General features: G+C 37.1%; 1 protein-coding gene across 1 annotated transcript; it reads left to right on the top strand.

Moving 5' to 3' along the window:
- Positions 1 to 28,356: 28,356 nt before the first annotated feature.
- On the top strand, positions 28,357 to 32,788 carry LOC150082933 (uncharacterized). The gene is made up of 4 exons (XM_090376917.1): positions 28,357 to 28,411; positions 30,650 to 30,699; positions 31,716 to 31,756; positions 31,941 to 32,788. Exons 2-4 carry the CDS (start codon positions 30,678 to 30,680, stop codon positions 32,370 to 32,372), a joined length of 495 nt encoding a protein of 164 aa, XP_090233043.1. The 5' UTR covers positions 28,357 to 28,411; positions 30,650 to 30,677; the 3' UTR covers positions 32,373 to 32,788.
- The last annotated feature ends 39,301 nt before the right edge of the window (positions 32,789 to 72,089 follow it).

Genomic DNA, 72,089 nt, shown 5'->3' with positions numbered 1-72,089 from the left:
AATCTTCTTGAAAAGTGTGTCATGATTTTGTTTTGTTTTTAATAGGAAGAGGCAATCTAAGACAACCTATTACACCATGGATGGTGCTTTGGTTTATCGTAGCAATGTCCAGGAAGTAATGAAAGAGCTACACGTCCCCGAGCAGTGGAGGCTTTTCATTTTGATTCATCCAAGGTCAGTTTGAAAGCGGTTTTACTCCATAATGGAAATAAGTATCCATCTATATCATTGGCTCATGCAGTTCACATGAAGGAAATGTATGAGAACCTACACGTTCTTTTGCAAAAAATATGCTTTCAAGAATGCCGACCTAAAAGTGACAGCTTTGCTGACTGGATTGCCAGGTGGATACACTAAAAGCTGCTGCTTTTTTATGCGAGTAGGACAGCCGAGCGAAGGATTCTCACTACAGCGTAAAAATAGCCAGACCGGACAGAAACGCACCAGACCAGAAAAATGCAACACATCTCCTTTGATGGATAAGTCAAAAATATATTTATATCCATTGCACACCAAGCTAGGTTTGAAGAACCTAGCTTGATGTGAAATGGAGGCGTTGTGTTGCGTTAAGAATGGATGCATTATGAATAATGAAATATAAATTCGCTTTCGATCTAGGACCATGTCTGCAAATTTTATATACAAACCCCAAATTACATAACTTTTTAACTTTTCATATATTTATTCACATCTCTCAACAGCGTAATATGGTTTAATAAATAAGAATAAACGACCGTAATCATAAAAAAGTTAAAATATAATATATAATATAATATACAAAGGGTACTAGGAAAGTTTTGCAATACAGCTTTGTTTATTTAATTTTTTCAAAGTAATTTCCTCTACATTCAATACACCTCTCCATCCTCCGAAACCAATCTTTAAACCAGTTCTGCCAAGTTTCACAGGGAGTAAAGCACACTCGTTGTCCCAAGCCCGTAGAAGGTCCTCATCACTGGAAAACCGCCTCCCTTTTAGTTTCATTTTCACATGCGGGAACAGTGCAAAGTCGCAGGGAGCAAGGTCTGGCCTGTAGGGAGGGTGCTCCAGAAGTTTCAGTCCTGTCGTGGTCAAATATTCGGTGAAGGCTTTGGCGCGGTGAGCTGAAGCATTTTCGTGATGGAGGTACCAGGTGTCCATTCTTGACTTTGGCCGCAGGTTCTTCATAGATCCAATGACTTTAGGCAGGCATTGTTCAGTATACCACTTAGCTGTGACTGTCTTCTGCGTGTCCAAAACGACACGTTCCACAATTCCACTCGATTTGAAAAATACAGCTATCATTTTCTTCTTTACAGATCGGGATTTTCTGACAATTACGGGTGTGTCGTCATCATCAAAGACCCAAACTTTGTTTTGAGCCTTGGTCGGCAGATCGTAATAGTACAGACAAGTCTCGTCACCTGTCACGATGTTGTTCACATACCGAGATTGTCCCTTATCAAACTTTTTTAACATCTCCCGGCACCAAGTCACACGTCGTGTCATCTGCTCTTCAGTCAGTTGATGCGGCACCCAGAGAGAACAAAGTTTCTTCACGTGCAAATGATCTTGCAGAATCGAACGAATTGCTGGTGCATTTAGGCCCAAAGTATCCTCTATCTGTTGGTAGGTCACTCGCCTGTTTTCGTCAAGCATTTTCCTCACAGCAGTAACGTTTTCCTCCGTAACTGACGTTCGTGGCCTTCCCGGCCTCTCAGAATCCTCCAGAGTGAAATTTCCCCTTTGGAATTCTCTATACCACCTGAATATCGTTGTACGATGTGGACAATCATCATCTAGTGCAAGAGTCATTTCTTCTAAGCACTGGTCTATGGTTAAACCACGCACGAAATTATACCGCAAAACTGTCCTTATCTCATTTCGTGACCACGATGCCATCGCAAGCACTTTACACTCTCACTACTAATGAATAACTGAGCCCATCGACTTGGCGCGGCGGCTACTATGCACGTATGAACATGTCTCAACATGCAGCAACGAGCAGCTTCCTGTGATTCATTGTTGCATCATATTGCAAAACTTTCCTAGTACCCTTTGTAATATAATAGAAAAATTAAAATATAATAGATGTACATTTTCTTCGATCTTATGTAGTTCCATCTGGTTGGAATTAGCACCGAGGTAGTTAAAGCCCTGAGGTGTCAGTACATGAGGTTACACGGCGTGTAAATTGAGCGCATTTCCGTGACCGGTTTTCCAGTTTTGCAGGATTAAAAACTCAAAATTTCCCAGAAAAAAATACCATTCAGCACTAGCCCGACTAACTCCACCACAAAATACAAGCCTATAAAAAAATTCCTTTTCTCTCGACAAGGTTAGAACCAACCAGGCTTTTGCCACATGGTGTGGAAAGACAGCGATCATAACATTTCAGATCACAACTGCGAAATCTTAACAGGTTCTTTATCGATTTAGTAAATCTTAATATTTTTTGAACGTATGCACTCAACTGCATTACAGAGTGAATTATGAACAGAAATAATTAAATACAAAATATGTCCCACATACTGGGTCTCTTATACAAGTACATTATATAAATTCTGCGACGTGAACCATTAAAGACAATGATTTTGTTTCCAGAACGTCTGGATCACGGATAACTACCAACAAACTGTACAGTAGTTGACCCCGGAAAAAGGATCTACAGACAGTGGGTGCTTACGTTTAATGTCTGGCGAGACACATAATGTGAGCAGTCACAGACAGAAAGCAAATTACCCACCACTTAAAGTACCTTTCATTCTTGATTTCCAGGATGCCACGTATTGTAACTCCCACACTCCGACTCAACTGTCCATTCTTCAGCTTTCTTAGTTGAAGCATGATTTATTTATCTGTTTGGTAATGAAACAGCAACTTTATTATCCTTGAAAGGACGAGATAAAAATCTTCCAGGCAACATGAATAAAATACATACACTTGAATAGTACAGTACATTCAAGTTTATTAATATATACTTCATTTTTCACTCTTTAATTTGAAAGCCATTACTTGAAGATAAATTCTAGAACCAGATTAATTAAAGAGTAAGATAGCAGCCATTAAACATGCAAAACAAGACTTAATTTTATAGAAGAAAAATTTTAATCTGAAAATTAGGTATTCTTTGAAAACTTTACCATGAAGATCTTGACCCTGCTAATACATGAAATGGTCATTAAAATTTGGTCATCCCCCATAATAGTTAGGTAAATAGTGAATTCTTTATTATGCATCGACTATTTTGGTCAGTGCTCCAGTTCATAAAGTTCATGGTGTGTGTGTCACGGCTGATTTGCATGGTGGCTAGTCTCAAAACACACACACACACAAAACAAAAATACTTGTACATCATGCAAAGAATTAACCAGATAAGACACAAGTGAAACGGTAAAATCGTAGAAAATTAAATTCAGAAGATGTGGCTAGTGTAGTTCAGTAGACATTTTGTACCAATTTACACAGCAGAAAGTTCCTTTTGGGATAGAGAAAATTGAGTAAGTGAATAATCCAAAAAGTGTGGGGAGAAGGGATGCGGTGAGTAATACTTGAGTCAGAAAGTTTTTACTGGTGCACAAGATCAGTCTATGGTGAAGAATGCCTTACGGAATCATCTTGAGAAATACAATATCCTAAATTCAACAACGAATGAACTGGATAGGTTTCATGGATGGTCGTTTTAACTGTTGACAAATGTAAGGTTCTATATTTTGGGAATAATAACCCGAAAAATTTCCATATACACTAGGGTTCAGCTGAAGGACGTAAATTAGGAAAGCGACTTGAGTGTTACGACACAATCAGATATGAACGTTATTTAGCAGTGTAAGAAGGTGGCCAGGAAGGCGCACAGGGTCTTATTAATAATTTACTGTAATTTTACAAACAAGGAAATTATGTACTACCAGTTGTTGTATATACTTCCTAAAATGAACTTGTATCCAATAGCTTACAGTTGTATTTCAATGCACTACAGTATCCTGCCTTGAAATCGAAACGCTCTCCTTTCTCTTTTATCTTAGAAATCTCTTTTCACTCCCATCTTATGAAGTTGTGATCACTATATGCTTGGTTTCTATATTGTCAAATTTGGATGCAGTTTGGATCCCTAGTGAGAACCAAGTCGAGGATATCAAAGCCCCTTGTACACTTCCTCTGACACATAGGAATCAATAATTTTATATTACTTAAGAATTATTTACTTGAGACTCATTTAATACGTTTATTTTTACTTGAGATATTTAATTTTACTTAAGAATTTTTTCTTTAAGATATTTATTTTTAAACTTTTTTCATTCTTATATCAAAGTAAAAATCATGATTTAGATAAATTATATTCAAATTGTGTTCGTGCAAAAATTCAGTGAAGGCAATTCATCGAGAGATTTCACATTCCGTAAAAAATGCAACCTAACAGTGAAATTCCTCAAGTAATTTACAGGAAAAACAACCTGACAAATGTAGATAATAAGTAAAGACCGAATATAATACCTCCAGAATTTTTTGTTCTGATGATCTGCGCTTTTATTTGTATACATTACATTATAATGATGTAGAGTTTCCATGCTAAAATGCAACTTCGTTGATATCGTTATTGGAATATTTGGAAGATGTTTGCTGCCATGAACGTTTTGATCTGAGGGTGATCTAACTGCCAATACTTTTTGTATCAAAATAAAGTCTACATTGCAGTGGGTACCATTAAATAACGCATTACTGAAAGTGGAATTAAAATGTTGGACTATTAAATGCTCCTTTGTACGTAAAAGAAAGTCTTCATCTTAGCGAGAACTTTCCCAAGCCCCAACGGATTTCCTTGCCTTCTTTCTCATTACATACATAAGCATTTCTTGCAATAACAAGAAAACTGACCGTCAGAACTGGTTGAACGCGCAGTGACCTCGTTTCCATAATGTGAGAAAGAATAGCATCATTTTGGATGAAACACTGCGATAATAAACAGGGGGAATGACGGGGAATATTAATAAGGTGAGTAGGGTATGATTCTGAATTTCGTGAATGCAGGAAAGGTCGCGACTGGTTTAAGTGGATGGACCTTTACTAACAGAGTAGTGTGAAACATCCTCAAGGGTTACGCCATCTACGGAAACCTGATTCCATGTATGACACCGGTATGCCTAACAGCGATGGCCCATTGTCGTGACTTTTGATAATTGTCTTCATACTAAACTAATATGAGTGCATGATAAATGATCACGTGGTCCCGTGCACATTCTTTTTTTTTTTTTATTATTATTATTATAATTATTGTCTAATATCGTTTCATTGATGTGGTTGGAGAAAGTATTTAAGTGCAAAGTCGAAGGTAACTGCCGTAACTTCTGTATCATTCCATGAAAATACTTTGACCATTAAAATGCTCTTTTCTAGTTGTTTTTACGATCCCTGATAATGAACATCCAACCCAAACAATTATTCTAATTGGAGAAACGGTTAAAATATGCTCTAAAGCTCTTTCACTAGAGATATATCGATAAAAATATACAATTATGTACAATAATTTTGTTTATATCTGTCCTCTTTAAAGATGAAAAATCGAAAGAGGAGAGAGAGAGAGAGAGAGAGAGAGATGTACTCCAGTCGAATGGTAATTGGATGATCCACTTGCTTGGAGCTCTTAGGGCCAACATACGGTGAAAGATCAAGGTGTCGAGCAAGGGAACAATAGGAACAGAAAAACCAAGGCGTGCATATTAATAACCGGAAGTCTCTAGTAGGATGTGTTTTTGCATCATGTGTAAACATGTAGAAGTTTAGATCAGAGTGCTAATTAGCAGTCGTGATATTCCATGTTCTGCCTGTGAGGATTTGTTTATCTGTAATTATCACTTACAAGGAAAAATCTAATATATAACAAATATCACTATGATAAATATTTATAAGTTCGCAATTTAAAAGTAGCTATAACCACTCCTACAGACGCCAAAACACGTTATTTTTGTTTGAACATTATCAACGAATAATGCATACCGTTGGTCCCGTGTTCGAACTCCATCCTTCTTGAGTGGCGCTTGAGGTTGATATTATTTTGAATTAGTGCTAGAGCTACTCAGATTAAGGTGCATTAATATGTCCGATCTGTGCATTTGCAAAATGAAAAAACCAGGAGAAAATTCAGAGAAAAACGCGAATCTTCCAACTGTGATCGAAATAACTGATTTTCCCTTAAAAAATGCTGGATTGGAAGAGCACGCACGGTAGATGATTTTATGTGAAACATTCCAAACGTTCTAAATTTGTGTAAAACATCCTAAATGTTCCTAAAACGTTCTAAATTGTCCAAGGTAAATGCTGGGAAAGAACAGTTCCTTTGCGTGCTCGTCAAACAGAAGCTCTGCGGTATGTTAGTTTTTCCTGGAGAGATTCTAAAGTATTTATTGTAGCCCCACAACAACGTTTGCTGTTGGGCGATGAGACTTTCCTCGATCGTAACCTTTCGCTTACGTCGTCTTTAGCCAAATTAATTTCTCTGTGACTGTCATCAAAGAATGACTGATTTATCATGATTTGATACAATCCATAAAGAGGCGTGTCGACCAAATAAAGAAGCCACATTTTAACCACACGCTTTCTTACTAACCCGATCAAACAGCTGGACTTATGATGTATTTTTTGCGTTTTATATGCATGTTTATACAATGATCGTCGCCAATCTCCCTTAGCAAGCAATGGACCATCGTGTTGACTGAAACAGGCACATTGATCACTTGGCCCAGAATGCCGTATTGTCCGTATGCATGTCTCAGGCGCCTTATCTGCATGAACGGTAAGTGTGGAGGAATGATCCCCTCTGTCACTAAATTCAACTTCGGTAAATGCGATGGAATTTCTGTGTAGACAAAGCCGTTCGACTTAGATAGCGCTGGAATGGTGTTCTTAAGTGATCCTCTACAGCTATTACACTCAAGGATCCCATCAACGTCAACATCGGGAAATGCAGTGCGTATCAATGGTGCATCTTTAGCAGCTAGTTTCTTTGTGTCGTTTCCGAACCATGGACGATCGCAAATGTAGCATACAGAACAGAAATCATTTTTCATAAATCTCCTTCCAAACTTTCGATGCGCGTTCTTATGTAAATAGTAGTCGGCGTAAGGAAATGGAGCCTGATCATTTAAACTCATCTGCACCGTAATTAGAGAAATGTTCCGTTGTACATAATTAATAGTCACTTCGGGTACGATGGAGCGGTTGCTGGTTGAAGGCACTGTTATACTGAACGCTTGATTTTATGTCTTTTACGCAATCGCGATAGTCTTTTTCGCTCTAGCGCCCCATTGCTACTTTCGTCTTTATTTTTTTAGTCGCTTTCATTCTTGCTCGACACTGTCGAGAACGCTCTGCACTTGACTTCGGCATCGCTGAACACCCAACTTTTATTTTCGAAAATTTGTTTGTGGTTTTCTAATACAGTTTGACGAAATTCAAACGAATGACGTTTGAATTTTGTATATCGGTTCGCTTGAACTCTAGATATCGTACTGGTCACGAAAATATGCATCACGCGCGCTAATCACACTACCGCCGAGTCGAGAGCTTGGCACAGACTAGTGGTGGGAGCGTGGGAAGCGACTCTGGCGGAGGCCGCGGATGACATAATCACTTCCGTGACGCATGTTTTTTGTGACTAGTCAGATTTACCCGGTTGAAACTTTTGTAGGTTCCCGCAAGGATGTTTCACATCAAAAAGTCTTATCTCTCTCGCATTAACGATAAAATTTGAACCCAAACTAACACCAGTTCTTATTAAGGTACGAAAACACATTACGATACTGCACTGGTGCTACTAGACTACCACTTGATCAATAGGTGTGCGGCGAATGGAAAAGCCTTTCTTGCACATACACAGTCATGAGTTCAGACCGAGCCCTAGTTAAAAACTACTGAAGTAGTTTCGTACTTAAATAAATAATTAAAAAAGGTTCTGCACTATTTCATTACAACGCTGAAGAAACATATCACACATTTAGAATTTCACTTTCCACAACTAAATTGACTCAAAGAAAGAACTGTAGCAACAAGTCCAGGATGAAAAGTATGTGAATTTTCTCGTCTTCTCTTGCGTTTTTATGGTAGACAGAATTTAAACTGCGTAGTAAATACAACGGTTTTGATACTGCTAGCAGAACAAACTTCGTCGTTACCACAAGTTGCCTTGATATTGCGCGACTTTTAAACAAATAGCATTTTATCTTGTGATGATATCACATTTTAATAGTGCAATACCTACGAAATGCGTGGGAAATGTGAAGTTCCTTCTGTTATGAGCATTAATACCATTACATTTACCACACAGTTTGAATCCTATCGGCCACAAAATCACATGGGAGGGCAAGAAATTTCTTTTCATAATTTGGAAAAGTCAAATGCTATAAGCTGTTTTATAAGTTCGAACAGGAACACTAAGTTTTATTGTAAAAGTAATTCATTTTCGACTTCCGTGTTCTTCAATGCAGCGTGTGAGAAAGGCTCTGATACATTTAGTCTTCTGTGCGATTATGTAACTACTAATAAGTTCACATCCATCGATGGGGTCAAGAAGCGGTATTACAAAAGACGCGGTGAAAGAAGACAGTGGTGGGGGGAACAGAGACGATTAATCTTGAGACGGAAAGCAGCAAAGAAGTGAGTTATGACATGGACAGTTACTAACAGAGATGCAATTACTCAAAAGTCTCTGGCTGTATCTTCGATAAGGGCATCGCAAAATGACCTGAGAAACAGCGGGGGTCAAAAACGCACAAAGACCTCACACGTGAAATTAATTTAGGATGTGATAAGAAGATAAAGAGAACAAAATAATCCCTGCAAAAAATAAATAATTTTGCATTCAAATATGAACTGAAACTGCCACACATTTAAATAAAACTGACACATAAATATACTTCCAACTCAAAATATTGGAAATGTTCAGCAATATTCATTATATATTATCGAATCCTTAGGAAGCAACAATACATATTACAAGTCTCTGAAATGAAAATAAAATGCACGGGAACCTCTGGATCCAAGTGATGCAAAGGATTAAGATAGATTTCTTACAGTTAATTCGGTCGGTGACAGCATAATTAATGTCCAGTTATTTGAATAAGACAACAACAACAACTATCGGCATAGGTTGTAATCACCTTCAAGGATATCTTTACAAATACAAAGAATCCCGCATTCTGCATAATTACAAGATTCCCCTACGTGTTTTGAGTAATAATTACACATGCGAAGACTTAATCTTCAGGAAGAACACCTGGCTCGAGAATTTTGTCTGTCCCCCACTATTTTGTTTTGTTGTTTTAAGGTGAAAGAGAGAGCAGAGGACACCTCTTTTTTCTGTGATTGATTGGCAGGAAAGGCTGGGCATCTATGAACAGAAATTACGAATTTAAATGTCTTCCAAGAATGTTTTGATCAGCCGATTTCGTCAGAGAACCGGCTGGCAATAATTCTGGTTAATTAAGGGCTGGCCGCTGATGTCACATTGACGAAGCAGAGATCTCTACAATTTAAGTTGTGTTAGCTAATTTTGTAAATCATAAAATTTCAGACATTATTAGTTGAAAGACTGAACTTCCAGCACCAGACTGTTCGAGATTTATTCTTGAAAGATTGTTTGCTAGTGAACTATCGAACATTATGTAAATGAAACAATTAAGTCTTGTAAAACAGGGCTGTATTAATACGCTCGATACCCCATCCCGCTTGAAAAAAAAATTTTTTTTCAAGCGGGATGGGGTATCGAGGGAAAAAAAATGACTATACACTTGAGCAACGTACCCTTATATTTTCTAGATCCTTACGTATAACCCAATCTTTTAACCACTCCTCGACTACATTAATAACATCATTATTTGTCACAAAGTGTTGTATGTTTTTTCAGTGCAGAAAGTTTTTTTTTAATTTAAATTTTGCATATTTGAAGTAGAACACTTTTTGTACGAGTATAATTTAACATTATTTACGTTTATTGATAGATCACATACTAAATATGACATTCACTCAACACGTCTGTATGCATATAACAGGTTTTTTTTTTTTTTTTTTTCATGTAGAACATAATCGTTAATTTTGAATGGATTTTTATAATATAGTATTTTATGCGTGTTTTCCTGATAGAAATTGTGCGTTAACGATATTTTGTTTTTATTTTGATTTTGTTTTCAAATATAAACTATTTGAGCATTAATTATGTATTTTTTATTTCAAAACCCAAATAGCCACAAAAGAATATACAGGGCGTCTCAAAAATATTGGTACAAACGTTTAGGGGAGGTAGGTAACATCTAAAGGAATGTGAATCGCATAGGAACCCTTAACCGGAAACGTCACCGTAAGTCAGTAGACGGCGCGCGCTGTTCATCAGTTCGCGAGAGGGAAAATTTCTTGTTTACTCATTCAAGCAGTAGTCGCCGCACGAAGAGCATGCATCGATATATGAACTGTGAGCTGGCATACATGCACCTAGCGTATGGATTAGTAGAGGGCAATGGACGAGCCGCTCAACGAATTTATGGAGATCGCTTCCCAGACAGACATGTACCGGACCACCGTTTGTTTGCGGGTGTGCATCAAAATTTGTGCGATTATGGGTCATTTAGAGGTAACAGGAGTAGTGTGGGCAGACCACGTTCGATGCGAACTCCCGCCATGGAAGAAAGTGTGTTGAATGCCGTCCAGAATAATCCTACTACCATCACACGTGCCGTTGCCTCTGCCTTAGGAGTGTCTCGTTGCAGTGTACAGCGTGTCTGGCACGACGATTCCTTACACCCCTTTCATCTCCAAAGGGTTCAGTTACTGCTCCCCCAAGATCATCCTGCACGCGTGGCTTCTGCGCAGTGGTTTCTCCAAGAAAGTGTTCAAGACTTAAATTTTCCAGCCTATGTTTTGTTCACGGATGAGGCTTATTTCACTCGGGAAGGCTTATTCAATCAGCAAAACGCTGATGTGTGGGCTCACGACAACCCACACGGTGTGCGTTCCCATGCGACACAACATCGCTTCGCAATAAATGTGTGCGCAGGTATGGTCGGTGACTGCTTAGTCGGCCCATACCTGTTACCATCCCGCATGAACTCCGCTAAATATCGGATCTTTCTTGAACAAGTTCTACCAGGATTACTTGACGATGTTCCAGCAAATGTGAGACACAACATTTGGTTTCTACATGACGGGGCGCCTGCCCATTATGGAAGGTGTGTTCGTGACCATTTGAACAGGTGTTTTGGGCGTCGATGGATTGGCCGCGATGGACCCGTTGCCTGGCCTCCGCGCTCACCTGATTTATCGAGCCTTGATTTCTTTCTGTGGGGGGGGGGCCCTCAAATCTATCGTGTATGAATCACCTGTGGAGACGGAAATGGATCTCGTGGCGAGACTCGTCTGCGCTGCTGCTACTGTCAAAGAAATTCCAGGTGTGTTCAACCGTGTCCGCCAATCCATGCTGCCTCGGTGTCACGCATGCATCGCGTCTCATGGTGGAACCTTTGAGCATCTGTTGTAACATCATGAAATGCATCCATCTCCTACTCCATTGTTAATATTATGTCAAATGTTTGCCACTAATTACTGTCTTGTGTTATTTCTGCTTCTTGTGCCTCTGCTACTACTTTCCAGTGACGTTTCCGGTTATGGGTTCCTATGCGATTCACATTCCTTTAGATGTTACCTACCTCCCCTAAACGCTTGTATCAATATTTTTGAGACACCCTGTATATATGTATTACGTAAATATATTGTAAGATACAAAGTGTTCCGTGACTAAAAAAAAGTTTGCCAAACGCTGATCCAAACTGAACATTGTTTCCATGGGTACCCAAGACTTGTGAACGAGAACATTGTCATGCAGAAAGAGAATCCTTCAGGAGAGCTTCAAGGCATTTGTCTTTTTAATTGCTAATAAAATTTCAAAACCAAGGAAGAATAATATTCAATATGAATTTTCCTTCAAACGGATAAATCTATAATGCATTCCTCAATTCTCTATGTGGCCTTGAAAATTTTCATGATAAAATGATAAAATACCCATCTCTTGAAAACATCCTTCAGGATATTTTCAAGAGATGGATCATCTATAATCTTTGTAATCATCTGAGATGGTTCACTGATGTTCTAATAAGTGGTCCATTGTCGTGCAACAAAATGGATACAGTCGGTCAAATGAAAGGGTCTCTTGTTTATAATGGCACACCACAGATCAACTTTGAATATTCGTGCGTAATTTTTGAGCTAACTGTTTTAAAGGAAACATCTAGACATGAAATGGCAAAACTGCCCGTTTGAGCCAAGGAATATCATAGCCATAACCTTCCCCGTGCTTTCGAAAACCTTGACTTTCTTTCCTGGTCGAGGTGATGAGTGTTGCTTCGTTGTTATTCTAGTTCAAAGTGCCGGCACCATGCCTCATAAGCAGTCACTGTGCGATTCAATAAGTTGTTGTTGAGTTTTAGGAGCATCCGCCATGTTCCCCCGTGTATATTGTCTGTAAATTGCGTGTGTTCCGAGGTCGATTTTCTGTTCGCTGGAAAAACCCTACTACCCTCGCCTGAGACCGACTAACTCAGCCACGTTGTCAAAAATACCTATAAAAATTCCTCCCGTCATCGAAGGGGATTCGAACTCAGGTCTTTTCTACCCGGTGTGAGGAGGACGGCAATCCTACCAACTGTGCTACCCCACGAGAGCGATTCAAGAAGTGATTTTCTTCCTCTTTAAGTCACGTTAGGCGCTGGAGTGCTCAAGAAATTAATACGAAATGGAAGAGGAAACTAAAGGAAGAGCTTCGAAAGCAATATGGGCCGGCCTACGTCATCATCTATGACTGCTTAGCCACATCCTAACTGCCATATATTGATTCAACTCGGCGACATTGTCTACCAAGACACTTTCTTTTATGCTGTGTGAGGTTACCCTTGGCAACGGTTATACTCGAGAATTTTTTATTTTTTTCACTATAGCGATCTGCTCAATCATACACCCATGGGTGTAGCATACAGTTGTTACCGTACGCCTTTTCCATATGCCTGTGAATTTCTGAGATGCCTTCCACTGTAAAAAAAAAAATTAAATAACCCTGCGCTATCTTGTACGTACCCATCGCTCTTAACGCCATATTGTTTCTGCTGCCGCGCATATAGGGCGCCCAAGTACTCTATTGTTCAATAGAAATATTAGAACCAATCCTTGAATTTATACCATAGCTGCGTGTATTTAGACAATCGAAATCTCTTTTTCACTGACTTACTTGTTACTTTTATTTATTTTATTTTATTTATTTATTTATTATTCTTTTTTTTTTTTTTTTTTAAATTTGACAAAATTCATCATTAAAAGTGTTTGAATCACAAGCGAAATGGCAGTAATTTATTAAGTTTATTTTAATGCATCCACAGAATAAACGAAAAATAAATCAATAATAAAAAAATCATAGGAACCATTGCACTTTAATAAAAACACCAAAACTAATTATAATAAATTTAAAAATATATAGGAAGTTTTTGTTCCCTTTTGGTAACCGGCACAGGCGTTGAGAACGTTATAAGACACAAACACAGCTATCAGGGCTGGTTGCCAGTAACTGTCTGCTTTCTAAGTGTTTGTACCCTAACAAAATAAAATGTTTTACATGACGCGCAAGACGAAGAGGTCAGAATAAAAAAATATTTATTAATTTATTTAAATAATTTGTTTTCATGTCTGATATTAGGGCGTGCCCAAAGTTTCGCCTCCATACTCCAAGCGCCCTCCATAGTTTCGCCTATGGTTTAAATTGTAACAGCCGCTGAACATACACTCTGCATAGGGCTTAGATATTTTTCCTTATACGATTCTATATCTGTTCGCTGTGACTTTAAAGTACTCAATATAAATACCAGTTCGAGAGAGAGAGCTGTAAGTGGTGCAAGATGGCAACTATTTTCTTCTTTTTTTTTTTTTTTTTTTTTTTGTAAGGTCCGTATGTGCATATTATCGGAGACTGCTTAATTATGAAACTTTGAAGCGAAAATTATACTAAACCACGTTTCAGGAACATTCCAGTTTCAGAGCACAAAGAAAGAATTATCTCTAATATTACTTTGCTCTCCTCCACCCTCGGCCACTGTAGAAATATAGCAATAATTACAGTCTGGCTTACGTGCCAACATTGACAGACAGCTCGCAATTAGTCTGTTGCATGTCCAGAAACTCCAGCGTTTTGTGACCTTCGAAATTTTGAATGCACTTGAACATGAGGGTAGTTCACGATGTAAATGACGTAATATAATACTTCAGTCCTATGCGATCATTATTGTTCTACGTGACCAGGGAGTTCCTTTCGAACTTCACCCAACAGTCCATGACCAAAAACGCATGCTTAAAACAAACCGATCACTTATCCAATTATATGAACACCCAATGTTCACGGAAGGTCGTGTGTGCCGTTCAAATTTACATGTGTGCGTGATTAAATTGAACATTTGTAAATAACTACCATTTAGGTGTACAAGAAATGGGAAGGGTTGAATAGCGACACTCCTTTGTTTCACAATGTTTCGGAATTTTGAACTTGCTTGATGAGGAAAAGGTGATGACGTAATCGTTTCGACAGATAAGGTTTCTTTGGGCCTGATTACGTCACGTAAGGTGTTTTGGACAGGAAAAATATTCTGAGCGGATTCTGCCTGAGCAGAACACAGCCCCAAAAATCAGAAACAGAATATTTTCAGTTAGCAACGGTAACAGAGATTCTCTTAAACAATTTAAGATTCTCTTAAATCTTTAGTCTTAAAGCAAGATTGAACGTGATTTTATAACACTTTTATCTGATGTGCGTAATGATTCGAGTGTGGGCTTTAAGATTAGGTCTATACTGATTATTTAGGCACGATTTTATTATAAATGTCGGCCGTTCACAATAAAATTGTTCCCTAAGAAACAATTATATGTGTAGGCAGTGATGAACCTAATAAGGAAACTAATTATTGCAACACCTTCCAGGCAGGCCATCAAATAGTTTTTTGGATAACAATGACATATGACTAGATCGTGTCTACTGTTTTACCTGGAGGAAAGTGAAGTCTTTTGCTCTCACGAGCACACAATGGGTTCTGCTAATGGTGGGGGGAGAAGATGCTTCGCTGGCCAGCTAGTAAAACAAGTCCAAGAATGAGGTCAGCTGTCATGAAATTCAGCTGGGTGTGAGCACCACCAAAGGAGAAAGATATGTCCATATAGCTACTTACGGGACAGGATGAAGGGGAAAATGACAAGCGATGAGACATTTTTAAGTTATCAACTGCTGACCGCGAATTATTGAAGCGAGCCTTTAGTGGAATGTTAGACTTAATCTGCATTACTTCAGAAAGCTTCTGAATAAGTAGGCCAGCATTTCCTACCCGGTACCTTTCTTTCTGTGCCGACATTTCCACCTTTGACATGTCGGATCATCATATGTCTATCATATTGGGTTAATCTTGTATTGCACCTCAACCTATTACTTCACTAACGTGAGAGTACTCTGCACATGTAAGATGGGACGCTGCAGGAGAGTATCCTTGAATCCTATTTTTGCTTTTGTATTTATTTTTATATTCATTTCGTAAGTCGCAATCCTGCCATGCACCGGAACGCTTTCAAAGGACATTCTTTTCTTCATCAACTTTATGATTACGAATCCGGGTTTAGATAGGCCTTTTATGCGATTGTGAAAAAAGTACAGATCTTGCTTATGCTCCTTATACAATAAAACCGTCCTGTGTAAACGAAGAAAGGAAATAGAAAAAATAGAAAGTGATGTGTAAGCGATAGACTAAAGGAAACACGGGTACTTCACAAATAGTAAAATAATTGTTACAACATACAAAGTTTTCCAAAAAAGGTTTTCATGATATAGTAAAATTCCGTTACAACGAAAACCCTTTTAACGAAAATTTCACTATAACGAATATACTGTATATCCAGGTCCCAGTCGACTTCCTTTATTAACATCGCTTTGCAAATCTCCCTTAAGCGAAACAGTGAAATGAATTATTTTCAAAGTCCAACTATGTGCCTAAAATATACTGGCTTACTTATGTGAAAATTACGAATGATACCGTGAGTGGCACTCATTGTAAATACGGATGTGGAAAGATTTCCATTAAAGAAAAAAATAATAAAGTTTTAAAAGACGCAGCGAAAGAATTCAGTTTCACTCCCTCTAAGTTTCTCTCATGAAAGCTCTCCTCCAGCAGAGGTGAGCTTTCATGGAGGGTTTTTCGCCCTCTCTCTACAACGTGGCTGAGTTAGTCGGTCCCAGACGAGAGTTTCTTGAGTTTATTCCTTCTGGAAATTCCGGATATTTCATCCAGCAAACAGCAAACCGACCGAAGAATACACGTAATTAAAGACTTAATATAATTATTTAAGAACTTCGTTAAAGATAACACTTCTTTATTCTTCCCCTATTTAAATTTCCATGTGGTAGATTTTTAAATTAAAAGAAAGTCTACAAAGTTAAAAACCATTAACATTCAACCTCCCTGAAATGGTGTGTCAAACACTTAAAATTGCTGTTCCCCATAAAACACAAAAAATTAAGAACTTAACTCTTGAAACGTAATGGTAAAAAGAGTAATAATCTTTTCCATAAACCATATATATATATATATATATATATATGGTTTATGGAACCATACCAACATATTTTCTTCTACCAATATAAAATATGTTGGTAGAAGAAAAATGAATATCCAGCAAATTAAACATTGTTCGGTAATCAAATTTTTGAACAAAGAAAGAAGAAATGCTAAAGAAATTCATGAAAAAATGACTAAAGTGTTTGGGAAAGTATCACCCAGTTATGCTACTGTTGGTCGGCAGAATTCAAAAGGGGAAGGGAGTCAATCGAGTATAATCCAAGGTCTAGTCGGCCATCTAAACAATCAATTGCCATCGTTGAAGGGAAAAAAATTATAAAACAGAACTAAAGCATCTGAAATTAAAAAAGTACCTAACAAATCCCATCATGGAAGAATTTTAACAATTATACACGAGAATTTGGAAATATCCAAACTTTGTGCAAGATGGGTTCCCAGAAACCTTTCCATTCATGACAAACATCAGAGAATGGAGTCATCAAAAGAAAATTTAAAATAAATTCTTGCTAATCCAGATAGTTTTTTTTAATCCGTTTGGTGAATAGTGACGAAACTACGTTACATTTTTATGTTCCTGAATCTAAATTAGAAAGCATGCATTGGAAGCACAAGGGATCCGTAAACCCGAGATAGTTTCGAATTGAACCATCAGCTGGAAAAATAATGGCGTCAGTTTTCTAGGACACAAAATGATTGTTATTTATTACCTTGCACCTAAAACCACAATAATATGGGGAAATTATGCCAGCCTTACGACAAAGTTAATACAGTAGTTGCAATTCGGGGGATGGGGGAAGTTGCGTCATCGGGTTTTGCTTCTCCATGACAATGCATCCATGCACAAAGCCCGGGTTGCACAGACTAAAAGTCATGAAAGTGGATTTGAACAATTAAATCTACTTTCTCTCCTCCCCAGGAACAGTTCATATCTGGCACCAAATGTTAATTGTTCAGAAACCCCAAGTCTTATGGAATTAATTTTAAAGATGAAGAGCTAAAAGCAGCTGTGGAAGTCTAGTTCGATGCCCAATCTGAAGAATTTTTTAAAGGATTAAACTCTCTGCAAACCAAATAAGTGTAACGAGTCAAATGCAACAAATAACATCAGAATTCAACCGTGGTGAATACATTGAAAAAAAAAATTTTTAATTGAATTTAAATAGAATTTTGTATGTCTTTTATACTCCGTTCTCAGAACTTTCTGACCGCCCTTCGTAGATTCCGGAGCTCTGGTCCTTGGTGAGTTTGAGGGAAGTTTCCTTTTGTTTAGTTATATTTACAAATATTGGCCCAAAAACACGAACCTTCGTATTACGACAGTCACAGGCACAAGAAATGCGAATAAATGCAAATCGATGCAACTAAAACTGTGACGTGAGGGTGATGCCGTGTTGCCTCGTTGAGTATAAACATTGCACAGGCTATTCGACTGCAGTATTCTGAAGCCAGAATGTGCAAAATGCGTGATCTGTCAGACTTCGAAAAAGGTCTTATCTTAGATGCAAATTTAGCAGCAGCCAGGATTCAAGAAACGAAAGACACAACTGGTTTCTCAAAAGAATTCATCTCAAATATTTTTAATGACTGGAAAGCAAGTAGTTCTTCCATATCTCAAAGGCGTAAATGTGGCAGAAAAACAACACTTCAAGAGCGAAGTCATCATACTCAAAGGAGGCCTGTACGGAAAAATAAGACATCCAGTGTGCAGAAAATAACATATGAATTCAACCAAGCCTACAACTGCCCTATTTCAACCCATACCATGCGCAGGGAATTAAAGAAATTGGGTATTGGTAGTGGCCTGCCTATTCGGAAGCCCCCTTGTTTCTGAGAAAAAACAGAAAAATTCGCTCGCAGTGGTGCCGAGAATGTCGTGATTGGGCAGCGTAACAATGAAAGAAAGTAATGTGGTAAGACGAATCACGATACAGTTTTTTTTCGCACTGATGGTAGGCAAAAAGTGTGGCAAAAACCACACGAAGCTTTGTTAAGACAACCCAAGCATCTCGAGATGGTATCATGGTATGGGAAATGTTTTGTTGGTACAGACTGGATCTGTTGATACCGGTGGAAGGTTGAATATCATCTAGGGAGTACCTGAATTTTGTAACAGATCTACTACGCCCTGAAATTTTACACCTTTTCCCCGAAGGTGATAGCCATTTTATGGATGACAATTCAGCAGTGCGTCATGCCAGAATCATGCAAGAATGGTGCGAAGAACATAACACGGATTTCCGCCATTTTCCCTGGCTCCCACATTCACCTGATCTCAATTCTGTTGAGAAAGTGTTATATGCTGGAGAGAGAGAGCTATTCGGCAAGGAAGTCCTCTTTCTTTAACTTTGTCGCAGCTATGCGATATTTTGCTAGGAGTGTGGTTACAGTTAGACCAAAACGCACTAAAACACCTTATATAATCCATGCCGAGCAGCATACTTGCTGTTCTTCGAAACAAAGGCGGCCCAATTCGATAAAGAATAAAGGTTCGTGGTTTTTTTGGCCAATATGTGGATAACCATACAAGGAACGTTTTAGACCCCTTTTATACCGTGGACCGAGTGTTTCGCATCCAGGGCACCCCTCCATTTGCGTGGCATTGGTCAAATGTCAGCAAAATTAAGCGCTAACTTCAAGATGCGTTTGTCATGGATCTAAACTACTAACCGTCGTAAACTAAACTACTAACCGTTGTTAACTCTTCATTTCCAACCTGTTTTACACTTAGATTAATAAAAAAAAAACGTGTAAATAAATTTTAAGTTAGTAACCACTAAAACTGAGAAAGTTGTTTATAAATTTAAGACATTTAAATTATTTTATTATTCAAATATTTTTATAAAAATCATTGCACACTGAATGTCAACGTGATGTTTTCTTATTATTTTACAGATTTGGATAGGTAGGAGATAATGAATTAAATGATAAAAAAAAGCCAAACTATGAAAGAGTGAATAAATTCTGTTGTCTTAAAAAATCATTTTGATTCCATTGAATCAAAATGACTTTTTTGCGTGAATGCGAATAGTAAGTACACAGTATGTGTTTTGTCTTCTTTTCTGCGATATTAACTTTAGAAGCGAATTTATTCCTCATTCGTGTTTATCGCTCTTTACCAATTGGTCAAATTTAAATGTTAATTCTATATAACATGCACACGGAAAAACTGCGCTGAAGTCAGAATTATGTTGATGTTTTCTTCCTTAGAATATCCTTCAGAACGAAAGAAGCAACTTGTTCCAGTGAATAATACGCTGTTACTAAAAAGAAGTCCTATCGAAGACACATCAGAGAAAAGCACAAAGTTCCTGGTAACATTGCCACAGGAAGCAAAATGACTGTGTCATCAAACCAGTTGGTACATCAAACCATTGCGTGCTCTTGTGTCTTCAGTTATAGTCTTATTTAGGACAATACAAGAGGCGACGATGATCCTAGCCCTCGGAAATTTGATCGTGCGATAGCGAAGCTTGTTCCTCTTGGAGTCATCGGTAAAATCTAGTCCTTCCCATTGTGCAAAGACTATTAATATTCTTGCTACAAGCACCAAACATGGGATCTTTCCTGTCATCTTTCTTCGTGTTTCCTCCACCAGATTCTTAACTTCAGTCCTCGATTTGAAAGCAGGAATAATTTACAGAGAGAGAGAGAGAGAGAGAGAGAGAGAGAGAGAGAGAGAGAGATAACTGACTTAGAGAGCGCACCTAGTTCCTAAAATGCGAAGAAAATAAAGTTTTATGAGGTTACTGACCTAATCACTTTCATATTTTTTACGGAATAATTCTCTGACCATTGGGATTATCTCATGTAAAACAGGGAATAAGAATAAGAACACGAATAAGAAAAAGATAACTCCCTAACTAAGTGGTTTTCAACTGCGGTGCCGCAACAACATTCCAGGGGTGCCACCTAATTTTGGTTTAAGTTACTAAAATTTATTTATTTTTATTTATATATTTTTTATATAAATAATGAAATATAATGAAATATAATGGTACATCCCTAAAAAGGTACATCCTTATTATTCCATAAATCACAATGACAATATTTACATATGTCAACTGAACTATTTATAATTCCAAAAGTGAAAAAAAAAAAAAAAAAAACCTCACATTATAAAAAATAACAGTGTCATTGTATTACATTGTATTTCCATTGTATGTAAATACAATATTATGTTAAGGTTAACCTTTTGTGCTTCCTTGTCCAGTGGCACTCAACATGACACAAACATGTGCCCCAGGACTTATGTATCGAATTAAGCTCGAGGATAAGATGCTTACGTATATCAAAGATATATTTGGCTACTGGAAGAATTTTCTACATCGTACCTATGAGTTAGGATTTTCTGTGCTTACCATTATAAAAGCTAACAAGAGGGAAAGACTACAAACGATTGAGAAAGAAATGACAGTATGTCTCTCCAATATTCCATCTACAAAATCAAAAAGATCTGCGAATCACACCAGACACAAATATCTCATTGAAAAGTTACGTAAACCAAGTGTTTAAATACCTTCCATTGTACGGTATCTTTTTGATTTTGTGGTGATCAATAATTGATGTTTATTTAGTAGCTCTATATAAAAAATAAAATTATTATTAAGTATGTATAATTTGTATTATGAATTGTAATTTTGTTTATAATTATATTATTATAATAATATCATATAACATTATATATAATGTTATATGATAGTTATATAAAAAACGATCTGATTAATTATTTATTATTCGATGTAATGTGGTAGGGAACGATTTTGGTTACGAAGGAGACCTTATTTTCAAGGAATTTTAGTCCATATTCGGAAGTCAAGTAGTTCAATTTTTTCTGTTCCATAGAATTCATTCAAGGACGAATGAAGTAATTTATTTCTACATCTTTCTTTTGAAAACGTATAAAAAACTACTATCCATGTGTTACCGAGTCCATTTATCTAATTACATTTAATGTTTGGCTTCTAGCCACTGTGTGTTAATCTAACTGATCATTTGACATATTACTATACATGCACTCATAATTAATGACGTTTTCGTCTTCACACGTATTAATCATGGCTCACGAAATTCTCATTATTCGACTGCAGGTATGTATTTAAATTCTGAGGAATTTTTTTTCCCTTTTTAAAATTGAGATGTCAAACTGAACCATTCAGATAATGCTATTAGTGAGCTATTTCCTTTTCAGTACCATTAACGATGTCATTTGCATGAAGAATACACCTCATTTAGGTACGATACGTAAATAACGCCACCTGCTTCAACATTTATCTTAAAATCAACCCAAACCAGCATTAACGCTACTTGCTGGCATTTTGTCTCGTGTTAATTTAAAAGCTCTTTAAAATCCGCACCCTCGGGGGTTGAGAGGTGATTTTAAAATTTTACGGATTTTACCGAGGTACCAGCGGTGGATCGGTTTTAGTGGAGCATATTTCAATAAATGTTAAGCACTAGCGATTAAACTTATAGTACTAATAGCGAAAATGTAAACAGTTCAATTTGTAAATGTGAACAAATTGATAATAAACACACCCAATAAACATAGAACCAAAAGCAAAGTATGCTTTTGGTTCTATGTTTATTGGATGTGCTTCAAAAAATTAATTATTTTTCTTAAGAAATAATTATTATAACGAGGCAATCTTTATGTATGTATGTATGTATTTAACTGTCGAAGGGTGGCACCCGGACATACATCCATCTCCACCAATTTATCATATAATATCATGTTCTCATAATGGCCTGTTAGTGTAAGTGTGTGTACACGTGTGTGTAATGTGTTATAAGTGAAACAGGCTACTCTGCCACCAGGTGATAGTCCATTGGGCAATTGAGGCAATCTTTATCAGTTAACACGGCATTTTGGTTTGAATAATGTACTGTGGTGAAATTCAATCAAATCCTCGTAAGATGCTAAGTTTCGTTTTTGTCGCCATTAGAAGATAAAAAAAAAAAAAAAAAAAAAAAAGGCAGTCAAGATCACTCACTATACCTATTCTACAAAGTTATTACGGAATAAAGAGCCAAGTGAGTGACCTTGAACCGCCTGTGTTTTTGTCTCTTCTTTAGTCACGCAGCTGACGAGCCGTACGACCAGTTATAATGGCAGAAAAAAGCTTGGTTGTGTAGAATTAAATTTATTTTTTGAGCGAGTTAGAAGGTCACTGTTTATGGAAGAGATCAAGTATAGATTTAACTAGATTTAACCAAGCATACGTTTTTCGAACTTCCCATACTGGGCATTTTCTATCTCTCTTTGGGTCTCATCTGTTGTAAAGTGACGTCATATTGGTCACTGGCTCACATAAACGCTGTATGCTCAGCCACATGGGCGCCTCCGTAGCCAGGTGGGCAGGAGCAGCACACGCTTCTTGATTAGACCGGGATTCGAGCCCGTGGCCACCAAATACGGAGGATACGGAAAGGTCAGGGAATGACCACCGCATATCCCCGGAGCAATATGGCCTTAATTTCTAATGCTCCTAAAAACCAAATAACAACAACAACAACAACAATTCAGCCACATAGCTGTAACCTGCAAGAGCAGTCTGCACAAGTTACGAAGTTTACTGAATATGACACACTAAAAGAAAAATTTAAAGTTATAATATAGCTAAAGCTATATGGCCTCACAGAAATAAGGTGTTTGCAACATACACCTTTTCCTTTCATCTGTTTTTGCAGCCAGCAGTATTTGAATTGTATTAAGGATGAAATGTTCTAATTCTCACAGCATAATAAATTATCTTTGTAACAGTTTGTCCTGGTATTGCACTAATTTCAAAAAGTTGCTGTGGCCAAAATGTCCACTTGTTTAAAAGATACCTTGATGGTAGCCTGTTTCAGAACTAATCGGTCCCTCACTAGATAGCAGGTGATCTTTAATGACAACACTGAGACAAAACAGATAGTTATACATATATCACAACACTGAAAACTGATCTCCTATACCACATAAGTGCTCACATCGAACAACTTTACAACTGCTTTATCTGAGTGTTTCCATTAGAGACCAGCTGCTATTTGATGAGGGATCAGTTATCCGCGAAACACTGTTATAGCAGTCTCAGTTTTTAAACAAATGGTCTATTAACTAACCTTTTGGCGAGGTCATCTGTTTGAAACTAGTGCAATATCATGACAACTTGTTGCAAAGGTAAGTTCGTTATATTATGAGAATTAATACTATTGCATGCTCTATGCAGTTTAAATCCTACTGGCCGAAAACAGTTTAAAGGACAAACAGTCATGCAAGAATCTTATAAAGAGAGAAATGTTACCCTTGTTTTCGTGGATTTTTAAAGACAAATGTAATCATTCATACAAGTGCTGGACTGCTTTCTTAATATTTTCGAATTTTAAAATGTTGATTTTTTTTTTTTTTTTTGTAAAATATGCCAGATTTTATAGAGTTACTGTACTAAGAGTTGACAAATGTATGCTTTTTGCTATATTTTGAATATGGAGGAAGCCTAGAAATAATCATACCAACTGCTACTTTCGTATGACAGATTCTTTAAACTTTTAAAAAACTGACATGTTTTTTAAACTTTTCGTATCAAAGTTTAAAAAATATGAAGATCGAAAAACTCTAATGTATCCCAAAAAGCATCCCCCATTGCTTCGGTTCCACTCAATGAACACCTGTCAATTCCCGATCCACCTTACAGAGAAGAGTCTTCAGCTAGGATGATGAATCTGGCGAGCAGGATAATTTGGATTACCCTTAGAAGCCTGTTCGAGTAAAACGCTACATTTTCCTAAAGACAGAATACCTTAACGAATCAACTGAATAGCTTAGTGAGGTTCTTGGGTCCCTCACTAAGTCGCTAACCAAATCCAATGCAAGACTTCAACGTAGTTTTTAGACTGTTGCAGAATCCCCGTGCTTTTGTTTTGATTGCAAAACATTTTTGATTTTATTGTTCTTTATGAAGAAATTAGTAATAGTTAAAATCCAGAAGATCGAGAATCCAGAAGGAGAATTTCATAAACACTCAAGTAAAAATTTAAAAGCTGCGTTGCTTCACAATGAGAACATACACCCATCGATTCCTGTTGTGCACTCTGTTCATATTAAAGAAGACTACGGAACGTGTTAGAGAAGATCCAAAGATAAGCAGTATAAATGGGATGTCTGTGGAGACTTAAAGATGCCGGAACTCCTACTTGAAAGGTCGTTTCACTAAGTTCCCTTGCTTTTTAATTGCGGAGATGTCATTGTAAGAAAATGGAAAATTATTATTTCAAAATTTTGGAAAATTGTAATTTAAAATATATAGCCAAAAGACGGATAATTGCAGGTCTTCGATTAACTTACAAGATAATTAGTTTCAAGTATCTAGTAGGCACAATGGCCTTCGCGGTCTATTTGAAATAAATTTTAGAATGGATTATGGATAATTAAGTCCATTAAACAATATATTAATCACTTGAATACGCAGATTTAATATCATTAATAAGCTTGGTATGCAAATAGGTAAGGTTAAAGGCATGAAATAGTCAAAACCTTATAATAAAAAAACTTTTGAGAAATTTAATAAAGATACTTTTTTCACGTAAAGTATTTAAATAGTTTATTGGTATGGAAATGAAAATTAGCGCAACTAGGCTTCAAAACATCCCAATTATCTTGGAAAAGTATCTTTTCACGTTTATTGGGATGGATCGATTAAATTTCTCAATTTTTTTATGTTATAGTTTTTTTTTTAAATTCTAATATTTTGACCATTTCTTACCTTTACCCATTTATATACTAAGCTTATTAATGATATTAAATCTGTGAAGTCAAGATTAATATATTGGTTTCAGGCACTTATATCCATAATCCGTTTTAAAATTTATTTCAAATAAGCCGTGAAGGTCTTGAACTAATTACTATTTATTTATTTATTCAGCTGACCGCAAGTTTACAATCGCCCCTTGTACGGCATGCAGGCCAGAGGGGTTATTATCTTTGAAGTTAATTGAAGACCTGCAATTAAATAAAAGTGACTACGTTTCAGATTTCTATATCGAAATCCGTCTTCGAGCCAGGATTTTTGGGTTTGGGATGAGCTTTATAACTTGGCCATGGAAGAATAAACTGTACCACTGGAGAGACCAAATTGTGTTTTTATTAAATCTCTTACTTAGTAGTTCTTTTTTTTTTTCTTTTTTTTTTTCCCTGTTAGTTGTTGGCGCATTAGTTTCTGTGGCCATAATGCACCTTCCAAAGTTTTCGCATTTTACTCTGATCCAAGCCCGAGGCGGGATTCGAACCCGTCAGGCAGGCACTTTACCCACCTGGCTAGCCCGGTCGGATTACTTAGTAGTACTCCACGTAATGTCCTATTCGAGTTCAACAAAAAATATATATATATATATATATATACTTCGTTGAGAAAATATTAATAACTATGTAATTATAGAACTATATCAAATAGCAGTTACTCTTGCAGTAGCTTTGGAGACTTATATGATTTAGAGTGTCCACCATAAGGTGACTTTCAGAAATAACGATAGCCGTAATTTGGAACTCTCAACAAAAAAAAAAAAAAAAAAAAACCTTTGGTCAGAGAAATTAATTTGCAAAAAAAAAAGAGGAATAGATAAAGAAAAAGTCCAGTCATGGGACGGGTTATACACTAGGAAATAAATATTCGAGGATTGTTCATTCATGAAATCATTATACTGTTCATCTTAGGGAGTTTTCGTAATTAATTTCCCATTCAACACCGATACAGAAAACTTAATCCTTTTTTTTTTAATTGATCAGATAAAAGAATAAGTATTCGAAGAGTGTCATTTGTGAAAGAATTAACCTGTTTATCCTATGGAGCGATACTCGCATGCAAGGTGGTATTCTGGGAGTGATGATAGTCTTGTGCTTTTTCGATTTGTGTTATTAATTATCACGCTGGAATAGTAACATACACGTAAAGTAAGCTACTTAAAAATTGTGAACGCTTTTAATTTTCACAGGGTTTAATTTACCAGCAAACAGTCCGATGTCACACAGCAAGGTTGATTGATATCGGCTGCTTTGGTAAGTCGACATTACGTGAATTTAATGCTAACAGTGTAGCCACGAATATTATCACCTCATCACGTGACTCGAGTTTGTGAAATGGTTATTCTACGGGACTTTTCCCCCCATTCTACCCTCCGAGGATAGCAATTAACTTTCGGTAATGACGCCTAAATCTTGAATATATCTGTCAAGGTCTGAAAAAGAAAGAGCATTAATAAATACGTGCAATCGATTTAAAAGAGTACTTGAATACCGTACCCTTGTTCAGTTTTAATGAATTTTTAATTAAATAATTTCTCTAACATACAGTATCCACTCTTGAACACAAAAGAATCCTTTTAACAGAAACGGCGTTTACAACGTGACAAATTTAATTATTACATTAAAATATACACTCACGGCTGATTTTATAAATTTTCAGGCCATTGTATATGCGCCCCTATAGCGGAAACCCAGGGAAGAAATTTCAAACAATGAAAAAAAGATAAAAACACTAATTTGAACAATAATCAAAATTTTGTATCTGCTTGTAGCATGTATTATATCTGAAGCAACCACTTACACGCGTTTAATTGATTCCATAGAACCTGGGCTACACGTTTCTGCGCCCTCTGCAAAATTTCAACGTAGCGAGGGCCTAGGCATTAATTCGGCCCTTGCCACGTAAGATATTCTTCCGACGAAAAGATGAATAGGATGTTAATTCTTTGACAGCATCCCTGAACGCCACCGAATAGCGATTTCAAACCGGATCCTTAGCAAGCCTTTCAAAATTCAACTGAATACTTTCTAAGTACCCCTTACGCATCAGCGAGTCATCGTGTCTCACTACCTGCCAAAGACTTGTTTGAAGAGAATAATCTACTTTCATGGCCGTGACCCAAACCTTAATGAAGACAGAGTGAGAGGAATCAGAGTAATAAAGAGGGCGAAGAGAAGACCTAGAAAGCTGGGGAAACCCCCGGGAAGAGACCGCTGTGAATCTAATAGAAATAAACTCTCATTTCTATTAAATTCCATTATATAATGGAAATAATTTCCAAATATAATGGTCCTTTATTTGAAATAAGCCGTGAAGGTCTTGAACTAATTATTATTTATTCAGCTGACTGCAAGGCACCGGTATATCGCATGTTAGTGTGTGCGCTGAACTTTCACTGAAGAATAAAAACGACAACTGAAAGTGAAACATTTTGTATGTTATTGGAGAGGTGCAATATTTATTTAACCCCTGAGGTGCAGGCCCGTTTCATTGTAATATGGGATCTACAGTAAACACGCTCGACGTAATAATTACATTCACACACAAATCTTTCGGGCTCTAATTAGGCGCTATCACTTTCATTCAACGATCCCGATGGCCCTGATGGATGGACGTTTCCAGTTCCTACACCTGCATGCATTTCGGCGTTTATGTACGGGCGTTTCTTGACACATTCGTAAGAGCGAGCGGAACAAGTAAAAGTTAAGTGGCCTTGGAGTCCCCTGACTACCGACATTCCTGAGCTCAAGGAAGGATGGTCCGGATATCGGATCATCTAACTGCTTTTCTTTTTTTCCCTTCTACTGTTAGGCGGGACCAACCGGTATATCACAAACTCTTGTTCCTCGTGACACACTTTCACACGCCACCCCTTGTAAGGTGTCCCTTTCATTGGTCGCTAACCTGGTCACGCGCCAGTAACTGACGCGGATATGGCCGCTTACGTTGGTGTATATATAAGGCTAGGAGATTCTGAGAGGATCATAACCATCCGTAAAGTCTTGAGATAAAGTCTTCCAGGTAAGTTGTATTAGATATCTGTAGGCATTCGGCACAGACACTACTGTGAATAACGTAAGATTTTTCCTTTAAAAGCGTGACCTTTGTTATTAAGAATACTGCTTAATGAAACTGATATTTATGATTAAACTGATACTTGAGCAGTCAAAGTCTATCATCAAAAGTATAAAATAATTAAAATTTACACACTTCAAGTTTGATTAATTCGGGGAGCTAAATTTTATCCTTTTAAAGTAAATAAATTAAAAGCAAAAAAGAAATTAAATTTTACTTTAAAGTTTTAAATACCATTTCACTCGAATCACGGTAGAAAGGTTCAGAGCAAAATTATTATTTCATAGCAAAATACAATTGATATAATAATATCAATATTACTGATAACTTCAACTAATGTATTTATTAATAATAATTAAGTGACGGTATTTAATACAAATAATTTAACTACAAATAGTTTTTTTATTACGGGATGAAATTATAATCGTACTGTCAATTATTTCCACAATAAATCTAATAAAATATTTAAATATTTAAAACTTATAATTTAATATATATATTTTTAACTTCTTTATCTGTTTTATATTTAATTTTCAAAACTTTTCAAATTAATGGTTTGGGAGTTTTAATAGTTTGAGTTTATGCTTTCTCCTAATAAGTGCACATAATTAGTGATGAAATTTTTTTCAGTCGAGCTCCTTATTTCTGTATTTATTAATATAAAAAGCTTCGTTTGTGATTTTGTATTCAATACTTTAGTGCTATCTTTGCTAAATTATTCTGACATTTTGTGGATGACTGAGAATTGAAAGTTTTGTGCTAATATTAGCTAGTCTATATAATTCAGATGACTGCTTAATATCCTATCTGTCTAATCTTTTACGTTGTGTTTTCCAAGTACTGAGAGATGTATAACTGGCTATAGAAATGGATAAATAATATTCAGGTAATCTTCTATTGATAATCTAGTTTAAAGTCATCCATAGAGTCAGCCCGTAACCCACGACTTATTATGATTCCTTTCCAAAACTGTTATGCAAATTATCAAACGTAGATACTGTGTGTGTACTTCATTTCCTCTACTGGAATTTTCAGTACCCCACAGATGTGGACAAGGATATATTTTTTAACCCTAGATATAAAAAATTAGGAACATTCCGAGTTTTAAAAAATATCGGACTAATAACAGAGGAGAGTTATGTCATTATTTCTACTTTCTAATATTTTAACGGCCATGCGACAAGGTCAATTGTTTCATGGCTGTTAAGATATCTCAGAGTTTGGTAAATATTCCTTTTTTTGGATCAGTCTTTTTTCATATCTCTGAGATAGCAGGATTCCAGATTAGGGATGCTAATCGATGCCCGTACGAAGAACAGCTTAGAAAGTGCGGACATCAAAGCTCGGCAACTAGACATCTTAGGCGGGAGAGAGATCTGATGGAGGTGTACAAAGCCCTAAATAAAATTAATAAACTGAACTGGACAGGACGAAAGAAATATTTTTACTGGTAGAAGAGGGAGGAACCCAGGGGACACAAATACAAAATTTTGGGGAGTAACTGAAAACTGGATCTCATGAAGTTTAATTTCTGGAAGGGTGTTGTATATCGAAGCAATGGTTTGCCTCTCACAGTGGTCTAGGCGGATAGTTTGGCAAAGTTAAACCCCTGGCCTTAGGGTAGTGAAGCGTAACCTGACAAATTTTGCCATCTCTGCATCCTGAAATTAGATTAAAGACTCTCGGAAATGGACAGTCACGTTCTTGCGACTGGGAAAACAGTTTTTTTTCTCTCAGATGAAGAAAAAGCCAGCTTCCTTGCATCATTTAGCCATCATAATATTAATACTGTTTACGGAACAATATAGATCAAGAGACTTCTTGTTCAATACAATTATCTATATGATCCATGGGCATAATAACGTCAACTGTTTTGTTGTTCTTGAATCTGAGCTCTGTTTTATATCTTTGTTGTTAATTTGATTTTGTGACATCTAGAGATATATCCTTTATGCCTCATACAACTTCTGAAAGACATTATATCAAGTAGGCGTCCAAAGCTAGAAGCCGTTCTTTCAACTTCTTCGATGGTAAACTTAGTACTTTTGAACTAAAGTAAAAGCATACAGATAATTTTAATATTAGCGTCAATCTTTTACTTAAAAAATATAATAAAATATTTAAATTTCACTGAATGCATAAATATGGAAGTTGATTTTAACTGGTTTCGTTATTTTTTCATAGGTTGGCACTAATTCCAGCTATCTCTACCATGAAATCAGTAGTATTACTAGGTAAGTAATAATACGTACATCATATATAAATATTACATAGCATTTGATTACAATAAAAGTGCATGGCTTGCACCTGGACTAAGAGAAGTCAATGTGCCTGAGGTCGAGTAATGCAATATGAGATGATCACGATAACTGGTATTTGGATACAGTTTCTTAGATTTGTAGTTATTGCTGTTATTTATAAAAATAACAGCTGTTTTTGTAAAAGCCTCACGGCGTATGAGCTACTAAGACCATAATGAACTACTCTTATATGAAATAACATTCTGTAAAGTCAGGACTAAATATTGTTGTCATACTAATGGTGGAATAAAGTCGCTCACATGGGCGTGCAATGATCCATGGATTTTCAGTGTCCTCGCTTTCAATGGTGGGTTCGTTAAAAGAATGAACCTTCGGGATAGTCATCTGGTAGTAAAGGCCAGTGATTTTGGTGACCATCGCTGGAATGGCTTACCTTCCTTAACAGCTGAATTCGTAATTACAAAAAACTTCAAATGAGACCATGTTATGGCAAAATCATGTAGAGAATCTAAAGTAAGCCTATAAAGAAAGCCGTATCACTTTAATGAACAAAGCGTCTGAAGAACAAACTAGGCTTCGTTTACTGCTGAGATTTCTAAAGTATCATCCTTATTGGCATGAAGCTTCTTAACACTGAAAACGGAGAGAAAAAGGAGTTAACCAATTAGACATAAAAACAAACATCACATGTACAACGGATGTTTTAAAACCAACAAAGACACTTAGAAATAGATGATTACCGGTTCACGATACCTTTCAGGTTACACATGATGGGTATTACGTTTCGAGGAATATTCATCATGTATTCCCAGAGAAAAATTATACTTTTAGGGTAATACAGGTAGATTTTATACCAGATCAGATTCAGATGCTTTTTTCATTTTACAATTTTAATTTCTTCCGAAATTATGATCCTTTAGAAAGACTTAAAACCGATTTCTTACGTCCATCAGTACTGATTTTTAAATCCAAATTTTTTTTATTTACAGTTTGCTTCGGTTTTGCTGTCGCCAGTGGAGCTGCAACGAGAGTAAGTATTTTATTCACAATCCTATATACAAAAATATTCGCACTATTCTATATATAAAATAGAGAAAAAGTTAATAATAATATGTTCTGCCTTCAGTCAATCTTTATCCATTATGTTCTTTAACTAACGTATAGCAAAAAAGGTTAACTCGTGGTCATCTAAAATTATTTTACTCTTTGTACAGACAAAACGAGCAGCATATGAGCTCCCAGATGGCGCTGAGCTATTGATAGGATCAGTCCGCACTACTTTCGTTTGTTCCAATGATGGTTACTATGCCGACGTTGACAACAATTGTCAGATCTTCCACGTCTGCAGCACAGTTGTGAATCCTGATGGTCGCATAGAAACTCAACAGTGGAGCTTCCTTTGCGGAAACCTGACAGTCTTCAATCAACTATCCTTCACGTGTGCCTACCCAGAGGAAGCCGTGCCCTGCCACAACAGCCCAGATTTCTTCTATCTGAACAGTAACATAGGTGCCGGCCCCAATGTTCCTTTCCTCACAGATCAGGACATCCAGCGTGCTGCACCACTCATACCTGGGTTAGCTGCTCGTCCTGCTGTTCCCGTATCACGTCCCATAGGTGGTGGTGGAGGAAGACGATTCGGCTAACATAATTGTGGAAAGGAACTGAATCAGAATGGTCATAAAGAAGCGTCATTTGGAATAATATCATTGAGTTTTTCATGTTGTAAAGCCGCCGATAAGTACACAGCCAATAGGGTGAGATTATTTGGAGCACTGGGTATAATTTGTCATCAAAATACCTCGCAAATACAGTAGCGTCCTCTGGTGGCGGTATGTTATTCTTGGAAAAGAGACGAACTATTGTTTGTGAGTGGTCATATCAAACCGCGGTGAGCTTAACTATAGTAATACATATATGCATATAAATATATCAGCATAGTCAAAGGTTATTCTGTAATATGAATGTGCTTTCTTCTGCTGCTATTCCTTAATGTAAAGAGATAAAATGTCCGTCCATGTTTCGATTATTATTGCTGTATATAGATTTTGTACATGTACTAATAAACAGTAGTGCAGTTTCAAAGGATTATGTTTTTGCTATCATTTGAATACGAACAAAACGTAATGAAGTAATAAAAATATTTTGTACAAGCCAAAATATTCGCCTTGTACATCCCAAATTTTTTTAAAACTTATTAACTACAGACTTATGTGAAAAATAACTGTTAAAGACCTCGTTTAAGACAAAGTATCTTATAATAGACAAAATGCAACTTTCAAAATGAAACATCTCTGCAACTCACGCATTAAAAACTTATTCTCCACATTTTTAATGTGGAATAGCTTTTTCTCCTAATGTATTACAATTTCAGTATAAAATAGGTATATGTTCTGCGGGTTCATGTGTGCAGAAAATAAACTCATCAAGAGGTACAAGTATTCGAAAAATTTAAACATATTAACTAGAAACTATTATGAGACAACTAATACTATTCTAGATCTTTCAGAAGATATTTTGTAGCTTTTGGAAACAGATGTGGAAAATTTATTCTGCAATTTAAATGCAATATCATCTGAATAATATTCATGAAGCGTATAGGGACGCAATATCAGTAAAATATTTATACAGTTAAAACTTTATTGACAGCTGCAAGTATCGTATCATAAATATTCTATACAATATCACGCAAATATTTAGTCCAGAAGACATCTTTCAGCCATGAGCCGAGAATTAGTAAAAAAGGAAAAGACTTATTTTGATTATAAAAATAAAAAATAAACAAAAGATATAAACAGAATTTTTGAAGTTTATTTGTATAATATTCTTACTTAAATTCGTATCCTTCTTAATCATATTTCTTTGTAATATGTTTCAGTATTTTTAAATGATTTAAGGAAAAACCATTTCTTATTTGACAATGCCCCATACTTAAAAGGAGATTAGACTGAGGAAAACTGACAACATAAATCAAAGAATTCTATTTTTACTGTAATTCAATATATCTCTTGCTTCACTAACTGTCTTTCAACATATTTTGTCGCTTTCTGCAAATTGAATAAATTTAGCTGCTATGCCCTTACAATATTGATCGTGACTTCACTGCATTACTAGAGTGCGTGCAGTGAAGTGCTTTCTCACTTGCAGTTTAAACATAATGAAATACCTCAGTGCACAAAAAAGTAGCAATAAAGTTACAGGATTTAGTCAATTTAAAGAAAATCGGCCGTTAGAATGAAAAAAGCTGTTAATATTTTTCAAACGTAAACGCTCTGAGTATATCTACATTTCTTATAAACGCATTTGAACTGACCGCAACTTTTTTTACATTGTTACATTTCTTTTAACACCAATTCATCCTTCTTACAGCATGTATTTGATTTTGGGGAACAAGAAATAGTCCAGGGAAAATAAATCAAAGAACTAATTGGTTGATTTAACTCCACAATCACATTCTTTGCAAATCTACCTGAACCTGTTACAATCGAATCGAGCAAGCAGGGTTCATCAGCATTAGCACGAATAACCTATTCGCATGCTTCGGATCTGAGCAGCACTTATTCATCAGTCAAACACCGCGGAAAGAATCTAGAGCAATTCTTCCGTTTCCTCAAATCTTTTGTCGATATTGTAGATTTTCTCTCTGTTACTGTGAAGTTGTTCTTCCATAACTCGAATAGTCATTCTGCGATCAGTAGCGATTCGGTCACAATGCTCGTCATCTTCCAGATCTTCACAACCATCCGAAATCTTGCAAAACAGTAGCGCGCGCACACTCAAGCCAGGTCGAATATCCTTAACATCTCTGACCTTTTCACCTTCCAAGTGTGCTGTAACATGGTCCTGTGATCTTCAACATGCGTGCAATGGATTCAGTCCTAGAACTCAATTGTCAGACCTTGTATATAACACGAGGGCTCTATAGAATAGCCCTCCGAACCGCACGTTTTACTAGAATGAAATGTGCATACACGAGTTTCCTACTTACAATATTTATAACCAGTAATCCTTCTCTCTCTCATAATTTGTTTTATCAAAGCAAAATTTAAATCTAATTTATCTTTATTTGTTGTTCGTTTATACAAAATTCCATTTCAGTAAGTAGTTTTAGTTTTTATTGTTTTCTTTAGAAATAATGAAATTGCAAATAGTGCACACAGCACGCAATTTCCTCAGAATTATTTAGACCAAATAAAATAAATTTTGGTACAAGAAATCTCATAATAATAAATAACCGATTAAAACTTTGTTTTTATGAAACTAACGTCCAAATAAATATCACTCTTTTTATTCAGTGTTTACAACCAGAAACTCTCCTGATACTCATTTATTATTCTGGAGCACTAATCTTATTTCGACTGCATTTTAAATCTATTGTAAACTAACTAAAAACTCAGAGATATATTTTTCGTTATGAATTTATAAAAGCGATAGCACGGCATGGATAGCAATAATAAAATACAACGCATCTCCGAGCTGATATCCAAAGAAATTAAATTCATAAACAGTTCTTAACCAAGTTCAGTAATTTTTACGTTTCTGATGGAAAAATCTCTCCTTTAATGAGTTTAAACAAAAACATTATTTCTTACGCTTTCCTCTCTTCACCATTCCAGCACAATGCTGGAATTTTTTCCTGTTAGCAACCTTATCGATCGTCAGGTTCTGCACAGCTGAATGTGACAAACGTCTTGATTAAGTAAGAAAGTAAGATATTAAACTAAAGAAATTAAAATTGTTAATTGTTTTATTTTTGTTATGAAATATCTTGTTGGAGAGGAAAAAATGAAGCAATTTACAAATGTTTTAATGAATCGAAGGTGGACAAGTTCCTCCGGAAATTTAAATACATATTAATTTTTTAAGGATGTCTACAATTTATCATTACAGAACGCAATACGCAGTTTTTTTCAGCCTTGTAAAAACACCGTTTTCAATTTTAATCTTTTTATTAGGCGTCCGATGAGAAATTTCTTGACACAAAGCTAACTCGTTCAGAAAAAATAATATTTCATTAGCTTTGTCTCCCAAACAAGTTGAGAAGTTGATTTTTATTTTTTAAACAAAATACTTATTTTCCACATGTAACTAGTAATTCAATCTCATTAAGCCCAAATTTGAATAATTATATTATAGTTTTCCTCGAAGAATTAAGTCTGATAATTTGATATTTAATCATCAATCTTCTCCAAATAATTAAGAGAATAAGAGGGAAAAAAACATACTTTAAGATAACATATAAACCTGTTTTGTTTTGTTTTTTTTACGGAACCGTAAATTCCACTCACATATAATCTCAAGTATAGAACAAAAGGACGACCCCATAGTACGCCGTGTCTTGGGAGTTTTATATGATTATGGCTCCCAGAGGATCTTTTTCAAACTGAATAAGTTTGCAGAGTGGTTATTTCGCCATAATGCGGATCATAATCGAATTGTGTATTGTCTTCAAGGACAAAAGCACTGTGCTGCCTAAAATAGAAGATCAGAGCAAGGTGAAATCATTTGGACTTATGCGAGGAAAACAATAGGCAACTTATGATTTAGACTTTCCTGGTTTAAAGGAGAGAAGCCTTTGCGTTCACTGAACGACTGAAGATGCTTCCTGCTCATTAAAAATACACGTAATTAGCAGCGTTTAAGTTGTCCCTTTACCATATGAGACGTATTCCCACTAATTAGGCTATGTTAAATCCTTCGGGGTATTACACCATTTATCACTGTTTTGATCGATTCACCTAACTCGTTCACTCTTTTACTCCAATGTACATCCTGCTGAATGGGTCCAAATTTCTAGGTCATTAACGATAGATGAATAAAAGTCCATCTTCAAGTAGATAATTTTTTTAATTCTTTAATTAATCCATACCACTGGTATGGATTAGCCAAACAATTAAAAATTGGAAAATTTAGGGCGTTAAGCTTTACCACAACAATGCGTTTATCAAAATTATGGAAAAACTATTAAGAACAGTAAGAACAAAATCAAACCATTCACTGGTTCAACAATACCACTAAAAATTTCCATTTTTTACCATTAGGTAATTGCGAATCTAACGTAGCAAATATCTGTCTCTCCCCCTGTTTTCCCGTGTTTTATTTTTACTTTCTTTGTACTTCTCCTTACTTCTATATCCATGAAATGGTGAGGCATGTTTGGAATACATTTTTTTCTGCTGCTTTCAGATAGCATTTTGCTTCATTTTCCCGAACCTCTCACCCTCCATCTCATATGGTAGAAATTTGGGGTGTATTTATGGCTTTTCTGGATATCACTTCACATTTATGGACCCTATTTCATTCAGGACATACCTATCTTATTTCTCATTTCTATTACAAATTCCAAATCTACCATCATTTTTCTCTTCAAAAATTCATGTTTTGTAGTTTCTTCACGCTCAAAGAAGAAATTTCCGATATCAATCCTGTCATTTACGCATTTATTTTGTCAACTGTTCCATATCTTACAAAAAAATCTCCCTTTTTATGCCATCAAAAGAGCTTCAGATGCACAGCCGAATTTGATATTTATCAGTTCTTCATTTCCACTATTCTTCATTAACTTATTTTCAGATAATACTCAATTGAGTATTGTTTTCAAATAATACTCAATAAGATTTTCACTCTGATCCTTATCCTCAAAGTTCAACAATCCTTATCCAACCTCCTTTACCCTTGCGAGCAGAACAGCCCTTGGTGGAGATCGCTAACGTAGAAAGCAGTGCCCAAAGAAAAGGTCTGGGTTAGAATTCTCTTAACAGAGGAGAATTTTCAACAGCGTGACCTAATTATTTAGTCTCGGGAGGAAGCGGCACGGTTTCTACATAACTACATAACTACAAAATACAAGCAATTTATAGACACAGAAAACTAACGCCTAGTAGCTGTTACCACTTGGGCGCAAAACAAGAAGACAAGTGTCCTTTAATTTACCCGACCTATGAGAGGTCGGGTAAATTGAACAGGTCGATGACCCTCATCATCGTCATAAGTTCTCCGCCACACGACAGGTTCATGATAGCCAGAACTCAATCGCACCTAATTTCTCCCTGTCTTTAGCGCTCTCTTTAAGCCCACGATAGATATCCATCAGCTTCTATTAAATCATCCAACATTCCACTTCTCCTTCTTCCTCTCGCCCATAACTTTCCATTCAGTTACATCTCTTAAACTCTTCCACCTAAATCCATGTCCAATTCCATTTCTTTCTTTTCCTTTTAGCCTCTAGCATACTTCAACTTTCTCCTGCCCTGTTTAGAAATACTTAATTTCTAATCCTAACTGGGCCATTTGTCCCTTTTGACCTATATGTTCACATTTCAAATGTTTCAATCCTTCAAATATCTTCATTCTTTAGCATCCATTTCTCAGTCTCATCAAGCGCCATATTCTCTCTCTCTCTCTCTCTCTCTCTCTCTCTCTCTCTCTCTCTCTCTCTCTCTCTCTCTCTCTCTCTCTCTCTCTCTCTCTCTCTCCTCCAATACAAACAGCCTGTTAAACTATAATCTGATTCGGCAATGCTGTATAAGCACAGAGATTTATTGCACATATTTTGGTTTCTGTTTTACCGACTTCTCTAGTGCATACAATCATGAGCCAAAACATTATGACCATTCCTATCTCCAAGAGCGGACGCATCCCACAGCACCTAGGAGTGACGGCACAGTAGTGCTTGTAAGTTCGTCAGTACGAAGCCTATGCAATGACGGAGTAAGTAAGTGTAAGTGTGTGTTGTTGTCTTACGGCACCAGGGGTTTCCCCCATCTCCGCGTTGCTTTCATTGTGGTGAACCAGTTCACTGGGAAATGCCAGAGATTTAAAAGTGTGTGGGAATTGTTCATGTGTTGTGTTCTGTACCGTTGTTCATCTGGTCATTTAGCCGTTGGACCCCTATTGAGGCCCAACGTTGTCCCACTTACGCCCCGTGGAGGCAGACCAGGAACCCAGTAGCTGTAGATTCACTCTGGCAGGTCCTGCCGCTTAATTTCCTGGGATTTCGGCGGCTAGGACCTTAAAAAATAAAATAAAAATTAAAAAAAATAATAAAAAATAATAATAATAATAATAAATAAAATAAAAGAAAATAAAAATAAAAAAAAATAAAAATAAAAAAATAAAATAAAATAAAAATAAAATAAATAAAAAAAAATAAATAAAATATAATAAAAATAAAAATAATAATAAAAAATAAAAATAGATACAATGACGGAGTTTGAACGGGGAATGATTTGCAGCGCTAAGTAGGCATGGAGCCAGCATCACAGCAACAGCCGGCATTGTCAGCTGTTTGAGGGTCGCCGTAGTGAAGCTAACGGGAATGGTTCGAAGAAGGTTACACACCTGACATGCCAGAACGGGGAGACCACTACTGATTGATAGTTGAGGTGAACAGCGGTTGACATCGGATGTCTGAGACAACAGACCGACTCACATAATAGAAAAGACAACAGACGACTCACGATCCCTCAATTAACGGCAGACTACAGCTAACGCGCACAGAGAAACGTTTCTTAGCACAACATCCGTTGGGTGGTGTGCTTAGAAACGTTTTTCTGCTCTTGCGGGTAGGCCTACGGAGTAGGCAACCTATTCTTGTGTCCATATTGATCGACCGTCATCGACACCTCCTGCAGCGGACATTGGAGCACCGTTCCTTGACATTGACGACTCGAAAAGAATCGCCTGGTCTGATGAATCAAGGTTCCAGCTCCATTATGCCGATGGATGGGTGCGTATTCGACAGCAAACAGGTGAACAGTTACAACTAGACGTACGGTTGGACTAAAACAGACCGGTGGTGGTATCATGGTTAGGGGGCTGTTTTGAATTGTTTCGGACTAAGTTTTGCCCTACATGGTGGCCGAGTATTCAGATGGCACTGGACTCTTTCAACAAGAAAACGACCCGTGTCACAAGGCTCACATTGTGCAGGAATGGTTTTCGAGGATTGAGTCCAAGTATTTCATGTGCTCTTCTAGCCGCGAAATTCTCCGCCATCAATCTCATCGAACATTTGTGGGATGCGGTGACACGCAGCATTCGCTAATCCAAGCCAGTGCCTCGCTCCACTGCTGCCGAACTCCAGGACGACCAGAGTTCGGCAGAAAGATACGCAGGTGTCTCGTGGCATCGACTCCACGAGACAACTCCGCGGTCTCGTAGACTCAATGCCACCTTATTGTGAATAAGGTGGCATTGAGTCTACGATCAAATAACATCTTATTGTGACTACTAGTGCAATCTTGTATAGGCTCTCAATGGAATCTGACTGCGTTTCTGGAAAAGGATGATGTTAATAAGGCTGCCGTAGCCGAGTGGTCAGGCGTGCGAGTGCATAAGTACACGTGCCTTGAGTGATCCGAGTTCAAGCCCGTGACTGCTGAATACGGTGCTGTTTCTTGTATTTTATCTATACTCTGTGAACTACTCTGACCGTGTGGTCGTCCCAGAGTATAAACAGAGAATTTATTTATTTTATTTTAATGTTTTCATAGGTAAAACTGAGTAATATGGGTTTATGCATCAGGAGTATTATCCAGCCTGCGATGGTACAGTGTATCTCAAAAGGTAGAACAAACCATCGTGATTCCCAAAATGGGAAGTAGAGAAACTAAGGAACTATCAGCAAATCAAATTTTATCGTGACGAATTTAAAAGATTAAAATCATGTTTCATACACAACGTGACTATGAAAGATGTGAATAATTTAAATTAAACTACACCTTTAATATTTATTGCAGAATAGAAAAACAATGCTAAGTACACAATCGTGTAATAATGACATACAATGGGCATCTTGTGTTAATTATTCAAAATGTTTAGCATTTACAAACATACGAGCTCCCCAAATTTCGAGAAAGATAGGCAAAATGGTGCCAACATCAAAGGTAGCCAAGGCTTCCTGAACAATCTTTTTCTTGTAAGCTTAAGCTTCCCGGTGTTTGAGTTTCAGCACTGTGCACTTTCGTCTTCCAAGATCCTTCCGGACAAGCAGACGTTCAGAGGTGTAAGGCGACCTTGGAAGGTCATACATGGTTCCACAGCTACTTACTCACATCCTAGGAAACTATGCATCAATAAGGCAATGCGTGGTTTGTGTCATCTCGATGAAAACAAATGTCGCAGGCATGCAGACGTCTTATAGCGGAGATGGTTAATGCGCAGCATTTTCAGATTGTTTTCGCTCTATCACAGTGTGCCACTAAAAAGAACATTCAAATATGACAAGATAATAAAATATACGTCCTGAGAGATTATCAACTTTCTACATACAATGCTCATCGTCGTTGATCGCTAGTTGTCACATAATTGCGACAGATAGAGGGCTCAATCAGTTTGCCTCATCAAACCAAGTTGTCCTACCTCAATAATCATTCCATTGATTCCTCACATCAATGGAAATTTCCGAGCGGTCTTTGTTCAGAGCTTCAAAAACGATTCTTTCAGCTGAAGAGAATCAAAAACGATTCTCTTCAGATGAAGAGAACATTTCCGGTCTGCCGTATTTCAAAGAATTTTGAATCGATTTCTCCTACTCTGGGTTTCGTTCACATTTTACACAGTTCTGTTTTCAAATTTATCACGTACGACTAAGTTATATGTATAACATTCCATACGCTAGTATACAGACTCGATGACCTTCCTTTACATTTTCATATTTGCAATATCCCTTTAAAATGCTATTTAGTTCAAACTTAAATCACCGCTTATCCGCCATGTGTTATTAATTAGCCTGCGATAGTAAAAATTTTAATTTAAATCGAAATTTCAGTTGAAAACAAAACTGTAAGTAGTCTGTACAGCAAAGTTTAAAGTTAAGTGCCATAATTAACGATGCACAATTTCAAACTACTGTATGTAGTTGGAAATTCCTTAACAAGATTTCGTGCTGCCTGTAGTATCTGGATAGGAAGAAAAATATCTGAACTGTGAAGTCGCATCTTTATGAAGGCGAAGTTCAAGGAGAAGACAGTTACAAGAGTCGTTTTCACCCTTTTGACCAATAAAGTTCTCAGACGACATGGATTTACTTTGACAAATAAACGGTGTCGCCACGGCATCATACTAAATAAATGAATAATAAATAAATAATAAATGTAATAACAAATAAATGTGACCTCTATAGAGAAGTTTTATTTGTAGCGAGATGTGGAAACTTCAAAGTTTCTTCAGAGTCTGGACTTATTTATTTATTTTCTATTTTGCTAGTCATGCTGACATTCCTGATTAATAAACTAATGATTTATTTGCATAGATTTGTGTAAGCTGTGTTTGCTCCACATCAATTTTCCTCTGTCAATCGTTATACCAATAACTTCATAACAACTTGTACAATGCACACTTTATAAAAGAAAGAGGCTACAGAAAAATACAACTATTTGGAATTCAAGCACATCCCAAACCTAAACACTTTATAAGGCGATGATGATATCTTCATAAAACATGTCTCATACTGAAGATCAATTATAAAATAGCTCTGCAGTAAGCATTGTCGTCAATACAGATGACGGCATAAAAACTGGTTTGGAAGAAAGCTGCGGCATTATCAGCAGCACTTTCAAAATTTCTGGTTCTTTATCTGAAATGTTTTTGACAGAGAGAACTTGGGCGGCACCCAAGTTTTCCCCATTCACTTCATAGCATATCGTAATCGTGCAACTTCAGTCTTTATTCAAGAGCGATAATCTTGCCTCGTAGTTCGCACACCTGCGGAACGCAATTACACTTCTCCGTCCAGCGAAAATCCTTTGCCCACGTACACTTACGAAAAACTGCTGTGCTGCTGTACAACCACTCTGTCTCCTTTTGTGCGTAGCCTAGCTATGTGATTTCTGCTCATGAGTCGGTAAACAAGGCAGTCTAGGAAATAACGTTTGAACATCCCTCGTAAAAAAAGCGGCCGATTTTGAGAAGCGCGTAAACCCTAGTCAAAACATTTTATAGAAATATTGTAATAAGCAAGCAAGTTTCCCTTCAGTTTGGAGCACAAAGATTAGATTGTCATAATAAATTAAAGCACTCTTGCAAACAGGCCTCTGCAAATAACAAAAAAAAAAAAAAAAACTATCCCTGAGTCCAATAGGATAGAGGTCTATTATAAACTCGTAATAAATACGGACTGATTATTCTATCATAACGTACTGGCTATTTCCTCTTAATTCATCTTTTTTTTTTTAAATTATTTTTATTTTTTATTACTTATAGGAGAGCCCACCTCAATTCTCCCACTGTTAAACTCAACTAAAGTGAATCAAACTTCATGAACGTATCTGGCCATCTTTTGGACAAAATGTAATAAATCACGAACAACTAACCCAAGAGGCCTTTAACTCAAAAAATGACTCCTACACCCCAATAATGAGATTTAATTTTGTGAATTAATTTATGACATCACATTCAAACAATTATGGTTTAAAAAATGTGATTAAACTACACCAGCATTTAAAAAACATTGAGGCTGTCTAACTGCAAATTAGTGATGAATCGTCCGTTTACTCGAGAGATTCTACCAAGGATTTTTACATAATCTTCATGTACAGTGATTTAATGCAATAAAGAAGTCGCTTCTTTCGGTGTTGTGTAACATTAGAATGGGCTAATTTCTTTTGAGAGTTACGAACAAAATTTTCCCAGCAACTGTAAAATAGGCTAAGGAGTACATCGTCATCCCGAGTCGCTATACTCGAGATGGCAAAGTATTCAGGTCACGTGCAAACTGGAAGTGAGCTGCGCTACTACCTCACAGCCAGAAGCTACTCATCGGTCCTCGGATGTCACTTTCTCTGTCACCGTACATACTTGTCGAACTAGATGATATCTATGAGTGCATGCGTGGATGTGTTTGTGTGTGTGTGGTCCCAGGTTTATTTCCAAGACATGTCTGCGTCTAATCTCTTGTGAATTTATCAAAGCTTCGCTTCGTGATAATCTATAAGTCGTAGCCGAATGGTCAGGAGCGAGAGTACAGTAGCACACGCTCTTTGAATGGACCATGCTTCAAGCCCGTGTAACTGCTAAATACGATTAACGATTGTATTCATGATTTATTGTAAACTCCGCTGACCTGGTGGTCGTGCCGGAGAATAAACAAGAACATAAATGAATTTCAAGAAACAAAGAGAGAATGAAAGCAAATTCACTCATTCCTTTCACTGCATTTTCAGTAGCGCCATCTCGTGCTCATCGGCGGCATTATCTATATAACTTAGTCGAAAATTCGGACCACGTATTTCATTAACAAAACCACATTCAAAATTCCAAGCAGTACTATCAGTAAGACAGAGAGGCACAATTCGTTAAAAGAGGATATATTTGTAAGAAGTTATAATCCACCACTAAAATGATGCACAAATTGTTTCGAATAAATTTACGAGTATGGTATAATTCGAGGGCTTAGGGCCAGACAACGAAAGGCTTAGTATCAGAATCTGCGAAACTGCATTTTTGTTTTGAGACAACTTTAGTTTAACTGTATATAAATAACAATGCATATGATGTCACAGAAATATATTTCTCTAGTAGTTTACAAGTTAGCTTGGGCTATAAGCACATTTCGGGTAAACCAAGAAAATGTCAAATGACTTTTTCTTGGTTAATTACAAAAACGTTTGCTACAAAATGATTTTGTAATTAACGTTGTCTGAAACCAAACCCTCGAATTTTATGCCCTAAACTATCGATATCAATGAGGGAATCGAAACTGTTGTGGACAAAGCTGGAAGTAACAGAGCTCTAAGGAAAAACACATCCCTCAATCAATTGCAGTATCGAATTCGATTCACATCTTGGAAACCTACTGAACTGGCTACAATACGTACTAACTCAAAAATTAAATTATGAGTCCTCTCTCATACACATAAAAATAATTTACTGATAGCAAGGTAGTTCTGGGCAACCTTATAAATATTAACGGTTTTTTTTTTCTTTTGACAACACTAACAATCGATCTGACATAATTCGAAGTCGCAAGTGCCTTGTCTCATTTCAGAAGAGCTAATGATGGTTGCAAGATTTTGTGTGAGTCCTTGACATCCACAGTTGGACGATGCATCGCCGCTTGCCACCCGCCTGGAGAGATGTGGGTTTGATTGCCATCGACGATTGAAGGAATTTTTGAATCCTTCATTAGAGGATGTAATTAGCCCATTTCAGGCGGCGGACAGCGTAGGATTCCCTCCAGTGAGTTATTCAGGGTTTCTCAGCCAACACAACATGCAAATCGGCCAGTGAACACACGTTTCTACAAGACATAATACACTTACTGTTATGAGCGCACGCTCGGGGACCATTTAATACTCATATTTATTTTGTTTATTTATTTTTTCCATAGGCATTGATATTCTCTCTTCAAAGTGGACTATTGCTGTTCCAGCAGTCCTCTCTAAAGCAAGCGCCATTTGCAGTGTACTCTGACTACATTCAAAGAGGCTATATAGAGAACCACGAGTAAAGGGAGAGATAGCGGTGCGAAGAGTTCGCGGCGTGTTTCGAATTGCAATATAGGAGCTTAAACCCTCATAATAATACGTATCAAGTCAGACCGTGCACTGAGATTTGGCAGTATAACACCCGAGTATTGAAGTTTGACCAACGTTTAAGTATGATTTCATTAAACTTACATTTCTCTAGCAACAGTTTTCATATTGATATTTCACGTATACTCTGTCGCAAACGGAATGAATTTTCTGAAAAGCATTTTTGCACAAAAAATAGCAGTGCAAAACTATGGAATTACAATAAGCAATTATCTGGTGATTATGTAGGAATTTTCTCCATAAATTCCGATTTTTTTCAGCTCTTATACAAACTGGCCAGACAATGCGCACTTTAAAGAATATATGTATATACTTATGTCTCATATTTTTCTCAGAATTTACCTTAAAACAACATAACCCTTAAATCGGCCACATGAATGTCCTCTGTTCATTCCCGACCGTTGTGCTAAAACAATATCGAAACAGTTCTACGGAGTGGTTACTCTTTCTTAAAATTTTAGTTTATTTACTGCCTGACAGAAAGTCAGGGTATGCGTTCGCAGCGGTTCGTCCACCACTACCAGACTTCTGGCGATGACAGACCTACAACAAATATCATCATATGAGAGATGTGTGTCATAGAAGAATTACGACTTGCTTTCAGGGAACCCCCCGAGATGTTCTTTGAATATTAAAATCTCGCTTATTCTCTTTCAGGTCAAATCCTGCTGTTTGCGTAAATCATTCGGGCATCATCACAGAAATTTGGTTTGGATTTTATATTTTTATTTTACTTATTTATTTTTGCTGATTATTTAGAAACATTATGCAAAATTTGTGGGGACTTTCAGTAGTATCCCTATTAGGTTAAAAGGGATCCCCCCAAAGAACATTGCTATCAATTTTTTCGCGTCCACAACGACAGACGATCACCACCTATTTTTTTTTTTTTTTTTCTTATTTTAGATTATTCCGCCGCCCCCCTCTTGGTGACATACTTTTTATACAGCCGGGCCACTGTTATTGGCAGTTTACGCACGCGGAGAAAGTGAATATAAAAAGCCCCGTGCACTTCATGTATTTATATATAAGTGGCGGTGGGAGGACCACGAATTTCAGATTATCTCTTCGAGCAGGTAAGATTTCCCGCTTTTTAAGCATGTATTGGGATGGTTTCGCTTTTAAAAAAAATTCAACTGAAAATGTTCGGTGGAAGCATGCTCCTTTAGTCAACGATCATATAATATACATCATTTTAAGCGGTTTTAGTTAACTATATTACAGATTTAAAGAACTGACATCAAAGATTTAACCTCGTCATCCAAGTTCACTACAAGATCAATTCATTGCGCTTATCTGGATGATAACTTATAAAAAAAAAAGCATGAGAGGATAAGCTTCAAATAGAATTTAAAAGACAAACGCTTTTTTGGCTAATATTCTTCACGTTAAAGTCATTCTAAGTAAGATACATAAAGAAGAAAATTATACTTAAAGGATTTGTTTTCAAATATCATTAAATATCATACTATTTTAATTGCACAGCTTCTACAACTGTAAATATTCTGAACTAAAGGCTGGATTACTACAGCGGCTTAAATTAATTAACTGAGTAATTAATTAGTCAATTGAGTCTGCACGTACTGTTAAAAACGCAGCATGTTAAAGTTATAACAGGTAGACCAGCAATTCTCAACCGACACGTAGCCTACAGCTTGGGAAAGTTGGGGCGTCCATATTTGCAGTAAACCCAAAAGTAATGCTGTAAATACGCTTCTTTCTTTTAAATTCAGAGGATTATAGTAAGAGTCAGTATGTACAACGATGGAAATAAAAATAGTTGAAAACAGCGGTGACAGACAACAGAAAGCAAAAACGCTAAATACCCAATCTGCATCAGTTTTACAAACACACACACACACGTTCCTTAGTTCCAGGCAATAAAACGAATTTGAAGATCATTAATTTCACAAGGTAACGCTCTGAAGGTATTCCACAATGAACGAACAGGCAGTAGCAGGATAAATCCCTAGCTCGGATCAATTGCATCCTGTTCATTTTTTGCACCCAAATTGGTGTGTGCCATCTATGTTAATAAAATGGAAAGATATGTCTGTCCGTCTGGCTCAAAGTTCTTTCATTTGCCCTAGAAGGTTGAATTAGTGATCTAAGTAGCTTTCAGATATTTATTAGAGGGGAATATTCCGAAATAACCCCCCGCAACTTAATTTTACGATTACATCGGATTTAAGCAATTAATTTTCATAGGATATGCTAAAAATATTTTTATATTTATTTATTCAATTTAGAACAAGAAATGAAAAACCAGTGAAAGGAACGCAAGCCAAAAATATGTTTTTTTTAAGCACGCATTTTATATAAGCTATTTACTTAATCCACATGTTTATTTTGACAATTTATTTCAGGCTTTATCATTTTATTTTATTTATTTAGTTTTGTTTCTAAATGTAATCCTTCACTGATATACAGTGTATTAGCATATCATCTTATATCAGGCCTTGTGAATGGAGATGTAGCTTCCACGTTTGTTTCTTTAGGCGACTGCTACCTTCCTATGCTTTTTTTTTGCTTTATTATTGAGATTCATTTTTGTGGATGGACTATTGACATCCCGCTATTTTATTTTTTAAAAAAATTGTATCCTTTCTTTTTTGTGCTGCTTATTACCCGAATATTCCTCCGCATCTATTTTTAAGATGTTGAATACGCGTATTTACTGGAAACAGCGCTTGTGTATTCCAGGTTTTGTGCTGTGTTTCTCTGGAAATTTATTGTTCTGCTAAAATTTTTGTTTTCTTTTTCTTTGGCGATCTGATTAGCTAAATTTATATCGGGTGTGACAATTATTCAGGCTATTAGCTTCATCAAGGTAAACTCTTCAAAGTACTTTTTGGGAAATGGCTCCATCCTGAGCTTGATGTATAACACTAATCTCAAGATAATGGGTTACTTGTCTTGATCAACCATTTCAAAATCCTGTATTCCGTGCTGCAGACCATTCGTTTATAGCAAGCCGGCACAGATGGGAATTTTGAATTCTATGAATCCTTATAGGATTCATTCTAATGAATTTGAAGAAGTCCAACGTAACTTTGTAAGTTACTTCTTCTTCGGCAGTTCCCTATTCTGCTACTCCTATTGCTATGAATCATTCTGGATATCTCACAAATACTTTTCTAGAATCCCCATCTTCTCTCGGAATTATGATTCTCCAGAACTCTTGAAACTCATCAACTTCTATATTCCTTTTTGGCCAACCGGACATTAACAGACTTTCCATATCCATTCATCCAACAGCGATATTATGAAATATAGCCCTCCAATCAGACTCCTCTTAACTGCAAGCCTTTTTCGTCCTGGATAACTTGTAACTCCACTTTCCCAAAATTTGTAAATAACTTCTGAATATCTGTTCCCTGGACAAAATATTACACTTAGAAGTCATTTTTCAGACCAACTGTGCAACCGATCAGTTATTTCGAAACAAAATGCCCTAGTTCTGTTCTGGTTGTTAACTGTTCTTACTACTTTTATATCATCAGCATGCTTTCACAACATCTCCTGAATTCCATCATCAATATCATTATGAAAGATAGGAAACAGAAGTGGTCCAAAGACCGATCCCTGAGGAACTCCACTTCTCTCGTAGTCATGTCCATTTATGACTACACACTATATCTTGTCTTTCAGCCAACCCTTGATCCAATGAAGGATCTTGCCATTAATCACAGTTTGCTCCGTTTATTTAGCAGCTTTCCATGGGGAATCGTTTCAAAAGCTTGTCAACGTTTTCTCTTATCGAACTATTTAATGACTTCGTAATAATAATTAATTAGAATGGTGAGACAAAACATTCACGAACCTAAATTGTGATCCAATAAGGATCCCATTTTCATTTTTGGATCCCATATAATTCTTGCTTATCTGACCATAGAGCCATAGATATGTTTTCTTTTTTATGCTGATAATATGGTCCTTGAAGGGTAAGTCTTTGTCCCATGCAAATCTTAAATCCACATGTGAGCCACTGCCTGTATTGGATTTCCACTGATCTTAATAGTGATTATCCCTTTCTTTTCTTTTAAGTAAAATTAATTATTAGTATTAGTATTAGTAATGGCCGCACGGTGCAAGAAAGCCTATGGCTTATGATGCACCAGCCAAAAAAAACCCAACTAATTATTAATAAAAGAAAAGGAAATTAAACCTATCATTCTATGCGTTTCCCTCACCCTAAGGTACTATCCAGATGACCTTTGAATTTCCCCAAACTGTCAGCCTCTACCACCCATGTAGGCAACTTATTCCAGTAATTTATAACTCGCTGGCTAAAATAAAACTTCCTGCAGTCCAAACTAAACATCTCCCCCCCGTAACTTGAATTTATGTCCCCTAGTTCTAGCATCATTTATAATCTTGAAAATTTCGTCCTCATTCATTTTACTGATGCCTCTCAGAGCCTTAAACACCTCAATCAAATCTCCTCTAAGGTGTCTAGTTTCCAAACTCTGCAACCCACATATTCGAAGTCTTTCTTCATAAGGACGCCCTTTTGCCGATCTCACCAGGCGAGTTACCCGTCTTTGCACCCTTTCAAGAAGCTCGGTGTCTTTCTTTAGGTGTGGTCTCCATACTTGAACACAGTATTCCAAGTGTGGCCTAACCAAAGCCTTATATAATGGGATTATCACGTCCCTATCTCTACTTGCAAAAGTTCGATAGATTATCTATAGGAAACCATGGACCTTCCTTGCAATTTACAAGGAAGGTCCATGCTCAGAGAATTTCATGTCTGACCGTATCGTAACACCCAAGTCCCTTTCCTCCAGTACTGGGTTTAGTTGAACTCTACGAAGTGAATAAGTTATGTTGGGATTACTGTTTCCCAGGCGTAATACCTTACACTTTGTTGGATTAAAGCATGGCTGCCATTTTTCTGACCATTCCTGAAGTCTATCTAGGTCTCTCTGAAGCTCAGCTTGACAGTGATCATTAACTACTCTACCAATTTTAACATCATCTGCAAATTTAGACATCACGCCCTCTATCCCTTCATCAATGTCGTTTATGAAAATTAAAAACAACAATGAAATTTTGAAACAGTGGTCCTAATACTGATCCTTGGGGAACCCCACTTCTTACATCAACCCAATCTGAGGAATAGCTATTTATCACAACCCTCTGCCTCCTGCCCTGAAGCCATCCTGATACCCATCTAAGGATTTTCCCAGTGATTCCAACCTGTTCCAGCTTATAAAGCAACCGCTCATGTGTGGGACTGAGTCAAAAACTTTGCTGAAATCTAAATAAACAATGTCGAAATTAAATTATTCCCTAAATCCCTAAATCATGAGTGACCCTTTCAAAAAAGCGAACCAGTTTGTTAAACATGATTTTCCCTTTACAAAAACCATGCTGAGTATCCTTGAGAATTTCAATTCTATCCAAATGATCCTGAATTCCACCCTTGATCATTGCCTCCATGATTTTCCCTACCACTGAAGTCAGACTGACAGGTCGATAATTTCCCACTTCACTCTTAGAACCACCCTTATGTATGAGAGATACATTGGCACTTTTCCAATCCAACGGAATCTCCCTAGAGTCTAGTGATGCTCGCGTAATTAGCCTCAATGGTTCAATGCACTCACTTGCCGCCTCCCTTAAGATTATAGGGTATATCCCATCAACTCCAGGAGCCTTACTGGCCTGTAGGCTCGAAAGTTTTTTCATTAAATAATCTGGCGAAATTTCAATATCATTAATTACATATTTTTCAACTTCGCTCCCACAATTTCCCATTGGCTGACTCCTCGTAGTTAATTTTTAATCCTATCAGATTCAGATATTCTGACAACTTGTTGGTTTGATTTTGAACCTTCTGAGAAATCTCCTCTTCTTGCTGCGTGTCTTCTATTTTAACAAAATATTTTAGGTCGTCTGAGTTATATAGTTAGGATTATTGACAAGGAATATCTTGTCTATATCTTGTTTTTCAGCCAACCCTTGATCCAATGAAGGATGTTGCCATTAATCGCAGTTTGCTACGTTTATTTAACAGCTTTCCATGGGGAATCGTTTCAAAAGCTTGTCAACGTTTTCTCTTATCGAACTATTTAATGACTTCGTCATAATAATTAATTATGAACGGTGAGACAAAACATTCACGAACCCAAACTGTGATCCAATAAGGATACCATCATTCCTATCAAGATGTTAGTAGTAGAGGCACGTGATGCTAGAAAGTAAGCTTATCTGCAAAAAAAAAAAAAAAAAAAAAAAAAAATTCACACATCCATTCCCTCTAAACGTTTCTCCAGTTCCTCCTTGAATTTATTTAACCTATCAACTTTCATAACGACAGAAGCTTTTTCCAGTAATAAACAATCCGCTAGCTAAAGGAAAATTTCTGCACATCTATTCTACAACTGTCTTTCCTCAATTTTAATTTATGCCCCCTCAGGTTCGTAATCTGCGCAAGAAGAAGAATTCCATCAGAACTGACCTGCTCAAACCATTCAAGGCTTTATATACCTCAACCAGATCACCTCGCAGTGCCTAGTCTCCAGACGCTGAAATTTGCAGAACTTAAGCCTTTCTTGATAGGAGGACCCCTTCGTCCTCCTCACCAATCTTTTTGCCCTTCTCTGTACTCACTCAAGCAACTCTACACCCTTCCTAAAATGAGTCCTCCAGACCTGTACGCAGTACTCAAGGCGTGGCCTGACCATTGCCTTATACAAAGGGATAATTACCTCATTTTCCCTACTAGCAAAATTCCTGTATATCATTGACAATACCCCATGACCTGCTCCGGCAGCCTGTCTGCACTGCTCAGAAAACTCATATCTGACTGCAAAATTACTCCCAGGTCTTTTTCATTTTCACTACCCTAAGTGTAGTACTACACAGTTGGTACGGTCCTCTGAGGTTACTTCTACTCATATGCAGTACTTTGCATTTGTCAATGTTAACTTCAGTTGCCACTTCTCAGCCCATCTGCCCAACTTTTCTAGATCTTGTTGCAGTAGCACACTGCCATTAACAACCCTGCCAACCTTTGTATCATCTGCATACTTGGATGTTAAGCGTGATATACTTTCATCAATATCCTTGATAAATATACAAAACAACAGTGGGCCCAACACCGAAACCTGGAGAACTCCACTAATAACATCAGTCTACGAAGAGCAGCGTCTATTGATAATTACCACTCTCTGTCTCTCCCACTAAACCATCCTTTTATCCACCGTAGCAACTTGCCCTTAATACCATACTGCTCCAATTTGTACAGTAGTCTTCCATGCACAACAGTATCAAAATATTTCCTGAAATCCAAGTCCGATATCCACGCTGTCCGATATCCTCGTATGATATCAAAATTATTTTTTGAGTCTAGTACGTTTGTAACCACATCATAGTCTCCAATCAAATTGGTCAGACAAGACTTTCCCTTAACAAACTCATGCTCTGTCTGAATTATTACTGCAGTCTTGTCTAAATGACCATGAATGCTTCTTTAACCAGTGGCTCCATTATTTTCTGGGAAACAGAAATTTCGGGGAAAATAATGGTACTGTACTGTATCCTTAATCAGAGACACCCACCTCTGAAGTCAAAGTTCATTGGTCTACAGTTCCTTACCACGTCTTTTGTACCTCCCTTGTGGAATTAGATCGAAGTCGGCTCTTCTGCAGTCCAGGAAGATCGTCTCAGAATGTAATAATGATCTCAGTTACATCCCCCGAGATGATGAACTCGTGTGGAGCCTTTTTTAGTATAATAGGATGCAAGGTTACATTCACTACATTACTTTCACTCAGTTTCAGCAGCTTTTCCCATATACTCTTCATTCTTTCTGAAAAACCACTAATTTATCCCACGTACATACAAACCAGTCAAGATTACCTACAATTCATAAGCACAATATTCTGACGCCCGGTGGCCATAGTTGCTTTTGCATTAACCTTAAACAATTCTAATCACTCAATACTGTTTTTTGTATTATTCCGTAAAGCAGGACTATCATGCATATATTTGTACATACATGTAGGTACTGCTTTAGATTACAAAAGGGTTTATAGTTACGAAAATATAACATTGTTTTCCGGCAGTAGAGATTATCTAAACAAATCCATTAGAATTAAAACAATATGCAGAGCAAATTTCATCCTTGATTTGAAGCATTTGGAACTTGATCATTTGAAATCAGCGATATCGGTTTTATTCTGGATATTTTACTTCCAAATCATCCTTGGGCTACTAGAACTTCAAATAAACAGACATTACAACAGTTTTTGAAGAGTATCTCGAAATACTCTTTTACAATTGTGGATATGGAACTCATTTGCAGATCTCTCTCGCTCTCTCCATATTCTTGCCGAAATAATGGGATGGAAGGGGGTAAAAAAAGGATTTATTTAAAGATTCCACAAAGACCACAACGCGGGAGACTAATATCCAAAGTAGGCCAAATAGTCTGTTATATTCGTAGCAGATGAATAGTTCCCAAGTAGGGCAGAGTTCATAGTAAATATTTACAACTGGGTCAGGTAAAATAAATTCTGAAGAACATTTTCCGACTGCGCCTCTCTCTCTCTCTCTCCTAGTATTCAATAAATATGGCGGTCTTATTGACCGAAAAGATTTGAAAAGTACGAGACTTCGAAGAACACACCTTTATTGATCAACTTTTATCCACGGATTTGTGATGGCGCAAAAGACAAGAAGAAACAAAAATAAACTTTGTTTTCCCGAGAACGACAAACAGTCTAATTTAATATTTTCTTAGGAATAGCGCTCAAGGTAAAAAATAAAATAAAATAACGGTTACTAAACACAGATTTTAAATAACTTTTCGCCATGGGAGGTAGTTTAATTTACTGTCCTGATTTCAATTGCTTTAAAGAGTTGTGTAAATTTTCATTGTTAGTCGTCGGTATTTTATGTCTTTCAGATCCTGCCAGAATCCAGATGAAGACGATTGCTGTTGTAGGTAAGAATCTTTCCTCGTTCTTAAAGCTACAAACGCTGAAATCGCTTTAATGTAACTGTGGTTTCATAATGATACGCTATTCCAAGAGTTTGCTACCTGCAGTTTATGCACAATTTAATGAAAAAATGTCTAGTCAGAAATCTTCATAAGAAATATATTAGTAAAGAATTATAAAACGATTCCGAAATTGGTTGAAGTTAGTGTTTAGACAAACCATTTTTTTTTAAAAATATATTTGTTTTTCTTGTTCTCTTACTAAACAGAATGATATTTTCAACATGGCAGAACGGACCGCCCATTACAGGCGTTAGCTGTTCACAAAATTTCAAACTTTTGAATTACATACACTATGAGGCCCTATTAGCCTAACCCCCACTCTAATTAAAATTCTAACTTCAGAAAATTTAGAAGCACTATCTATATACGTCAGTATGGGAGTTTAATTAATCCTTATTAGTTTATTAAGATTATCAATCGGCTGTTGACAGTTTTTTGACAAAGTAATTTGACACAACATTACTAACAACTCGTAGAAAGTTCGGTGTTAATTTGTAAGGGGATATTACAGGTAAGATTACATGTTCTTAAAGCTACAATCGCTTTAATGTAACTGTGGTTTCATAATGATACGCTATTCCAAGAGTTTGCTAACTGCAGTTTTGTAGCCTTGTAAGCACGTCTACTTTGAGGGAACTCCGTACCAAATTAGTGTAGGCGTTCGTATCGTAATTATAAACACTATACAACATACAGGATCGAAAAAATTAGTAGACTACGCTATTGCATTGATAAATGATTTTTATAGTGAATTTAATCGTATAGTGATCACATAACAAATAAATAAAGAAGACTGAAAGTATATATATTTGTTTGCTTTTCTTTGTTTCAGTGTGTTTCTGCCTCTTCTTGGCTGCAGCTGCTTCGAGGGTAAGTGCAGTTGCATTTAAGAAAATTCAGCTTACAGTTTAGAGTAATAACCGATTTATTTTGTTTACTTTGCTCATTGCTCAACTTGGCCCGGGTCTACAAAAATCTATCAGTTGATACATTATTTTTATTTATCTACTTATTTCAGTTATTTCGTGCAAAATATGAGGGGATTCGATTCGCAGGCTATTAAATATGTCTAAGGTATTAAGTAGAAGCATTGTGTTAATGTGTATTTGAAATTTGCCACTGATATTTGATCCTTTTTGAAGTAAGTTTTCTATTTGGATTGAAGGAGCATCGATTCTATATGAAAGAAGTTGGCCGAAGATTTTTATATTTGTTGATACAATAGTGAGGTTCCAGGTTTTATTTGTAAAGTATTATAAAGAACAGATCTGAATACTGTAAATGGATTGTTAGTTTTCTGATTATCTACCTTATGAGCTAGTATTCACATCTGAGGACACGTTGCCAAGGAGAGGAAGACCAGATGACCGATACATTAAAAAAAAAAAAAAAAAAACTGGGTAATGCATCTAGCAGCGTAATTCACAAAGATGTTCTAAACTAAAATTCCAACGAGTTCCTGCTGCATGTTCAATAGCAAAGAGAGGTATTTAGCCCTAAGATGATTGGCATGATGCATAAAGGTTAATTTTGTGTCACAAATGAGACCAAAATCTTTATATCCCCCAATTATCAAAGTTTGTCAACTTTTATAATTGGGGGATCCAAGAAGAACATGAATATCCATCTAACAGCTTTTTGGCGCAAGTCATCTGAGCATATTTGCCCTTAGTGATGGAAATACCTATAGTATCAAGGTAATTCTGGAAATACATCAACATCAGTGTTTTGATGCTCCGATTTAAGTTCGCATCAGTTATTGTGTTATCAGAGCGGATGAGTAACTTAATGTAATAAACCAAGAAACCTTAATGTGTTGCCATTAAAGGTTGAAACGTTTGATGTACAATAAGGATGGCACAACGGTCCATATACCGCTTGTGTTATATGAAGTCCAGGAGAGTAGTTGCTGGGCTTAGCCCATCCCAAAGAGACTCCTTCAAAACACAGTAATTTTCTCCAAGCCAAAGCATTGGCCCTGATTCTCAGTCTCTCCCAAAGAAATATTCTGACTACATTGCTTATGGGGCAATCTGTTTTTGAAATATTTATGGTAAAATGTCAGGTATATTGCTGGAACCGACTATCTAACTCTTTCCAATCTGCGGTACGTGCACTGTTGCAAAGTAATACGAGGGAACAATAAACGCTGTTTACCCTATTACAAAAATATTTGGTGGTCCAAATAAACTATATTTTTTCAGTAGCTTATATTATTATAACAGAGGTTAAAAAGGTTGAGAATCACTGCCTTAAATATATTTCCCCTCTAAGAAATTTGAAGGGATACATTCTTCTAAGGACTACTTCAATTTATCATTAATAAACAGTGATTCTCTGAAATTTATTTTCTGTCATGTTTTGTTCATTAAAACTAATCACAGAAAATAAAATACGTAAAACCAAATTGTTGCCTCCACATTGCATCACGGTCCCTATACAAACCTACTGAGAAAAAGTGTAAAACTAATATAATACAATTTCTGTATGAATTCAGAGTATTTTCGAGAAAAATCAGAATGATTCTGAACACGAACTTTTTAATAGCTGTTCCATGCAAATTCAGATTTCTGTTCAAGTTCACAGTTATTTCTTTTTGCCTTTATAAGTAAAGTTGAGGTTAACTAATTCAATATAACAAACAACTATGACTTCCTTTTTTTTTTCTTTTTCTTTTTTTTAAATCAACATATTTTTGTTTTTAATGTTCAGTTAAATCAAATGTGAGGGCTACTCAAATCAGTAGTAGACTGCCTAAGTATTTCTTATCGGATTCAAGTTGTGTTCCGAAACCAACTAAATACACTCCCATTCATTCATTCATAGGTAGAAAAAACTCTTTTACAGTCACCCATTATGGTATTTCATTAAAAGCACCATTATAAAAAAAAAGTTGAAATCTCAAAGTATCTGGTTGTACTGTTTCAAGCCAAGGCCATATTCATAATATTATGTGCTATGTTCTATAAAAATAGGCAAAATGTCTTTCATAAAGTAACTGTGATTAAGCACAGAGGAAGAAAAGAAAAAAGATCGGGAAGTTTCTTACCACCCACCTCCCCATCATGGTTCTCTTCTCTGTTCTCTCATTAACCATTTCAAGCTGTAAACTACGGATCTACAAAAATATTTTCTTGGTTTAAGTTTATATCTCTTAATGGTTTCTAAGATTATATAATTATATTTTATTATATAATTGTGATTATATAATCACAATTTATTATAATTATTATTACAATTTGTAACAATTTTTCAAAAATGTTCTGTTATATCCGCATTTCTTGGTGTTTCTTATTATTAATTTGGATATACTGAATCCGAATATGACTTTACTTTTTTGCATAGAATCACAGATTTTCCGAGAAATGAAAGAAAATTAAAACGCAGTAGTACTATACTAGACTTATTAACAAAGTTTAATTTCTGTACAGAATAGAGTATTCATTTTTTGTACAAGTAAATGACAAGCTAAACAAGATGACAAATGAAAAGCAGGAAAACCTTCCTCTGGTTAATCAAAGAAAATTCCATAAAAATGTCATTTTGAATGTCTTTGTGTTTTGTGGTCAGTGTGATCCAAGAACCACACAGAGTTGGCGATCATAGCCTCGTCCCACCTCCGTTGGTACCGCTTCTCCCTTGATCTATATCTCTTCCCATGCTCTTCACTAACATTGCCCAGAGTTGGTCTGAAAAACTGCAGGTAAAGTGAAAATAACGGAACGCGATTGACATTCTGCATACAATTTTCAGTAATTTTCATTCTTAATGTTACCAAGAAAGGCATTTACTAAGGCGAAATGTCTAATTATTATGCCACCTTTCAGTTTAGATTAATAGATTGGAAACATGTTTAATGTTTTAACAAATTGTTTGAATTCTCTATCTTGATATCTAGTGATGGAAACAGGACTATTTTTTGGAAACAACGCGACTGTTTGCTACACTGTGTGTGTATGACCGTCTGCAACCCAGTTCTGGCAGACTATTTTCTTCTCTTGTAGGTTCCATTGCTTTATCTACAAAGGGAACTTAGAGATTTTACCTCGCAAACCCAAAAAGAACACCAACATCTCGAAGTTTTCCACAAACAACCCAATTATATTGGTCATATTTGATGTTCTCTAACGTACACTTCACGTTTCCATAGTTTTATTTATGTTGAACAGAGCAAGCGACCAGGAATCGATGGATGTAAATTCCCATTGTGAAGCAATGGAAACAGTTCTCAAACATTTACTTGGTCTATGGAATGAAGCAGCTCCTCTGTATTGTGACCAATACCAATTTCTTCATAAAGACCAATCAAATTTAAAAAATAAAAAAGGGATTCTGCAAAAGGGAAAACATGGATTAGTGACATGTCTTCTCTTCTTTTTTCCCCCCTTTTTCTTTTTTTGGAAGTTTTACACAGCTGTCATCCAGTACATTCCACTCTTTTAAAGATGTCAGGAGTTCCCTCACTAAGTCATCCAAATTCTTTCTATTAAATTAATTTAGAAATATTGCGTTTTAGTTGGACTAGCTTCTGAAGTGTGATCTCAGTTATCCTGTTCACCACATTCATCATCCCGTACTGAAGAATCTTCTCTGGAACCTACTAATTCCAATCCAGAGAAGATTCTTCTCTGGATTGGAATTAGTAGGTATTTACTGAGTACTACTGAAGCAACAAAGGATGATATGTTGGGATACACAACAGCTTTTCGAGTTGCAGACTTTTTAACTTTTGATATATCTGCTATACAAAAGTATTATTATTTTTTTATTATTATCATCAGTTTATTTCTCTTAGGAGAACACCCGGTTACAGCCACAGGCTAGAGGGTGAACATACATATACATGTTACAAAACATACAAATATGTTACAGTTATAAAATACATGAAATACATAATATCTGATTTATAATTATCTGGAATATAGAATAATTGAGTTATTGATTACTCGCAAAGGCTTTTACTACCGTAAACTGGTAAGAACATAATATCATGAAAATTGAAGCATACCTCCTGCTTAAACACACACACAAATGGGAGTTTCACCATATTTACATAAACACAAATATTTACAGCCAGACAACGTACAGCATTCGAAACAACAGGAATGACAGCGATACAGCAAAATAAAAAATTTGAAAGTTCAATTTTCCCGCAGTCGTCTTCTTCTGTGGGGATTAGAGTTGTGTAGGTAGGGCAATCCTGACATCTATTTCCTGATGAGGTCGGGTTTCCTAAAGCCCAGTGGCTTGTGTCTGGCCGAACAAGGTGCTGAAACTGTATCCTTACATCTGTATTTGCGAGTAAGAGTTTCTGAGAACTTCCTTTCTGTAGGATTTGCAAGTGCAGAGCTTTTCAGGATTGATATTTAGGTTGTTGAATAGCTGGATGGTGTTTGCTGGAAAGAATCCTCCGAGGCTATCCAACTGCGTAAATGCCGCTTTGAGTTGCGGTTCCTTATCTGCAACTCGTCTTGATTTTTCGCCGGGTATTTTTATCCACTCTCGGGCTTTCGGTGCGTCCAGTCGTCCCGTTAAAAGCTGAGCAAGGGTCATTATGTTCCTTGACGTGATTATTTGTCTCCAGGGTGTGACCTCTAAATTGGAGTATAGTATAGCTCTTGAGATGGTAAATGGCTTAGCTGAAATTCTGTTCAGCCATCTCAAGAGCCAGTATTCGAGTCCTAGAAAGGCTTTGATACTGCATTCGGGAGCTGAAGACCAGATTTGTGCCGCATATAGGGGAATAGGAGTAACACATCTGTTGATGTATTGCTTCATCAGACCGGGGTCTCTAATACCGGTGAGTTCCTGCCTGGTTGCCCAAAGCGCCGCGTATGTTTTGTTACGGATGTATGCGAAGTGCGGGCGGAAGGTCAGGCCTTCGTCCCACTTGAGACCAAGATCAATGTGTGACTGTGCCTTTTGGACGAGGATGCCGTTCACAAATATTGCCATTTTGTTTGGCTTTATTTTATTTGTGAAAGTCATTTGTGCCGTCTTTTTTTCGTTCAACTGCAGTCCGATACAATCAAGATACTCTTGAAGTTCTTTTATTTTAGTATTAGCCATTTGGTTGTGGTAGTCAGCTGATTTCTGATCTCCTGAGGTAATAAAAAATTTTATATCATCGGCGTATGTGATGAAGTGCTTCTTATTCTGGGCTAAGAAGGGTTCGAGGGCTATGGCAAAAAGTGCGGCAGACAATACTCCTCCTTGCGGGACACCTTTATCAACCTCATACGTTGCGCACATGTTTTCATTTGTCACCGCAATTTGTCTGCGCCAAAGAGTGCTCTTAAATAAATGGAGGGCATTTCCTGTAATGTGAAAGTAGTCCCGCAGAATGACTATGAGAGCTGGGATGGATATGTTATCATACGCGGATGCCACATCTAAATAGACTACGTCCACCTGCTGCTTGCTGTTTAGTGCTTGCTGGATCCTTAGCAGTGTCCCCATGAGGTTGGTGATGGTCGATCTCTGCGGAAGTACTGAGTGCAGGTATTCTGGCCTGTGCTTAAAGCAATGTTCGATGATGGGGTGCAGGAGTAGCAGTCGTCATGATGGTTTGTAGGCTCTCTCCACGTCCGAGAGACAACAAAAGGAATATACTTAAGGCTACCACGACACTAACCCTCTACGTTGATTTGCAGCTATCACAGCAGAAATTAGGTGTTCACAACTTGCCTTGATCATCCATGGGCATTCAAATGTACTTCATAGCGGCTTCAAAACTTGCAGTGCATATGAAGCCTATTCTTGAGTGCCCATGGGTGCTACCAACGATGTTTTGCTTCAATACTACAGGCTCTTGTATACTTACACTATAGGTACGCACTTATGTAATACATATATATGACGCAAAAACATAAAACCTTCAATTTCCTACGAAATATTGACATCAGATTTAAACCAATGGCACGGTTGGATTCAGCGCACAAAATACAAATAAGAAACAGTTATATATAAATAAACATTATTAGTACATAACGTTATTAATAATTCTTTTCTTCTTCTTATTATTATTATTTCTGTACTGCTCTTATTTTTGCCATTATTCTGCCCAAAGCATAGGGTGTTCTATGCATGGGCAAAAGTAACCGGAACACTAATATTTATATTTATTTTTTTTAGGAAAAGCGTGAGGCATATGTTCTTCCTGATGGGGCAGAGCTGATAGTAGGTCCAATTCGTACTACTTTTACTTGTCCGAGTGACGGCTATTACGCTGACATCGAAAACAACTGCCAGATATTCCACGTGTGCAGCACCCATACCTTTGAAGATGGCGCAGTGCAATCACAGCAGTGGAGTTTTTACTGCGGTAATCAAACGGTTTTTAACCAGCTGACCTTCACATGCGCATTCCCAGAGGAGTCCATTCCTTGTGGGAGTTCCCGTGATTTCTTCTATTTGAACACCAACCTAGGAACGGGTCCAGATATCCCATTCCTCACAGAGCAGGACATTCAACGTACCGAAGCTCTTCGCGGGACGAATATTCGACCTCCGGTAGTCCTTCCACGACCTAGTCCGGGTAGACCGTTTGCTGGTTAGCACTCGTCAGGTGAATGAATGCACGATACGTGATCGTTTGAAAATGCGTACCTCGGAATACAATGATGTACAACCAGACTATTATTGTGGCGCCATCTATGTGCGCATATTGTAAATTTAATACTGAACATGGTTCTGTTTTTGACTTATACAAAAAAGAAACCAGTTCAAGCTTCATTATACTATTTTGCTGCTGTTTTGTACTTGTTTAAGTTTCATGACAGATGCTCAAGCACTAATCAACAATCGATGTTAGCACTTCGCTTCTGCTGTCGGAGTTTGAATTTTTAGGGCTGTATATAATTATTAATTTAATAAAGTATAGCTTGAATGTCTTGATCCTGATTTCACTTTACACTTTTCTACATATGAACTCGCTGTTATTAGTTCATACTCCTGCTGTTTATTAATTTCCTGATAAAATTTCAGAAGCAATTCATTGCTTCCACATTGTTCTGTTGCAACGAGAAGCTTAGCTGCAGCTTTCATCTTTTCATATCTTAATGAAAAACCTTTGTTTAGCACACTAAATTTGCCAAGAGATGTCACCACTTACGTATAGAACAGTAGTTCACAAACTATTGAGATACACGGACCCTTTCAAAAATCAAAAAAAAAAAAAGTTTACGGACCCGTATACACTGTGCTGCCACTTTATTAGGTACACCTACCTAGTAGCGTTTTGAGCCTCTTTTAGCCTTAAAAACATCCTGAATTCATCTAGGCATGGATTGAACAAGATGCTGAAAACGTTGTGCAGGAATGGAGTACCATACAGACATGAGTATGTCACGCAGTTCCTTGAGATTCGACAGAGGTGTAGGCCTGCAGCGAACAGCCCTTTCCAGCTCATCCCAAAGATGCTCAATAGGATTGAGATCCGTGGACTGAGCGGGCCACTGCAGCAAAGAAAAGTCATTGTCATGTTCCTGGAACCATTCCATAATGGGCGCCTCCGTAGCCAGGTGGGAAGGAGCAGCAGAGCGTAGCACACGCTTCTTGATTAGACCGGGGTTCAAGCCCGTCACCACCAAATACGGAGGATGCGGAAAGGTCAGGGAATGACCACCGCATATCCCGGAGCAATATGGCCTTAGTTGCTAATGCTCCTAAAAACTAAATAACAAACAAACAACATTCCATAATGATTCGGGCTGTGTGCACCGGCGCATTATAATGCTGGAAGTAACCATCTGACTGAGGATAAACTGTCAACATGAACGGATGCACTTGGTCAGCAACGATGTTTAGGTACAATGTGGCATTCAGACGTGAATCTATGGGTATCAATGGACCCAACGTGTGCCAAGAAAACATTCCCCGAACCCATAACATTGTCCCCACCATCTTGCACAGTAGTCGTCAGAGATGACGGGTCCATGGATTCATGTTGTTTTCGCCAAATTCTGGGCCTTCCATCAACATGATGCACGGGGAACTTCGACTCGTCAGACCAAGCAACTGTTTTCCAATCTTCGATAGTCCAGTGTTGGTGTTGCTGTGCCCACAGGAGGCGTGCTCTCTTGTTGTTCATTGATAACAAAGGTACGCGATGTGGCCGTCGGCTGTTGTGCCCATTCGCGACAAAGTGCGACTAGTGGTCCGTTGCGATATTTTGTTCTGCGCACCAAGATTGTATTCTGACGTGATGTGCAATATTGTGGCCCGTCTGTTTGCTTGCACAATTCTAGCCATCCTCCTCTGACCTCTCTCATCAACAAGATGAGAGAGGTCAACAACTGACACCTATTGGAGTCGCCTTCCCTATTGACTCCATATTTCTGTCTCTCCTCCCCAGTCTTCAGTCTCCCTCCCCTACTCTATCTGTACACAAGCGATTGCCCTACACGTCCAAATTTAATCATGTCCAAATTACGGTTTGCCAATAGTTTCGGCTTTTCAAATCCTAGCGCTCTTAATCCCCCCACGCGAAAGATCAAATCTTTTTTTTTTTTTTTTTTTTTTTAAGGTCCTAGCCACTGAAATCTCAGGAAACTAGGTGGCAGGACCTGCCAGAGTAATTAATTATAATGCTGATATACCTGGCCTGCCTCCACGGGGCTGAGTGTGGACAACGTTGGGCCTCAGCAGGGGTCCAGCGGCTAAATGGCCAGAAGAACAACGGTACATAGCACTATACATATACAATATCAACACACTTTTAAATCTCTGGCCTTTCCAGTGAACTGGCACACCTACAATGAAAGGAACGCGGAGATGGGGGAAACCCCTGGTGCCGCTTGACACTAAATACGCTCTACACTCTACTCTCATCAACAAGCGATTTTCTTCCACAGGAGTGCCGTTGAGAGGATGTTTTCTGTTCGTTGCACCATTCTCGATACAACCTTGAAACTGTGGTGCGTGAAAAGTTCAGGAGAACTGCCGTTTCAGAGATGCTTTGTCCAGCACGTCTTGCACCTTCTACCATGCCACGTTCGAAGTCCGTTAGATCACTCCTTTTCCCCATTTTTGCTACGGATTGTACGCTTAACTGATACTAGAAAGGTTGTTCTGCTGCATTTATATCCACAACTGTGGTCATGTCACTTGCAACATTGTGGGACAATTGGGAAACGCTGGTATCGAATATATTTAAAAGCCTTATTTACTGACGGCATATTTTAGTATAAATAAACAAAATAATAAATAGAACCGACCCAGTTAAAGGTCAATTTGGAATTTATATGGAGAAAGTGGTTTCAAATTAGTTGGAACCACTTGTTCCACGTTTCTATTAAATAATTTACAATAATTACCCCACGTATAATTTGAATAATTTATCTGAATAATAATTTATCTGAACAAAACCACTCCAAAAATTGCTGTTAAAGGAAGACCTGCAACTAGGTGAAAGGATGGGATCAGTGAACTTTTGGGCGTGACATTTTGCGATACCACTAGTACAGCGCATGATCGATGCAGTTGGAGGAATTTGTTGGTGGCCACAACAGCTCCTCATGGAACTATGTTACTGGAAGAAGAAGATTTGAATATCTTTTGAGCTAGTTTCGCTCAAAATAACTAAATAAATAAATTTTCTGTTTATAACCTAAGACGGCTATTTAGGTCAGCGGATTTACAAGATACAGACTACGTTTTGTGGTTGAATTATCACGTATAAACGAACTAGTGCTAAATAGTACTTGCTTGTCTTTGAAATTTATTTTACATTTGTTTAAGAAATTAAGGTGTTGTTTGCAGTTATCTCAAAAGTGACAATTAGAAGAATAAAAACAAAGGTGTCTGAACAGATTTGTATTTAGTAGCAACTGAAATTAAACGACGATTTTAATTAGCCGCAATAAATTTAAATAATCGGAAACTTTTTATGCAAAGCATTCATTACATCACGAAAGCAAGCGACACTTCTTACAGTGAAACTTTATATAGTGGTTATAAAACCTCAGACTACAATTGGTTATAAAACCTCAGACCTACATGCAAGTACAATTAAATTTTTTAATATTCATATTTAATTCAACAAATATCGTATAACACTATTAAAAGCGTGTATTATTATAATGAATGTTACCCAATTTGAATGCTCCTATACACATATAATTCAATTCAATTTTAATTTATTTTATTTTGTAATCTAGCTTTTAATTCCCTCAATAAATTTTATGTTTATAACTTGATCCAAACGAACTTTACAGTACATGAGGATGGTGGCGTCTTAAACTACTTTGAGGATGCTTTTATTGAAATTCGCCATCTTAAAACAAAACGCCACTCAACTACAAGCACCACACGTTTAGAGCTCGTGATTATAGTCCAAGCCAAATAAAATTTACAATGCATGTGAGAATCTCAGTGTGTCCTGAGGTGGCGGAAAGGAGGATATTTAGATCTGTCTTGAAACAAGACTGAAAGAGAATCCATTATTTTTCATGTTGAAAGAATTCTAATTTGTATTCCTTCTTCTTATTATGTTTAACAAAACCTAATATAGTTTTAATATAAACAGTTCGTTTATACAATAAGAAGCTCAGAAATATTTTCGTTAAGACCACACAAGCTCTTGATCCGTCACTGGGCATACACTAACTCTATGATCACTCAGAGGACCAGCGCTTTATTTTATTATTAACAAAGAAAACCAAGTCAAGTAGAAATCCCACTACTCCTAACGATGTCCCGAAGTTTGTTAGAAACTATTATATAGAAAATTTAACCACGGCACATATTTTGATTTCCGAGGTCAACTAAAGACCTCGGAAATCTGAAAGCAAACTGCATCCCACTACCCACATATCGGCGACTGCTCCACACATTTCTAAGACGCTAAGATGAAGCGTACATTTCCATATTCTAAACTGATGCATTGGTAATCAGCAAAGAATTCGGCGTTTCTTAAAAAGGAACCGTCATATTTTGAGAAACTGCTTTTATAAGGACTTATCTTGTTTATGATCATCCAATTATAGATTGCGTCAATTACACACGGTCCCTTATCTTAAATATCAAATAGAAAGATAAAACATGTATTTATTGGTTTACCTGAAACTTCATCATCATCATCAGCCATTTTCAATCCACTGCAGGATGAAAGCCTCTCCAGAAACTTTCCAGTTCCTTCTGTTTTGTGCAATGGCCATCCATTTACTACCCAAAAACTCATGAATTTCATCTGTCCATCTCCGTTGTTGTCTTCCAGGTTTTCTCTTAGCTCCTCTTGGGTACCATTCTGTTATTTTCTTAGTCCATCTGTCATCATGCCTTCGAGCTATGTGTCCTGCCCAAGACCATTTTAGTTCTTTAATTTTGATAAGAATGTCCTTTACTTGAGCTTGCTGCCTAATCCATGTGTTTCTCTTCTTGTCTAATAGTCGGATTCCCAATATAATTCGTTCCATTCTTCGCTGTGTAGTTCTCAACTTCTCTTCCATTGTTTTGGTGAGTGCCCAAGTTTCACTTCCATAAGTCATGGTGGGGGAGTATACATTGGTTCATTATTTTAAGTTTCAGACAAATTGGGATATTGCTCCTCAGTATGTGACTATATTTCCTGAATGCTATCCATCCAAAATTTATTCTTCTCTTGACCTCCATCCATTTATCATTATTACAGCTAATGACTTGTCCCAGATAAGTATATGACTCCACCTTTTCAATTACTGCTCCTTCAATCATTATATCCCTTTCTGTGGCATACTTGTTCATCATTACTTTTGTTTTAGCCATATTCATCTTTAGTCCAAAATCCTTACTAACTCTGCATAACTGATTAAGATTTTCCTCTAATTATTTGGGATCGTGGCTTATGACCACAATGCCATCTGCAAATCGTAAATGGTTTAGATACTCTCCATTCACATTGATTCCTTTCTGCGACCAGTCTAATCTTCTGAAAGCTTCCTCCAGGGCAGCAGTAAACAACTTCGGAGATATTGTCTCCTCGTCGAACTCATTTCTCAATTTTAAATGTGCTACGGTCTTTGTCTAGTCTAATAAAGGAGATAGCATTCTCATATATTTTCTTCAAAACCATAATATATGGGGTATCTATGCCTTATCTTTCCAGTGCCCGAAACATTGCCTTATGCTGTATGGAGTCAAATGCCTTTCATAATCCACAAATGCCAGGCATAATGGTGTTTTATATTCATTTGCCGTCTCCATTAGCTGTGACATTACTTGAAGGTGATCCCTAGTTGAGAAGCTTGTCCTAAAGTCAGCTTGCTCTTTCGGTTGACTCTCATCAAGTATTCTTTCTAATCTGTTAGTAATGACCTTTGTCAACAACTTGTAGATGTGGGATAACAAGCTAATTGGTCTATAATTTCCAATTTCTGATTTATCTCCTTTCTTATGCAGCAAAACTATGATTGCATTATTCCACTCCTTAGGCATCACACCTTTTCTGATGCATTTTGTGAAGAGTCTTACCAGTTTTTGTGTCATGTCTCTTCCTCCCGATTTTAACAACTCTACAGTAACTTCATCTTTCCCCCGGAGCTTTCTGATTCTTCATTTTCTTCAACGCATGTTCTAACTCATCAGGAAGGATATCAGGTATGTTGTATGTGTTACTAATTTGTGATCCATCTTCCCTACTGCTGGCATCATTCCCTCGCTCCTTGTATAACTCTTTATGTTAGTCTTCTGCTATTTGAATTATGCCTTCTCTGCTATTCATAGGTACACCATCGCTATTCTTCAGTTTCAGTATCATTTGTCTTTCTGTATTACTGCTCATGGGTGCTGATTTAAATCCTTTGTTTTCCCTTAATGCTTGTTCTACTTTTCTTGTGTTAAATTTTCTTATGTCCTCTCTGAGTCTCTTTCTAATGGCTTTGCATAACTCAGTATACTCAACTTTCTCCCTATCAGTGTTTTTCTTGCTCTTCATTTGTCGTCTTCGGTTCATCATGACAAGTGTTTCTTGATTGATTTTTTATTCTTTGGATTTCTTTTTATCTATAGGTTTCTTGGGCTTTATCACTTTCAGAAAGTTGTAATATTCCTCGCCGATATCTTGATCCTGAACAGTCTGCAGAAGCTCAAACTTGTTCTTAAGTTCCAGTACATACTGCTTTTTCCTCCTCTTCTGTTGTCTCAAAGACCTTCGTATTATTTACTCGAGTCAGTTTTTCCTTTCTTTTCTTATATCTATATCAAGTGTGCATCTTACCATTCTGTGATCACTTCCAACATTTACCTTGTTCAGGACAGTAACATCATTCACGATATATCTTCTGTTAGTGAGGATGACGTCGATTTCATTAGTTGTTAATCCATTTTCTTGAAAAAAAAGTGTTCATTACTAACAATCCTCGAGATTCTGCAAATTCCACAAGTCTTTCACCAATTCCAAAATTTCCTATAGTTCCCCCTTTCTGCACTGTTTTGTCTCTTTCCAACCTTAGCATTGAAGTCCCCCATAATGATATTGTAGTGAGTTTTCTGTTCATCTAGAAGTTCTGTTCATCATCCTGACACTTATCGAACATCAAAGGACTAAAGTGTTCTTTACGTATAAACCTTCTTTACGTAAGGTTGCTATAAATTAAATAGTTTTTTTTTTTAATTTTAACAGCGATTACAATTATCGTTAGCTGAAAAGGCCAAAAAACAGTGAAATAAATTAAAAATAAAAAAAAAATCCGATTTAGTTTAAAAGACAGACATTTTTACTTTTTTTTCCCACTTAGGAGTGTATTATATCAAAAAATATGTTTATACAAGAGAATGACCATATAGGGCCAGAGAAGTCTGCAAGATAGAGAGAAAAATACAAGGACAACACTATATTTAGTAGTCACGTAGATTAGAACCAGGGTAAAAACAAATGCATGTATTACTATCCCATCGGTTTGACCACTCGGCTACAGCAGGATAGCTTTATACATTTCACTGTTCATAATTTGATTCAGTTGTATTAATTTGATTACCTTTCGATATTATTGTGTAAGAGGTTTCGTCAATGCTACAACTATCATATGATTTTTAAAAATGAAAAATAGCCTCAAAGTAATGTTTTGAGCACATAATTAGTTGAAAATTTTCATCTGGATTCGCTCCTTTAGAAACTTGCATCTTTTAAATTCGTATATTTTATCTGTATTCCGCAAATTTATAAATGCACCCCAGGGCACTTATAAATAACAATTATCAATAACGTTGTTGTAGTAGGGTTTTAGGAGCATGTGCGACTAAGGCAATAATGCTCCGTGTATACTGTCTGTAATTGCATGTGTTCCTGTGGTCGATTTTCTGTTTGCTGGACAAAAAACCCCGGCTTCCGGGGGGGGGGGGAACAATGCTACCATCACTTGACACGAACTAATTCAGCCACATTGCGAAAAAGTCCCATCAAAATTCCTCACGTTAGCAATGGGACTCGAACGCAGGTATTTTCTACGCGGTGTGGTAACGACGGCCATTCTACCAATTGTTCTATCCACGAAGGCATAAATTGGTTGCATAATAACAAGTACTCCGAAACATAAGAGTGAATGGGCCTGTTGTACTGGAATTCATAGAGATACAAATAATAATGCGTATATCCAGTGAAATATTTTAATTGACTTTGGAGCTTTCGAGGCTGAATGTGCCTCTTTATCAACAAATGGAAACTTTACAGATAAATTATTTAACGGACACAAGAGTTGTGCGTGCAGTGAGCCGTGCGAGGTAGGCCATTCAATCATTAAACTGGTGATCATTATTGCTTCATGGACGTGCGTAGTTTTGCCTCCAGTGTTTATCTACACTTAAAACAGTTGCCTCTAAGATGGGGTGTAGTCTCATGCCTTTGTTGCGGTTCATGGCTCCTGCATTACATAATATGTTGAGTGACTCTAACGAGATCGTGGTGGTGGCGAAAGTGTCGGGACTGGTAAATTACTTCGTAGTCCTGCTTGGAATTGAGATCGTGGTGGGTTGACTAGTAGTGCTCTGTAAATGCGGACTGGTCGGTCTCAGCAAGGCGAATCGATATGAACTATCCAAGTAGATAGTTCATATCCAGCAGGATATGAACTATCCAAATATATTGCACCACTTCTTATTCCTCTTGTAGGAAATACCATCCACACTGTCACTAACAGCGGTGAGTTCATTCACCTTATTAAAAAGCTCTCAATTTCTGACAACGAGGTTATGGCTTCATTCGATGTAGTGTCCCTGTTCACACCAATCCCAGTCTAGCAGGCCGTAAACTGCACCAAGAGGCTTCTAGAAAATGACCCAAACCTACCAAACAGAACATCACTGTCCACTGACGACATCTGTACCGGCGTCAAACTGTGCTTGTCAGGCAGCATCTTTACCTTTGAGGATTTCTTATGCCAACAGGTACGTGGCACTGCCATGGGCGCCCCTGTTAGTTCCGTTGTGGCCAACATCGCCATGGAAGAATTGGAAGGGCAGATATTCCTGAACCCACCAGTGCTTATTACAACATGGTGCAGATACGTCGATGACATCTTCACCGTCATCCCACGTGGCTCTGAAACAACACTGCTAGAATATTTCAATTCCTTGTAACGTTCACCCAGTTCACTCTAGAGTTAGAAGTAGACGGATCTCTCCTATTCTTGGATGTCCTATTAAAGCGCGTCGGCCCACGTCTAGAAACCTCAGTGTACCGTAAGCCAATGTGGTGCGGACAGTTCACAAACTACAGATCTGGCCATGCCCCTAGCCATCTCAACAGCACTGCCCGCACTCTATTCTCCAGGGCTTGGAGCCATTCCAGCACAGATGAAGCTAGGAGCAACAAGATTTCCAGAGTGAGAACAGCCTTGATCAATTGTGGCTACCCAAAACACATATTGGACAAGTGCTTATTACAAGCGCAGGAGCTCGCAGTCCACCCGAGACCACCACCAACTCAGGACAATGTGCCTACCGCCTACATTCCCTACTATCCAGGCATGTCAGGCCGGATCTCAAAAATCCTCCGTGAATACCACATAAAATGCGTGCAGTTGCCTGGTAGAAACTTACGTTCTCTAGATTCCAACGTAAAGACTCCGGTCACCCCTCTCTTACGCAGCGGTGTGGTATACCGCACAGCCTGCAAAGATTGTAACAGCTGCTACATAGGAGAGACCTCGAGACGCGGGACGTCTTCAAGACCGCCTCGCGGAAAACGACAGATCGATTCGCCTTGCTGAGACCGACCAGTCCGCAATCGCAGAGAACTACTGGTCAACCCACCACGATCTCAATCCCAAGCGGGACTACGAAGTAATTGACCAGTCGCGACACTTTCGCCACCGCCTTTGGTTAGAATCACTCAATATATTATGTAATGCGGGAGCCATCGACCGCAACAAAGGCATGAGACTACACCCCATCTTAGAGGCAACTGTTTTAAGTGTAGATAAACACTGTAGGCAAAACTACGCACGTCTATGCAACAACAATGATCACCAGTTTAATAATTGAATGGCCTACGCACGCCTCACTGCAAGCACAACTCTTGTGTCCGTTAAATAATTTATCTGTAAAGTTTCCAATTGTTAAAAAAGAGGCACATTCAGCCTCGAAAGCTCCAAAGTCAATTAAAATATTTCACTGGATATATGCATTATTATTTGTATACTCCGAAGTATTTATAAATACCATGTCGAATATACAGTGGGACCGAAAAAACTGCATCACTTGTGAATTTTGCAAATAATGTGCTTTGAGCTGCATGGTGGGTTGCAGAAATGTTCGAAATGCATTTGTTAGATGAGATATATATCTCTGTGAATGAAATCCAATAAAAAGACTCCACCTGATATACCTAATTGCCATAAAAA

This window comes from Mastigoproctus giganteus, chromosome 7 (assembly GCF_048544385.1).
Source record: "Mastigoproctus giganteus isolate SK-2022 chromosome 7, ASM4854438v1, whole genome shotgun sequence".
NCBI classification, from domain to species: Eukaryota; Metazoa; Arthropoda; class Arachnida; order Uropygi; family Thelyphonidae; genus Mastigoproctus; species Mastigoproctus giganteus.
Note: the sequence above shows the minus strand (reverse complement) of the source record. Positions and strands in the feature narration are given on the sequence as shown.

What these genes read in the sequence shown, in the direction of transcription:
- LOC150082933 (XM_090376917.1), top strand. Translation starts at nt 30,678, where the DNA reads ATGAAATCAGTAGTATTACTAG. An exon ending in GAAATCAGTAGTATTACTAG is followed by an intron (nt 30,700 to 31,715) that starts GTAAGTAATAAT and finishes TTTTATTTACAG; the next exon opens with TTTGCTTCGGTTTTGCTGTC. An exon ending in CCAGTGGAGCTGCAACGAGA is followed by an intron (nt 31,757 to 31,940) that starts GTAAGTATTTTA and finishes CTCTTTGTACAG; the next exon opens with ACAAAACGAGCAGCATATGA.